At 43.7% G+C, this 72,089-nt stretch overlaps 2 long non-coding RNA genes across 11 annotated transcripts; one reads left to right on the forward strand and one right to left on the reverse strand.

Annotated features, from left to right (window-relative positions):
• Window positions 1–20,247: 20,247 nt before the first annotated feature.
• Window positions 20,248–60,228, reverse strand: LOC125153065 (uncharacterized). 10 transcript variants are annotated; one of them, XR_007147399.1, is made up of 8 exons: window positions 54,999–55,048; window positions 51,553–51,670; window positions 51,256–51,440; window positions 44,752–44,968; window positions 25,778–25,870; window positions 22,872–23,031; window positions 21,214–21,376; window positions 20,248–20,541 (listed from the first exon to the last, which is right to left on the reverse strand). It is a non-coding gene; the product is annotated as an uncharacterized LOC125153065 (long non-coding RNA). The 10 variants fall into 10 exon arrangements; XR_007147394.1 differs by lacking the exon at window positions 54,999–55,048 and adding an exon at window positions 60,049–60,228 and having other exon boundaries at window positions 51,256–51,670; XR_007147400.1 differs by lacking the exon at window positions 51,256–51,440 and having other exon boundaries at window positions 44,752–44,906.
• Window positions 21,387–27,986, forward strand: LOC125153067 (uncharacterized). The gene is made up of 3 exons (XR_007147401.1): window positions 21,387–21,429; window positions 24,062–24,215; window positions 26,644–27,986. It is a non-coding gene; the product is annotated as an uncharacterized LOC125153067 (long non-coding RNA).
• Window positions 60,229–72,089: the final 11,861 nt, after the last annotated feature.

The following is a 72,089-nucleotide window of genomic DNA, read 5'->3' on the forward strand; positions in this document are numbered from 1 at the left end:
GGGGCTTGAAATCACGAAGCATGGGGTCATGTCCTGAGCTGATGTCGGACTGCTAAAGGATTGAGCCACCCAGGTGCCCCGATCATATGGTTCTTATCCTTTCTCCTGTTGATATATTGTATCACATTGATTGATTTGCAAATACTGAACCACCCTTGCAGCTTGGGAATAAATCCCACTTAATTGTGGGATATATTTACAGTTGTTATATCTCCTTTTGGACTGTACCCTTTACTGTTATATAACGTCCTCCTCTGTCTCTTGTTATGTACTTTGTTTTAAGTGTATTCTTTCTGATACAAGTATTGCTACTCTAGTTTTTTTTTTTTTTTTCATCCATTCTTACACCCTATGTCTCTAGATTGGAGCATCCATTCCATTTACCTTCAAAGAAATGATCGCTATGTATGTATGTATTGCCATTATATTACCTGTTTTCTTGTGGTTTCTAATGATTTTCTCCGATCCTTTCTTGTCTGTCTTTCATGTTTTGCTTATTTTCTTTAGTGAAGTATTTTAATTTATTTATCTTTATTCTTAGCATATTTGTGACTGGTTTCTGATATATGGTTACTGCTGGGTTATTTATATAACCTCCTCTGTGTTTAGCAATTTATATTAAGCTGATGGTCATTTACCTTGGAACCCATTATTTTCTCCTCCCTAGGTTTTTGGTAGATGTTATTATATTTCAAATCCATATCTGTGAGTTCCTTAACTATTTTTTACAAAAATATTCATGTTTTACTTGATTTGTGTCTTTTACATCTATAGTGTCACTTTTGGTCTCTCCTTTCCACTCAAAGAGTCCCTCTTCATATTTCTTGCAGGACTGGTTTAGTGGTACAAACACCTTTAGTTTTTGTTTGGGAAAGTCTGTGTCTCCTTCCATTCTGAATGATAGACTTGCTGGATAGAATATTCTTGGCTGCTGATTTTTCCATTCAGCACTTTGAATATGTGATGTCACTCGCTTCTCGCTTGCCAAGTATCTGTTCAGAAATCTGGTAGCTAGCCTTATGGGTCTTCCCTTCTAAGTGAAGGTCTCTTTGTGTTGCTGCATTTAAGAGTTTTTCTTTATTGTCACTGTAATTTGCAAGTTTGCTTACAATAAGTCTGGATGTTGGCCTGATTTTGTTCATTTCGATGTGAATTCTCTAGCCTCCCAGATGTGGATGTTTGTTTCCTCCCCCAATTAGGGCATTTTTCAGCTATTGTTTCCACAAATAAATTTTCTGCCCCCTGTTCTTTCTTCTGAGACTCCTACAATATCAATATTGTTATCTTTGCTGCAGTCACTGAGTTCCCTTAGTCTCATCTCACGTTGCAGAATTCTGTTCTCTCTCTTTGGTTCAATGTGATTCATTTCCATCACTCAGTCTTCGAGGTCACTGGTTTGCTCCTCTGCTTCTTCCATCCCTTTGTTAGTTCCAGCAAGTGTGTCTCTCCTTTATTGTGTCCTCAATGTCTACTGTACTATTTCTTATCTCTAGTCAGGGGTCTCACTCTTCTACTCATTTTACAACTCTAATGAGTATCCTTATGATCATTGCTTTCAAATCTGTATCAGGTATGTTACCTACATCTCTTTGGCTTAGATCTCTGGCTGTGACTTTGACTAGGTCTTTCATTGTGGATAAACATCTCTGTGTGTCCATTTTGTCTGTCTCTCTGTCTCTATTTCTCTGTGTTAAGAAAGTCAGCTGTACCTTCTGCTCTTGAAACTAATAACGTTATGAAGAAGAGGTCCTGGAGACCTCAGCAGTGCATGTCTCCGTTTAGAGGACCTGGACCTTCAGGAGGCTATCGTATGGATACTGTTCACAGCCTGCTGCTGTGTCTGGGTTACTTTTCCTTTTAGTGCAGGTGTCTGCACTGATTGCATGCTGTTGTGGGCTGTGCTTTGTCTCAGTGGTGTTAGTGGGACCCAGCAGGCCAGCTGTGGGGTGGTATGCCCGCTGGATAACTTGGGCACAGGGCAGGAGTGTTAGCAAATTTTCACAGGGCTACAAGTCCTATGCCAGATTTCCCGATGTTCTTTGGTGGCTGGGGGCTGTGGACCAGCGGTGGAAGCTAGGGGCTTGAGGATATGCACAGAGCATGTCTGTGCCTGGGGACATGTGGCTTAGTGAGACAGATGAGAGTGCCTGGATATGTACAGCTGGGTGAGGTGCAGATGTGCACAGCATGTTGTGGCAGCTATGCATGCAGCTTGTCAGACAGGGTGCCCTTGTGGTTTGAAAAATGTTTGCCCTGAGACCAGCAGGTTTGGTTTGGTGAGTCCCCTAGTGAACCCTTGGGACTGGAGCACTGCTAATGGGTTACTTAGCAAGTGTCTGTGCAGCCTCACCCTCTTGTGGGTGCTTCTATGCTTATTCTGGGAGGCTGGGGGAGAATAATGGTGCCTGTGAGCTCCCTCATTGTTGGAGAAGTCCTCCGACACACTCAGGAATCAGCATGAATACATCCGTCTCCTGTTCCCTTGGCATTGTGTAAAATGGCATATTTACATTGCCTCTCTACACACACAGGGATCTGGCTATCACTCATCCTCCTGGATCTCCCAGTGCTGGGTCAGCTGACCTCCAAAGCTCCAGGATCTGAACACAAAGGCATTCAGCCCCTCTAAGTTTTAATGCCCAATGTTATGGAGATTAGTCTTCCCTGTATGACCTCCCTGGTGTGAGGGCTCACTTTTTCTGCCCCTTCTGCAGGCAGACAGCCTCCACCTTTCTGACATTCCTAACCTTTCTGATGCAGCTTCTCTCTACTTCGGTGTGGAGTTTGTTCTGCCAGTCTTTGGATCGCTCTTTGGTTCATGGACTTGGATGTGGCTGTTATGCAGTTGAAAATATGGGACAGGGTGAGCTCAGGGTCCTCTTACTTAGCTATTATTAATTTTTTAAATGTCTTCTTATTTTGGATTTTTGAGACATGGGAAGACAGACTCATATCACACATGCACTTCAGGATTGGAAAGGAACTTTCCCACATTTGCTTCTATTATTTTATGTTTTGAAACTCTCTTTTTTTTTTTTTTTTTTTTTTTTTTTTTTTTTTTAAATTTTTTTTTTTTTTTTTTTTTTTTTGTTTATTTATTTTTGGGACAGAGAGAGACAGAGCATGAACGGGGGAGGGTCAGAGAGAGAGGGAGACACAGAATCAGAAACAGGCTCCAGGCTCTGAGCCATCAGCCCAGAGCCCGACGCGGGGCTCGACCTCACGGACCGCGAGATCGTGACCTGGCTGAAGCCGGACGCTTAACCGACTGCGCCACCCAGGCGCCCCTGAAACTCTCTTTAATGAGGTATAATTACATATAACAAACCCCAAGTTAAAGGGTATACTTAGATGAGATTGAGGGTACAGGACCATAGGTACAGCACCATGAAATCATATGGTTTCTCCCTAAACCTTCCATCATGATCCCTTTGTGTCTAAAACTAATGTTGCTTTTGAAGTAAGGACTACTTTTTTCCCACGTTTTCACATATTGTCCAGGTGTCTGAAAGCTGGCACTGGGGTATCTCCTTTTCCGATAGTCTATATTCCCATAAGTTTTGCAGTTGGTTTACCCTTGGACTTTTGCTTCTATTGTATCTCTCTGTATGTTCACATACTCTCATTGCAATACTTTAATGATGAGGTCTTCATCATCACTTTAATTTTCACTAAATGGTATGAGCTGCAGTTCCACTTATGACAGAAGGCACAGGCTTCCTGTGATATGTATTCAAGAGCAAGGCAGATATCCTGAGCACCTGAGCTGAGAATGTCACCCTATCTTTTTTCCAGCCCTCTTCCCTTCCCTGCGAGACAAGAATCTCCTTTTGTTCACACAGAAATGTGGGTGAAGTCAGTAGAAAACATTGCCTTCTCTCCTCTTCCCTTTATCTCTCAAAATCCTTGCCACTATCTTCTGCCTTTCCCTTTCTCTGACTCAATCTCCCAGGCCCACAGTTTCACTCCAGCCATGATCAGGGTGTCCTCCAGCTGCTGGCCTCTGCCCTGTCCATCTCTCAGTGAGAAATCTGGAGTAGGATTATGCAGTTCTCAGGACTGATCAAGAAATATGTGATCCTCAGAGCCCTCCTGCACGAGGTTGCTGTCCGTGAGACATGGCATCCTGAGGGAGGATCTGACTCCATGTGTGGCTTCCTCACTCATCTCCCACAGTCACTGCTGGTCCCTGATCCTTACCCACCATTAGAAATCAGCCATATGCTAGGGTCAGGTACCTGTCTATCTGACCCCAAGCACCAGGAGTCAGTGAATATTTCTAAAATAAATGAGCACAAGCACCCCATGCATCTAGATATAGGAAGTTACCATCACCCCAGAAAACTCTCTTGGGCTCCTCTGCAAAAAGGGAGATCTTGCTACTATCCTCCATCACTGCAATTTCTGCTAGTTTGTTACCTGTGTGTATAGGAACCTCACTGTGTGCATTCGATGGGGGGTGAGAGTAGGTCCTCCTAGAAGCAAACACTGAAACAGAGACAGAACAGTGAAAGTAGTATTAAGGGATACTAAGAAAAACAAAGTGGAGAGCGCAGGGTGAGCAGAGAAAGCATGCAGGCAGATCTGACACGTTTTTAAGATATATAATCACCATACTCTGTCACCTCACACAGTCCTCTTCAAATTTCAAAATAGTTGTCGTATAAGGCAGTGAGATTTATGAGATTTGGGGTTATTTCCCTATGGTCTTATGTTTTCCTACATGCATTCCCTCTTTGGTACTTAATCTATAGCCTCAGATGAACGCTTTAGTGTGTGGATGCATCTGCGAGTCTATATGTAATGGAATATGATTGTCTTCAGATCTCAGATGTAGAACTCTGATATACACATTCTCGTAATTATCTTTTTCTTTCTTTGTCTGGTAGGGCCTGAATCTTAATAGAATAAGTGTGCCGTTGTCTTCTTTAAAGTGGCAATCCCCCAATCCCTGGGCTGAGGCGTTAACCGTCTTTGTTTAATGAACTTCTGTGACCATCTTTTTTTGATGATCATTTGTGTGGAGATATCTTAATTGAAACTGTGAGAAGGGTGAGTGGACATTTCCCAGACATTTTGCAGATGCATTCTGTATTCAATGTCTTCTTTTCATTATGTCCTTAGAAACAAATATTACCCCTCTTTCACAAATAACCCATCTCAGGCTCTATGTAGGTCCCACTGAGAATTGGTATTCTGGCTGAGATAGCAGGAACACAGGGAAACCCTCGGGATATTGTGAGAGAAGTTTAAGGAGATAGATGCAGGGGTCCAGCAGGGGTGGCATCTGGGCATCCCTGAATTGTAGGTTTACCCAGGCTAAAGGCCAGTGCAGGCACTCAGCTGATCTAGATCCTGTCTTCACTTTCAGTCTCACTGAAGGATATGAACTTAGGCAGACAAGCATTTCCTTAAGACCAAGTTAAATTTCCGATATATCCAGGGCATTTTTTTCACCCATAAATATCCAGAACCTTCAGACAATGCAGGGAGACAACAAACTTTTTAGATGATCACCTAGGTGCACTTTGACAAATATGACAATTTGGGGAGGAACCTTGCATTGTGTACTGAGAGTGATCCCACATAGTAGCTCCGTGTGGAACTCATGCTCCCTGCTCAGGCTGTGGTCAGGAATGGCCTGCAACTGCATCTCACTGAACCCAGTACCCTCCCCTCTGCACTTCCTCAAACTCTGCTTACTGTCCTCTAATTTCTCAAATTTCTATTCCTGTGTGATTCAAGTTTCCCCCACTCCTTCACTGGTGCTTCCATTATGGTGACCACAAGGTCTTTGTCATATAATGCATGTGCCCCATTTCACACAGGACACCTAAGGCACCTACACTTAAGGGTGCATCTCATCCTTCACAGAACTCAAAACATTGTGTCTGTAAAATATGCACCAGTACGCTCGATACATCTGTCTTTGTGTAAAAATCCTCTTTCTTTTTGACAGGAGAAACCTAAAGCTGACCTCATTACGGGGAAGTGATACAGTCCATTGAACATATGTCCTGAGAAACTTGAGATATGTTACAAAGTCCTCAGGCAGCTTTGCAGTTGAATTGCCAAGCCCTAACAACCATCTCTACATTTTTCCCACAAAGTGTTTCACGAAGTAGATGAATATGCTTTAGAAATCCCTAACAACTTCAGTTTATCTACCCAAATAGAGGAGGTGGAGGATGGGGGGGTGGTTCATAGCCCATGACTGGTGATGAAGGACTGTCCATGGGGTTAGGGTTAGGGGTTAGGGTTAGTGGTTCGGGGTTCGGGGTTAGGGTTAGGATTAGATGGTTAGATTTAAAGGGTTAGGATTAGGGTGAAGGTTAGGTTTAGGGTTTAGGGGCTAGGGTTGGGGTGATGGTTAGGGTTAGGGTAGGGCTTAGGTGCAGGTGTTAGTATCAGCATTAGCTTCAGGGTTAGGGCCACGGTCAGGGTAGTGTCAGGGTCAGGGGATAGTGTTTAGGATTTAGGTTTTATTGTTTAGAGTTTAGGTTTTAGGTTTTGGGGTAGGGATTAGGTTTTGGTGGTTACGTGTTAGTGGTTAGGTTTTAGGGTTACGGTCAGAGTCAATGTTTGGTTAGGGTTAGTGTTTAGTATTTATGCTTTAGGGATTATGGTTAGAGTTTAGTGTTTAGGTCTAGGGTTTAAGTTTATGGTTACAGTTAGGGTTTGCATTAGGATTTGGGGTTTAGGGTTAGTTTGTTGCTTTTGGGTTTAGGGTAGGTTAGTGCCATGGTTTCGGTTAGGTATAGGATTTAGGGCTAGAATTAAGGTAGGGTTTGGGTTTGGTTTAGGGTTAGGGTTAGTAGTGAGGATTAGGTCCTAGAACACTGCAGGGGCTGGACCCACAGCATTGCAGTTGTCTCCCCAAAGGGCTGAGGAGAGGTTCCAATGTCGATTGCCTGTCAGGATTAGTCTTTTGGTTCCAATCCAGACAACTCTATGCAAGAGTGGTCTGGTAGGCCTCAGGAATTTTCTCGGGCAGCTGCAGCCAGGTTTTGGAAATGACATGGTAATGTTCCAGGTTTAAGCTGAGTGATCCTGTACCACTTCTGGACCCCAGGGTGTGGTGTTGTCAGACTTTTTTATTGGGTCCGCATGGGTAGAGAGCCCTAACTAGGGTTATGGTTTGTTACCGGGACGTCGCCTGGGCGTAAGCGACTCTTGTTTTGTGATCTCCCTCTAGGGCTGAATTGAGGACCCATGCAACGGTGCTTTTCAACTGTAGGGTTAGGGTTGAGATAGTGTTAGGATTCGGTTGAGGGTTCTGTTTAGGTTTAAGCATAGGTTTAGGGTTATGTTCCAGGAGACACTAGGCGCTGAAACCAGAGCAGTGCAGTTGTGTACCCAAAAGTCTAATTTGAAGGAAAAATGGAGGGTGTCGATTAGGATTAGTCTTTGAGATCCGAGGCTAGACAACTGTATCAGCCACTAGTCGGGTAGGCCTCTGGAAATCTCTCTGGAGCTTCAACTGTCCTTCAAAAGGACATAGTATATTACATGTTCTATGTGGAGTCATGCTGCACCGCTTGTGTCCCCCAGGCATGTGGTGTTGTCATGTTGTTATTGGGTCTAATAGCGAGAGAGCCTTATCTAGGGTTAGGGTTAAGTCCAGTGACGTTTCCAGCTCCAAGCGAAACCTTCTCGTCATGTCCCTCGAGGTCTGAAGTGAGGGCCAATATGACGATGTGGAGCAATTGTAGTGTTTGGGTTCGAGTTAGGTTCGGTTTCAGTTGAGGTTTCTGATTAGGGTTAGAAGTAGGGTTCGGGCTTGTTCCCAGGAGGTTCAAGGTGCTAAACACATAGCAGTGCACTTGTCTCCCTGAAGGGCTGAGTTGAGGGCACAAGGGAGGGTGCCGGTCAGGGTTTGTCTTTGGGTTCCAAGGCCAGACAACTCTATGGGCCACTGGTTGGTTAGGCCTCAGGAGTACTTTTGAGCACCTGAATCCCAGCCTTGGAAATGACATGGTGATGTTCCAGGTTCTATGTGGAGTGATCCTGCACCACTTCTGGACCCCAGGCACGTGGTGTTGTCATATTTTGGTATTCGGTCCCCATGGGAAGAGAGCCTTAGCTAGGGTTAGGGTTTGGTCCAGGGACGTCACCAGAGCTGAAGCAACTCCCATCTCGTGATCTTCCTCGAGGGCTGAAGTGAGGGCCTGTGTGATGGTACGGGTCAAGTGTACCGTTAGGGTTCGAGACTGGGTTAGGTTTTTGTTGGCGGTTCTGGTTGGGGTTACAGTTACGGTTAGGTCCCAAGAGGCTCCAGGCACTGAACCTACAGCAGTGTGGTTGTCTACCCAAAGGGCTGAGTTGAGGGCTCAAGGGAGGGTGCTGGTCAGGATTAGTCTTTGGGTTCCTAGCCAGATATCTCTCTGGGCCACTGGTTGGGTAGGCATCAGGATTCCTCTCGGATAGCTGCAGCTGGGTTTTGGAAACGACATGGTGATGATCCAGATTATATGTTGAGTGATCCTGCACCATTTCTGCACCCCAGGCGCTTGCTGTTGTCAGACTTTGGTATGGGGTCCCCATTGGGAAAGAATCTTAGCTTGTGATAGGTTTCGGTCCAGGGACGTCACCAGAGCCAAAGCAACTCCAGTCTTGTGATCTCCCTCGAGGGCTGAAGTGAGGGCCCATGCGACGGTGCGGCTCAACTGTAGGGTTAGTTTTCAAGATAGGGTTAGGTTTTGGTTGAGAGTTCTGGTTAGCATTAGGTCCCAACAGGCTCCAGGCGCTGAAGCCACAGCAGTGCAGTTGACTCCCCAAAGAGCTGAATTGAGGGCACAAGGGAGGGTGCCCTCAGGATGAGTCTTTGGATTCCAAGGCCAGTCAACGCTGTGGGCCAGTGTTTGGGTAGACCTCAGGAATACTCTCAGACAGCTGCCACCGGACCTTGGAAATTACATGGTGATGTTCCAGATTCTATGCTGAGTGATCCTGCACCGCTTCTGGACCATAGGTGCGTGGTGTTGTCAGTTTGGTATTGGGTCCTTACGGGGAGATAGCCTTAACTAGGGTTAAGGTTCGGTCCAGAGATGACACCAGGGCCGAAGCGACTCCACTCTCATGATCTCCCTCGATGGCTTAATTGAGGGTCCATGCAACGGTGTGAGTCATGGGTTTGGGTTCGAGATACCGTTAGGTTTCTGTTGAGGGTTCTGGTTAGGGTTAGGGTTACGGTTAGGTCCCAGGATTCTCCCTGCTCTGAACCCACACCGGTGCAGTTGTCTCCCTGAAAGGCTGAGTTGAGGGCACAAGGGAGGGTGCCGGTCAGGATTAGTCTTTGGGTCCCAGACCATACAATTCTATGGACCACTCATCAGTTAGGACTCAGGAATTCTCTTGAGCACCTGTACTCAGGCTTTGGAAATGACTTGGTGATGTTCCAGTTTCTATGCCGAATGATCCTACATTGCTTCTGGACCCCAAGCACGTGGTGTTGCGAGACGTTGGTGGGTCCCCATGGGGAGTGAGCCCTAGCTAGGGTTAGGGTTCGGTCCAGGGATGTCCCCAGATGCAAAGAGACTTAAGTCTCGTCATCTCCCTTGAGGGCTGAAGTGAGGGCCCATGTGACGGTGCGGGTCAAGTGTAGCATTAGGTTTCGACATAGGGTTAGGTTTCGGTTGAGGGTTCTGGTTAGGGGTAGGGTTAGGTCCCAGGAGTCTCTAGACACTGACCCCACCACAGAGCAGTTGTCTCCCTGATGGGCTGAGTGGAGTACACCAAGGAAGGTGCCAGTTAGGATTAGTCTTTGTGTTCCAATGCCAAACAAATATTGGGCAAGCTTCATATAGGCCTCAGGAATCCTCTCATTTAGCTGCAGTTCCGCTTTGAAAATGACATAGTGATGTTCTACATTCCATGTCGAGTATTTCTGCACCAATACTCGAACCCATGTGCATGCTCTTGTCAGACTTTGGAATTGGGTCCCCATGGGGACAGAGCCTCAGTTAGGGTTAGGTTCGGTGCAGGGGCGTCACCATGGCAGAAGCCATAGCAGTGTTGTGAATTCCATAGGGGGCTGAAGTGAGGGTACATGCATGGCTATGCGTGTAGTGTAGCTTATTGAGGTTGATAGGGTTAGGTGTAGGGTAAGGATTATGTTTAGAATTAGGGTTAGGTTTAGGTCCCAGAAGACTCCAGACACTGATCCCACAGCAGAGCTGGTGTTAACCAGAGGGGCTGAGTGGAGTACACAAGGGAGGGTGCCGGTCAGGATTAGCCTTTGACTAACAAGGCCAGAGAAATGTATGTGTCACCCTTCATGTAGGACTCAGGAAGCTTCTCGTGCAGCTGCAGTCGCGCTTTGGAAATGACATGGTGATATCCCACGTTCCATGCCAAGTATTTCTGCACTGATTCTCGAGCCCGTGTGCATCCTGTTGTCAGACTTTGGAATTGGGTCCCCGAGCCTTAGCTAGCATTGGGGTTTGGTCCAGGGAAGTCGCCAGGCCCGAAGCAACTCCAGTTTCGTGATCTCCCTCGAGGGCTGAATTGAGGGCACATGCAAGGGTGTGGTTCAATGTAGGGTAGGGTTAGATATAGGGGTAGGTGTAGGGTGAGGGTAATTGTTAGGGATACGTTTAGGGTTACAGTTTGGAAATAACATGGTGATGATATATATTCCATGCCAAGTATTTCTACACCTGTTTTCGAATGCTTGTGTGTGCTATTGTCAGATTTTGGACTTGTTTCCCCATGGGAGAGACACTTAGATAGGTTTAGGGTTTGGTCCAGGAATGTCACCAGGGCCGAAGCAACTCCAGGGTTGTGAATTCCATGGAGCTCTGAAGTCAGGGCACATGCGCAGCTGTGGGTCTGGTGTAGACTTAATGAGATAGATAGGGTTCAGTGTAGGGTGATATTTATGGTTAGGGTTATGTTAGGGTTAGGGTTAGGTCCCACGAGACTCCAGACACTGACCCCAAACAGAGCAGGTGTCAACCTGAAGAGCTGAGTGTAGTACACAAGGGAGGGTGCCTGTCAGTCTTCGTATTTGGGTTCCAAGACCAAACATATGGATGGGCCACCCTTTGGGTAGGCTTCAGGATTCCTCCCGTGCAGCTGCACTCGTGCTTTGGAAGTGACATGGTGATCTTCCAAGTTCCATGCCAACTATTTCTGGACCAATTCTTGAACCAGTGTGAGAGCTGTTGTCAGACATTGGAATTGGGTCCCAATGCATACAGAGCCATAGCTAGGGTTAGAGTTCGTTCCAGCGGTGTGGCCACGGCCGAAGAGACTCCAGTCTCGTGATCTTGCTGGAGGGCTGAATTGAGTGCCCATGCGAGTGTGCGGGTCAAGTGTAGTGTTTGGGTTAGAGATAGGGTTAGGTGTAGATTGAAGTTTACGATTAGGGTTATGATTAGGGTTAGGGTTAGGTCCTAACCTAGCAAGCTCCAGGCACTGAACGCACAGCAGAACAATTGTCTCCCCGAAGGGCTGAGTGTAGGAGACAAGGGAGGGTGCCTGTCAGGATTAGTCTTTGGGTTCCAAGGCCAGGCAAATGTATGGGCCACCCTTCGGGTGCCTCAGGAGTCCTCTTGTGCAACTGCAGTCATGCTTTTGAAATGACATGGTTATGTTCCACGTTCCATGCTGAGTTTTTTGCACCGATTCTCGAACCCTTGTGGGGGCTGTTGTCATATTTTAGAATTGGGTCCCCATGGGGAGAAAGCCTTAGCTAGGATTAGGGTCAGTCCAAGGAAGTCGACAGGGCTGAAGTGACTCCAGTCTCATGAATTCCCTCAAGGGCTGTGTTGAGGGCCCTAGAGAAGGTGGGGGTCAAGTATAGGGTTCGATTAGAGATAGGGTTAGGTGTAAGTTGAGGGTTATGTTTAGGGTTATGGTTAGGCTTAGTTTTAGGTCCCAGGAGGCTTCAGGCACTGAACCCACAACAGTGCAGTTGTCTCCCCAAAGGGCTGAGTAGAGTACATAAGGGAGCATGCTGGTCAGTATCAGTTCATAGGATCCAAGGCCAGAGAGATGTTTGGGCCACCCTTGGAATAGGCCTCAGGAATCCTGTCGTGCAGCTGCAGTCACACTTTGCAAAAGACATGGTGATGTTCCATGTTCCATGCCGAGTATTGTTGCACTGATTCTCGAACCTGTGTGCGTGCTGTTGTCAGACTTTGGAATTGGGTCCCCATGGGGATAGAAACTTAGCTAGGGTAAGAGTTCAGTACAGGGAAGTTGCTAAGGCCGAAGCGACACCAATGTTGTTAATTTCATGGAGGGCTGAAGTGAGGGCACATGTGCGGCTGTTCATCTGGTTTACTTTTCATGTGCTAGATAGGGTAGGTTGAGGGTTATGTTTAGGGCTATGTTTACAGTTAGTGTTAGGTCCCAGGAGGCTCTCCATCCATGTAGTTTCAAATGGCAAGATTTTATTCTTTTTGGTGGCTAAGTAATATTCCATGGTGTGTGTATGTATGTGTATACAAACACACACACGCACACACATATATTTATATGTGTGTGCGTGTGTGTGCGTGTGTGTGCGTGTGTGTGTGTGTGTATGTATGTATGTATATATACCACGTCTTTATCCATTCATCCATCGATGGACATTTGGGCTTTTTCCATACTTTAGCTATTGTTGATAGTACTGCTATAAACTTTGGGATTCACTTGTCCCTTCGTAGTAGCATATCTGTATCCCTTGCATAAATACCTACTAGTGCACCTGCTGGGTTGTAGAACAGTCTTCTTTTTCATTTTTTGAGGAACCTACATACTGTTTTCCAGAGTGGCTGCACCAGCAGTGCAAGCCAGTGCACCAACAGTGCAAGAGTTCCTCTTTCTCCATTTCCTTGCCAACATCTGTTGTTGCCTGCGTTGTTAATGTTAGCCATTCTCACAGGGGTGAGGGGGTGTTTCATTGTGGTTTTAATTTGTATTTAATTTAATTTGTATTTGATGAGTGATTTTGAGCATTGTCAGTTGGCCATCTGGATGTCTTCCTTGGAGGAGTGTTTGCTCGTGTCTTTGCCCATTTCTTCACTGGATTACTTGTTTTTTGGGTGTTGCGTTTGGTATGTTCTTATAGATTTGAATACTAATCCTTTATCTCATATGTCGTTTGCAAATATCTTCTCCCATTCTGTTGGTTGCCTTTTAGTTTTGCTGATTGTTTCCTTCTCTGTGCAGAAGCTTTTTATTTTGATGAGGTCCTAATAGTTCAGTTTTGCTTTTGTTTCCCTTGCCTCTGGAGACGTGTTGAGTAAGATGTGGACGCCAACATTAAGAGGTTTTTGCGGCTTTCCCCTTGAGGATTTTGATGGCTGCCTATCTTACATTTAGGTCTTTCATCCGTTGTGAGTGTCTTTTTGTGTGAGAAAGTGGTTCAGGCTCATTCTTCTGCATATCACTGTCCAGTTTTCCCAGCACACTTGCTGAGGAGACTGTCTTTATTCCATTGGATCTTCTTTCTTTTGGTCAAAGATTATTGGCCATACATCTGTGGGTCCAATTCTGTGTTCCTATTCTGTTCCATTGATCTGAGTGTCTGTTCTTGTGCCAGTACCGTACTGTCTTGATGATTACAGCTTTGTAATACAGCTGGAAGACCAGGATTGTGATACCTCCTACTTAGGTTTTCTTTTTCAAGATTGCTTTGGCTATTCGGTGTCTTTTCTGGTTCCATACAAATTGAAGGATTGTTTGTTGTAACTCTGTGGAGAATGCTGGTGTTATTTCAATAGGCATTGCGTTGAATATGTAGATTGCTTTGGGTACTATTGACATTTTAACAATATTTGTTCTTCCTATCCAGGAGCATGGAATGTTTTTCGTTTTTGTGTGTTTGTCATCTTCAATTTCTTTTATAATCTTTCTATAGATTTCAGTGTATAGATTTTTCACCTCTTTGGTTAGATTTATTCCTAGGTATTTTATGGGTTTTGGTGCAATTGTAAACGGGATCGATTCTGTGATTTCTCTTTCTGTTGCTTCCTTGTTTGTGTACAAGAATGCAACTAATTTCTGTGCATTAATTTTATACCCTGCCATTTTGTTGAATTCATGGATCATTTAACAGTTTTTTGGTGGAATCCTTTTATCAAGAAAGGATGCTGTATTTTGTCAAATGCTTTCTCTGCATCTATTGAGTGTATCATGTGGTTCTTGTCCCTTCTTTTATTGATGTGATGAATCATATTGATTATTTTGTGGATATCGATCCAGCCTTGCATTCCAGGTTAAATCCCATTTGGTCGTGGTGAATAAAGTTTAAACGTATCATTGGATCTGGTTGGCTAATATCTTGTGGAAGATTTTTGCATCCATGTTCATCATGAAAATTGGTCTATACTTCTACTTTTTAGAGGGATCTTTGTCTAGTTTTGGAATGCAGGTAATGCCGACTCATAGGAAGAGTTTGGATGTTTTCCTTCCATTTCTATTTTTGGGACAGCTTCAAGAGAATAGGTGTTAACTCTTCCTTAAATGTTTGGTAGAATTCCCCTGGAGAGCATTCTGGCCCTGGGCTCTTGTTTTTTGGGAGATTTTTGATTAGTAATTCAGTTCTTTACTGGTTATGGGTCTGTTCAAACCTTTTATTTCTTCCTCTTTCAGTTTTCATAGTTTGTATATTTTTTAGGAATTTGTCCATTTCTTCCAGATTGTCCATTTTATTGGTATATAATTGCTGATAATATTCTCTTATTCTTTTTTGTATTTCTGCTGTGTTGGTTGTGATCTCTCCTCTTTAATTCTTGATTTTATTTATTTGGGTCCTTTCCTTATTCTTTTTGATCCAACTGGGTGGTGGTTTATCAATTTTATTAATTATTTCAAAGAACCAGCTTCAGGTTACATTGATCTCTTCTGTTTGTGTGTGGGGGGTTGTTGTTTGTTTTTGTTTTTGTTTTCAGTTTTGAAAGCATTGAGTTTTGCTGTAATCTTTATCATTTCTTGTCTTCTGCTGGATTTGGTTTTTATTTGATGATCTTTTTTTCCATTACTTTAAGGTATAAGCTTAGGTTGTGTACTGGGACTTTTCATCCCTCTTTAGGAAGGCCTGGATTGCTAAACTTCCTCTTATGACTACCTTTGCTGCATCCCAGAGGTTTTGGACTGTGGTGTTATCCGTTTCGTTGGCTTCCATGTACTTTTTAATTTTCCTTTAGCTTCTTGGTTCACCCATTCATTCTTTTTGTTTTTATTTTAGTTTTTATTATTTACAATTTACATCCAAATTAGTTACCGTATAGTGCAACAGTTATTTCATGAGTAGATTCCTTAGTGCTCCTTACCCATTTAGTCCATTCCCCCCCCACAACCCCTCCAGTAACCCACTGTTTGTTCTCCATATTTATGTGTCCGCTTCTTTTGTACACCTCCCTGTTTTTATATTATTTTTGTTTCCTTTCCATTATATGTTCATCTGTTTTGTGTCTCAAAGACCTCCTATGAGTGAAGTCATATATTTGTCTTTCTCTGACTACTAATTTCACTTAGCATAATACCCTCTAGTTCCACCCATGTAGTTGCAAATGGCGAGATTTCATTCTTTTTGATTGCTGAGTAATACTCCATCACACACACACACAGACACACACACACACACACACACACACATCTTCTTTATCCATTCATCCATCAATGGACATTTGGGCTTTTTCCATACTTTGGCTATTGTTGATAGTGGTGCTATAATCATGGGGGTGCATGTGTCCCTTCGAAACAGCACACCTGTATCCCTTAGATAAATGCCTATTATTGCAATTGCTGTGTCGTAGGATCGTTCTCTTTTTAGCTTTTTGAGGAGCCTCCGTACTGTTTTCCAGAGTGGCTGCAGCAGCTTGCATTCCACTATTCATTGTTCAGTAGGATGTTCTTTAGTCTACAAGTATTTGTTATCTTTCCAAATTTTTTCTTGTGGTTGATTTCGAGTTTCATAGCATTGGGGTCTGAAACTGTGCACGGTATGATCTCTATCTTTTTGTACTTGTTGAGTACAAGTAAACATAAAATTATTTTTGTTTATTTTAGAGAGAGAGAGACAGGGGCAGAGAGAGAGGGAGACACAGAATCCAAAGCAGGCCTCGGGCTCTGAGCTGTCAGCACAGAGTCCGACACAGGGCTCAAACTCACAAACCATGAGATGACCACCTGAGCTGAAGTCAGATGGTTAACTGAATGAGCCTCCCAGGCACCCACTTTAAGGAAATTTTAAATGACACGGTTAAAAGTGCACTTGCTACCTTGCAAACTCAGAGAGAGAGAAAGAAATGTGAAGAATCAGGAAGTGGTTAAGAGTTGGCTGCTGAGTTTTACCGAAATTTTGCTTTACAGGGTTTTTGTTCATTGGGTGAAGTGAGCACAGCATATTTGCCTGCCATTTACCACAGTAGACAGTGGGCCTCTGGGAACCAAAACTCTTTCTGACCAATGAGCTGAAATTTTACTAGGACTGCCAAGATGAGATTTGCTATTTCAAGGACTAGGAGTTATCTTTTATTTTCACAACTAGGTAATTATCACATCATTCAACTCTGCCCTCCAAGATACGTAGAAAATACCCAAATATAGTTGAGAGAGAAACGGTGATAGCCAAAGTGTATAATCCTTTCCCTTTAAAAATTATGTTTAAATTATGCTTTATGATTTTTTTTTATTTTAGTGAGGGGGGCATGCAAGTGGGGGAGAGGGAAAGAGAGAGAATCTTAAGCAGGATTCACACTCAGTGTGGAGCCCAACACAGGTCTGGATCACATGATCCTACAATCATGACCCGACCCAAAATCAAGAATCTGATGCTCAACTAACTGAGCCACCCAGGTGCTCAATAGTCTCTGTCTCTCTGAATGCTGAATAGTAAATTTTCAACGTGAATGGGGGATAAACAGGCATACATACATACATACATACATACATACATACACCACTAAGAAAGCCATGAGTTGTTAGACATGAACTATTTTCCATCATCTTTGTCTTCTAGTTATATTCATGCCTCAAGGTGTTTGTTGATTGCAATGCACGATCTTGCTATGTGAGGTACAAATTGTTGTGTGATCAGTTTTCCGTGAAAGTCTTTCCTCATATCTGTCTTAACCACAAGATGCAAATGTTGAATTCGAGGATGTAGAGCTAACAGCCTTGAGGTCCAATAACTGTCAACTAGAAGTTATATTTTCTGTTGGGGAGAAATCCCCATATGATGGCAGTGACTTTGCATTGGTAAGGGAAAGAATACTTTCATGCCTTCATGGTTCTTGTGCTTTTTCTGCCTCACCAAAATCAAGACTCAGGTCATGTGCACGTTTATCAAGAAAACACCTTTTTTTTTTCCAGAAAATAAAAACGCCCTGGAAGACAAGTGTAATGCATTGAGGTCTGTGAAAGCCACAAAGGAAGCAAAAGTCAAAAATCTGAAGGAGAAAGCACATAACCTGGAAGAATTCTATGAACAAAGAAAAGTGCCTACAAAAAAGTAAGATGGGGGCGCTTGGGTGGCTCAGTCGGTTGAACGTCCAAATTCGGCTCAGGTCATGATCTCACGGTCCATGAGTTCAAGCCCCATGTTGGGCTCTGTGTTGACAGTTCAGAGCCTGGAGCTTGCTTTGGATTCTATGTCTTCCTCTGGCCCTACCCAATTCGCACTGTGTCTCTATCAAAAAATGAATAAATGTTAAAAAAAAATTAGAAAAGTAAGATGTTCATGTGAGAACTGTCACAAGGACCAGGTTGTATGGGAGAACATGGCAGCCAGTAGAGATAATTGCATTTATTTTGGAACTGGGTCCAGAGTATTTTTGCCCAATGCATTCAGTAGAATTGGACCTACCCTTCCTACCTTGCTTTCTGTAACGTAGCCTGCATTTTTCTTTCTCCTAAGTGCTTGCCACACATTATGTCATGTTTTGGGGGCGGAAGAGGGAAGGTACCATCATTAATAACTTTAATACCTGGATCCACCTACACTGTCTTATAGGTTTCAATCGCATCACACTGTTTTGTCACCCAGCAATTAGGTCATTTTTGTTCAGAACCAGACATGGGTCAAAAATGTGTGGGAAAAAAAATAAATTATCTTGCTGCAGAAACAATGGAAGTTGCTTTCTGGAAAGTGGGTAGGGGTACCAACAGTACTGGATCCCTGAATCCATTCTGCCAGTGAGATTGCTCACTGCAGGCCCAATCCCTAAGAAAGTCAAGTTGTTTCCTGTCCCCTGATTTTTTAAGTGTAACCCTTCTGAGTCTTGGCCAAAGCCCGCAGCTTCACTAGGGCTCATCTTTGCTGGCCGCCCCTGAACTACACTTGTTTACTTCTAAGTCTGTGCCCATAAAGTTGTTCAGCTTCTTTGCCGTTCAAATATATGCCCCCCACATCAATGATGAGTCCTAGGGAGTTTGGGTCCTACTGCCAGGCTGGCTTTGTCCTGGGCTTCCTTCTCCATCTTGGTCTTGTGTGTCTTTGTGGGGTAGTCAGATACTTGGTGCATTCAGTTACATGTTTCCTCCTTTGTACAGTATTTCCTTTTGTTCTCAGGAGTAGATGGGGGACTTTATGGTCCCTCACTCGTGTTGGAAAGTGAAGTCTTCTCTTCCCTGGAGACTCACCTTTATGTTCGTCCTTCCCACAGCTGGAGTTAGGGCTTGCTCTGTCTCACTGGCATCTTGTTTTTGTTAACTCGTAAGCTCTTTCTGTGAGTGGGTACAGCACCCTGACCACCTCTCTATCTTCAACCCCTTACAACAGAGCCACTACATTACAACCACTCCAGCAAGCATTTGCCGAAGTACTGCCTGAGGCCAGAAGGAAATGCATGTGCCTTTCTCTGTCTAGTGCTTTTGTGTCATTTTCTAAGAGATTTTCAACTTTGCGTGTGATTCTTGAGTACATCAAGTGTCAAGTTGAAACCATCTCAATCAACACCACAAAGAAAATAGTCTGAGGGAAACACAGCAACCCAGCCTTGCCAAGCATTGCCTTTTGCTGCCTTCACTATCAATGGAATGAGTCTTGTTAAAGTAGATTTGGCTCCATGAAGTTGAGAGTTTTCCACCTGAAATCTCTTTCCTGGAAGTAAACCCAGACTGTGTGACAGTTCATATCAGGTTGTACGTCAGGAGATGATGTTGTTCTAAGATTGGCCTTTTGAAGGTGGAGGCAGGGATTGCAGTCCTGAACTCTAGCAATATCTGGGAGTGAGCTGCAATGTTAGTGAAACCATATTCTGGAAGGTCGTCTTTCAGGTGATTGCCTGCATCATGGTACAACTTTTGGACTGAGAATCAGGGCTCCCCATGGAGGTGTAAGACTAGTGATGATCCCCTGATTCATCCTAATGGGTACAGTTGGTCAGATATGGTTTTTCACTCACTGATGAAATGAGTCTTCACCATATCAAACAAAAGACCAACTCTGGGAAGGCACAAAGTACAATGTTATTTGATGACTTTATGATAAAGGAGAGGAAACAAGAGAACTAGAAAGACAGTTCCAATAGTAGAGACGTGGCAGGAGACAGAAGTTGAATTTTCTTGCACTTAAATGGGGTGTTCACTTCATTTCTCTGATTGGGGTGTCAGTCTGTGCATTTATGGGAGAAGTGGGGGAAGGGATATTTGCATAGGCCTTCAAGAGTGCTGGGAGGTAAAAAGGGAGAACTTCTGGACCTTGCTCCTGACTGTGACACTGAAAATGACACTGTGAACTGGCGGCAAAGAAGAATCAGCTGGCAGCTGCAGGTAAAATTTGAAAATAGCTACATAAGGGGCAACTGGGTGGCTCAGTCGTTTAAGCATCCGACTTCAGCTCAGGTCATAATTTCACAGTCCGGGAGTTCGAGCCCCGTGTCAGGCTCTGTGCTGACAGGTCAGAGCCTGGAGCCTGTTTCAGATTCTGTTACATCTCTCTCTGTCCCTCCCCCGCTCATGCATGTGCTCACTCTCTGTCTCAAAAATAAATATGGGGTGCCTGGGTGGCGCAGTCGGTTAAGCGTCCGACTTCAGCCAGGTCACGATCTTGCGGTCCGTGAGTTCAAGCCCCGCGTCGGGCTCTGGGCTGATGGCTCAGAGCCTGGAGCCTGTTTCTGATTCTGTGTCTCCCTCTCTCTGCCCCTCCCCCGTTCATGCTCTGTCTCTCTCTGTCCCAAAAATAAATAAATGTTGAAAAAAAAATTAAATAAATAAATAAATAAATAAACAAACAAACATTAGGGAAAAAAAAGAAAATAGCTACAGAAGAAATAAACAAGTACAAGTGAGTTCAGCTAGTAATTACCAGCAGCTCATGAAACCACTGTTCATTTTTTGGTTTTTAATCTTTTTGTAATGTTTAAAGTCAACATATGCATAGAGTATTAGATTAAAAAGGTAAGTTTAGAAAGAATAAAACAATTAAGTTTCTAAACATTTGCAGATCTCAAGTAGTGGCCAGACTGTGTGGAAACTTTGTCCATGCTAACATTCCTCGGGGGTGGTGTCAAGTGTCATCATCTGTAGGAAAGCAGTGTGTCACACAATGAATCATACCCATCAATGTGGTAGTGCCATTTCATGGCCCTCGTCTTTGCAACCCTGGGAAACATGGTGAGGATATAAGTTATAGAAGAATAGATCTTTATGATAAAAGACACATCACATGATGAGTTAGAGAAAAATTGAAAATGGGAAGGAATTCTATGAACTCTGAACCCTACAGGCATGGAATAATGAGTAAGGAAAGGATGTAACAATAGCTTTGATCCTACTGTACATTGATAATCATGGGCAAAGTGTTTCATGTGTAAGAATAAATTGTATCAGGGGACAGATATGAGGTTGTTGGGAACGTGGGCAGCTTACTTAAAATCATACCCAATATTGGGCCTTATCTGACAAGAGCAATTGTAACTCACAGGCAACAAATTGAACAAACACGGGAACAGCTGCAGCAGGCAGAGTTCACCTTTAGATACCAGGTAACCTGAGTTCTGCCTGACATACTGAACACTTAGCACCTCACGCGGGTGAGTGTAGTGGCCCTTGGAATCCCTAACCACGGGCTTTTCATTGTTGGCTTTTTCAGCTTGCAGTTCATGAGAAGAATGCTCAGGACAACTAGGTAAGTGTTTTCTTGTTTCCTCCTCTTTGTTTGTTGCACAGTCTGGCACCACCTTCTGACTGAAAGTGGATGTGTTTTTTCTCCCCCAGATCAAGACTCTGATTTGGGACATGGAGATGGTGGAGCAGGGCAGGGAGGTCGCTTACTTGAAATACAGGTGTGGTCATTTGACTCGAGTTTTTATGGGTGTTTCCAGGGATGACGCCTGCACTGTTTGTTGTCTAGTAGACGACGTGGTGTTGCAACTCTTATAGAAGTCCATTATTTTTCTGTATCCAAGACTGGAAGGGATGGAACCAAAGAGGCTGCCTGAGGGATACACGAGGCAGAAACCAATCACTGCAAGAACCCTTCAAGGAGAGGTAAGGAGCACGTTGTGATGTGCCACAGTCTAATTTCTGCTGTGCAACCTGTTCCTGTGTGTGATCATCGTGTGGTCTGGAAAGAATCACAAGCACTAAGGACGGCAGGTGGTCCAAAGGGGTGACAGAAGGGTGTTCTCCTCTGGTGCCACAGACAGTGAGGCACTTGTCCCTGTGGCTGGTGGAGCTCATGCCCCTCCTCTGACGGTGACCCTCCCACCTCCTCTAGCATCCCCCTGTCTGAAGAGCCTGGAAACTTTCTTCCCACCCGGACACAATGTGAAGACTTTAGTTTATTTGAGGAGAAGGTCATTTATTCACTAGTTTTAACAGTCTTTCTTTTTGTTTGTTTTGGGAACTGTAGCCCTACATCCCGCCATTCAAGTTCCATAAAGCTTAGCTTAGTCCTCTGTTGGTATCAGTGCAACTCTGCAGCTTCACTGATAACTTCTGACAGTTTTCCTTTTCTCAATAGTGTCAAATTAGTCTTTCCTTATATACTAACTGCTCTCATGTGGAAGGCAGCTTGTAGATAGGCTGGGAGATTGAACAATTTGCCTGAAGCCTGAAGAAATGCACCTTTCTGGGGGACTCATTGAGCATATACACCAAACCAGTATTCTCAATGTTATTCTTTTCTGTTAAGTTTATTTATTTTGAGAGACGCATAGACAGAATGTCAAACAGGCGCCACACTGTGAGGAACCCAACGCTGGGCTTGAATTCACAAGCTGTGAGATTGTGACCTGAGCCAAAATTAAGAGTCGGATGCTGAATCCAAGCATCCTCAGATTAATTCTTGATCTGTAATGGAATCCGTGATTTCCCATGATGTATACTGAGAAAACTGTTTTACTGGTGAATTCTAAATTGCTAGTTGTGCCTGGCCTGTCCACAGTTATGTGATTAATTATGAAACAACATGAACTAGGGCACCATGAGGTCTTTATCAAGGTGAGGGGACGGTTCTCCCCCTTATCCTTGGGGGTCACCTGAGGCATTTGGGATACCCTCTGCCTCTGGTCAGGGACCTGACTGTAGGGAAAAGTTTAAGATATTTGAGGCATGAGTTGAGGGATTGTTTTCATTCCGCACAGTCCTCTAAAAGCAGAATAAACCTCTGTCCCTTCTAGGGTCTTTAGTAGATCGAGAAACTGCTGAAACCTCTGTGGGTTACAGTGGCTCTGACTGTACCAAGAATGCAGACAAGGACAAGGTAAATGCCAGGGCCATTCTCAGTTGTAACTCTCTTGGGAAACCCTCATCTTTATGTACAGCACGCTCTCCCGGACTTGTCTCGTTTTGCATGTTGTGTGATATATGTTTGTTCTTTGTTTTCCAAATGCACACTCATAACCCAGGAGCCCAGAGGCTTCTCAATTTTTAGTCTGTCAGCTTTCTGTGGTAAGTTTAGAAGCCAAAAGCGCTTATAGACTGAGTACCTTAAGGTTTTTCCGTGAGTTTCAGGAAATAATGAGAGGAGGATGACTGCACACTCCAAACAGAGGTCTCCCAGCCTGGGTGATCCCTTCCAGACCTCACCTCTGTGGGAACAGTGTGGCTGCTGTGTCTTCCTTTCTTGATTCTGGCTAGGAGATGAACCTGTTAGAAATGACATCATGACTCCAACTTTCTATTATGTGCCCTGTGCCATTTAGAGTGGTCATAGAGAAAGCCAATGTCATCACTCATCACCTTTCCGTCTTTGTTGGTAAATGACTTGTCTGGAATCCTCCAGCTATGCCTTAGGTAAATACAATTTGCACACTGTGTCCTTCAATTGTGTTTCTATGAGCAGTTTCTGGTTTTGTCCCGTCACTGTTAGAGCTGATATAGTCTCATGATACATACCAGTTTTATACCAAAACACTTGCATGAAATCTGTTATGGGAATTTCTCCCTCTTTTTTTCCATTGCACATAATGACTCTGTGTCCTGTAGTATGCTTAAAGTGAGAATTCCCTACAAATTAAGATGAACACATCTGAGCTTTGTAGACATTCACCACAAGTAACTCATTCTTCACAGAACACTCTCCTTCCCCTGCAAGATTCCAGGCATCCTCCACTCCCCAGAGGCCTCCGAGGCCTTTGACAACACTTCCAGAGGGAAGACTCCTTTCTCAGGGAGAAGAGCAGAGGAGGCACAGTGAGGGTCCGGCTGCAGAACTTTTTGCCAGGAGTGGCTGTGATTCCATGAGGAGAATATGAGCCGTGTATTCCCACTCATTTTTTTGTGTTCTTAATATAGCAAAAGCAGAGCATCTGGAGTCGCTGTAGAGGAGGGATGCAGGGTGAACCTGGACATGGATGGCTGCCTGTCTGGAGAATGCTACTTCATTAGTCTGTAATTACTTCTGTTAACCCTCTAGGGCAGGACCCTTGCCATTTTCTTCCACAGACGTGGGCAGTGATGTGTGGTGGCAGTAGGTTAACCTCTTGCATCTACTACCCCAAGCTGTAGGTGGTATCCAGTGACAGGGACAGAGTTTTCAGGTACTGATGCTATTCTCTTGGATCCTGGTGGCAGAGAAGGTGGCAGGTGCTGACACCTTCTTCTCTGGGTTACAGATGCTTTTGGTATTGGTTCTCTTGTCTGGCATATGGATGTAGCTGTCACTTCTGTTCTGCAGGGCAGTCTGGATCCTGGGGACCTCCTCCATTAACTGGACGATTCTGCATGCCCTACCCTGGAGACGCCCCGCCCCCATGGACTATTAGGCACTTCCACCTCCTGAACCTTAGTGGCCCTGAGGCCACCCGGAACCCCTCCACCTGCAACACTTGGTAGGATGATCCGAGCACTAGGAGTTGATTTGTAAAAAACACCTTATTTTGTGGCTGTTAGGTCTTGGGCCAAGGTGCAGAGGCGGTACCACAGACCATTGTGATACAAGGGGAATGTGTCTGCTGCCATTACCATATTCCTCAAGTTGCTCAGGATCTCATCTTTGTCCTTTCCCCCACCATGGGTTGGTACAGGCGTCTCTTGTGGAAAAGGAATGGGGCCGTATGCAGAAAATCAGACATAGCGCTTCAGCAGAAATGCCCTGTACACAGTCCACGTGCTGGGATCTGTGAGGCATGAGGCACAATGTAATGTATGTCCATCTAGTTGTGCCCCCAGCCATCCATAGTTGTTCGATGAGTGATGAATACATCTGAATCAGGGATTTTAGGAGTCTTCATCAAGTTATAAGGGATGGTTCTTCAAGTTCTTCTTGGGTATCACCAGAGGCATGTGGGACACCCTGTGCATGTAATTTGGGATCTCATTGGGGCAAAGAGTTTAAGTTGTCAGAAGTATGAGGGGAGGGTTTTTTGTTTTGTTTTTGACCTCCAAACAGTCTACTGAAGTCAGAATAAACCTCCATCCCTTCTAGGGCTTTTTGCAGGTCCAGAAGTAGGTGTCACAACCAAGAGTGACATCGACACTGGCTCTGCCAAAACTGCCAAGAAGCACAAAGTAAATGCTGTGGCCGTTTTCAGTTCTAAGTCTTTATGGACAGCCACATCTTTCTGTACAGGACACTCTCCTGCCATTGTCTCTGGTTTGTGTGTCGTATGGTCTGTCTGCTTTTTTTTTTTCCCCCAAATGCAAAACCTTTACTGCCGAGTCTACGGGCTTCCCTGTTTCCCAGCTGGCATCTGTTTGTGGTAACTTGAGCAGCTAAGTGTGCCTAAAGGTGGGGACCATAGGGCTTTTCTAATGTGTTCCTGGAATAAATCAAGGAGGATGACACCACACTCCACTTGGAAGTCTCCTACCTTGTCTCATTCTTTGTGGATCTCCTCAATGTGGAATCATTGCTCTTGCTGTTTCTTCCTCTCCTGTTTCCTTCTATTGAGGGTTTTAGTGGGTATCCTTACAATTTGAAAATGCGTGGGGCGCCTGGGTGGCGCAGTCGGTTAAGCGTCCGACTTCAGCCAGGTCACGATCTCGCGGTCTGGGAGTTCGAGCCCCGCGTCGGGCTCTGGGCTGATGGCTCAGAGCCTGGAGCCTGTTTCCGATTCTGTGTGTCCCTCTCTCTCTGCCCCTCCCCCGTTCATGCTCTGTCTCTCTCTGTCCCAAAAATAAATAAACGTTGAAAAAAAAATTTTTTTTTTAATTAAAAAAAAAAAATGCGAACTGCCTTCACTCCAACTTATATTTTTGTATGTGTCCTTTAGAATGGTCTTAGACAAAGTAAATAAATTTCACACCCATCAGCATTTTGGTAAACATGCTGTCCAGAATCCCTTCAGGTGTGCCCTGGGCACAAACACTCTGAACTATAAGAGGTGGCATGTTTGTGATAGAAAACATGCACTGAAACTTAAGTTGTGAAGAGAAAAAAATCCAAAATTACCTGTGTGGCAAGTGCCCATGGTGTCCTTCACTATTGTTCACATGAGCAAGTTCTCTCGTGTCCTGTGTCACAGGTACAGCTAAAACATGGAAACTTACACCAGAAATCAAAGTGCATTTGTGTTAATTTTGTCTTTTAGAATTTCAGCTCATTTTTCCAGAGAACACAATTCCCCTGCAAAGTGTACTGCACTTAAGCTGAGAAGTACCTCCGAAGTAAAATAAATTAGCTGAACCCAACTAACATGTATAGGCTACCTGTTTCTCTAAGAGCATGCTTTCCCAGGTCCTCTACAGGCCCTCAGGATCCCCATCTCCCCATATGTCTCTGTGCCCATGGATAGCACTTCCAGAGAGGAGGAGACCCCATTGTCGGGACAGTAGTTTGGACACAGGCAGGGGCTTAGAGGCAGAACTTTGAGCCACGAGGGCTATGATTACATGTGTGGGCACTGGCTTTGTCATTCCTTCTCATTCTGTAGTTCTTCACATACACAATAAACAGCCTCTGTGGTGGACGGGATGAAGGGTGGAGTGTGATCCTGGACATAGTTGCCTTCCTATCTGGAATATGCTACTTTGTTAATTTAGTATTCAGCCTATAAATCTTCTAGGAAAGGGGCCCTTGCTGTTTCTACGTTTCCAGACACGTGGGGACACTAGTTTATCCCAATCACATCCATTCCTCACCTCAAAGCTGTAAGTGGAACCCAAAGTATGGGTATTTTGGCGCTGATGCTGCCCTCTTGGAACCTGGTGGTGGGGAAGCTAGTAGGATATGAGAACAGCTTCTTTGGGTTTCTGCTTTTTGCTGGTGTTGGTGCTCTGTTCTGTCCTATGAACATACCTCTCATTTCTTTTCCGCAGGCTATTTTGTATGCAAGAGTCCTGGTCCTTTCCCAGGATTGCCTTGCAGGCTGTGCCCCGCGGACCACCCTTCACCACCAGTCATGGGCTATAGGCCACATCCCCCTCCTCCACCTACTCTATTTGTTAAGATGACCTGAACTGGACGAGTGGCTGCTAAAGTATATTCATCTTCTTCATGATTGACTTTGTGGCAATGATGGAGAGACAGTTGTGAGTCTTGGCAATCCAACTACAAACTGCCTGAGGACACTGTAGCATGTCTCAAGTTTCTCAGGACATACATACAATGGACAGTGGCATGTCCCTGTAATACAGTGAGCTATACGTTTCTCTTGTCAAATGAAAGAGGATTTTTTACACAAAAGCAGACGTATCAGCGGTACTGGTGCGTATGTTGGAGACACAATATTTTGGGTTCTGTGATGAATGAGGTGCACCCCTAACTTTTAGATCATCAGGTGTCCTGTGTGAAAGAGGGACATTCATTAAACGATGCAGACCTTGTGATCACCAACATGGAAACACCAGTGAGGATCCAGGGCAAAACGGGGGGAGCCTTGAATCATACAGGAATAGAAGGGAAGTTGAGCACAGTAAGCAGAGTTTGAGGAGGTGCAGAGGGGAGGGTGTTGGGGTCAGTGTGATGCAGTTGGAGGTCATTCTTGGTCACAGCCTGAGCAGGGAGTGTGAGGTCCATACGGAGCTGCTATGTGGGATCGCTCTCAGTGCACAATGCAGCGTTCATCTCCAAAATGTCAGTGTGTTGCCAAAGTGCACGCAGGTAATCACCTAAAAAGATTCTTGTCTCCCTGGATTTTCCTGAAGGTTCTAGATATTTGTGGGGGGAAAAGAGCCCTGGAGATATGGGACATTTAACTTGGGCTTATGAAAATGCTGTATGCCCAAGTTCATATCCCTCAGTGAGACTAAAAGTGGAGACAGGGTCTAGATCAGCTAAGTCATCCTACAATTCAGGGCTGGCCAGATGCCACCACTGCTGGACCCCTGTCATCACCCTGACTACAGCTTTGCATCTCCTCAAACTTCTCTCACAATATTATGACGCTTTGCCTGTGTTCCTGCTGTCTTAGCCCTAATACCAGTTCTCAGTGGGACCTACACAGAGCCTCAGCTGTGTTATCTGGGAAAACAGGGGTAATATTTGTTTCTAAGAACAAGAGAAAAAGAAGACATTCAGTGCATAAAGCGTCCGCAAAATCTCTGAGAAGTGTCCCCTCACGCTTCTCACAGTTTCAATTAAGATATCTCCACACAATGATCCTCCAAAAAAGATGGTCACGGGAGTTCATTAAACTAAGACTGTTAACAACTCAGCCCAGGGTGGGAATCACTGTTTTAAAAAATAAGACAATGTCCCTCGTTTTTCTATTAGAATTCGGGCCCTGCGACACAATGAAAGAAAAGATAATTATGAGAATGTGTACATTCAGAGACCTAGATCTGAAGACAATCATTTTCTATTACACCTAATCTCACAGATGCAGCCACACACTAAAGTGTTCATCTGAGGCCACAGCCACAGATAAACTACAGAAGACAGAATGCATGTGGGAAAACATAAGATCACAGGGGAATAAACCAAAATCTCTTTGCCTTATAGGACAACTCTTTTGAAATTTGAACAGGACTGTGCACGGTGACAGACTATGGTGATTATATATACATTTTAAGAAGGTGTCAGATCTACCTGAATGCTTTCCCTGCCCATCCTGTCCCCTCCACTTTGTCCTTCCTACTGTCCCCTAATCTACCTTTCATCGTTTTGTCTCTGTGTCAGCATCTGCTTCTAGGGCCATCTACTCTCACTCCCCATCGAGTGCACACAGTGGGGTTCCTGTACACACAGGTAACAAAGTGCCAGAAATGGTGGTGATGGAGGATAGAAGCAAGATCACCCTTTCTGCAGGGAAGCCTGAGGGAGTTTTCCGGGGTGATGGGAACTTCCTATATCTACATTGATGGGGTGCTTATGCTCAATTATTTTGGAAATATTCCTGACTCCATGGTGCCTTGGGGTCAGACAGACAGGTATCTGTCCTTAGGAAATGGCTGAGTTCTAATGGTGGAGAAGGATGAGGGACCAGCAGTGACTGTAGAGAGGAGTGAGGGTCAGACCCTAACCCAGGATGCCAGGTCTCCACAGACAGCACCACGTGTAGGAGGACTCTGAGGAGCAGAGATTTCTTGATCAGACCCATGAACTACATAATCCTCCTGTAGTTTCCTCACTGAGCGATGGCCAGAGCAGAGGCCAGCAGCTGGAGGACACCCTGATCATGGCTGGAGTGGAGCAGTGGGCCTGGGGGGTTGAGTCAGGGAAAGGGACAGGCAGAAGGTAGTGTGACAGGGTGTTTGAGAGACAAACGGAAGAGAAGGGACCCTTCTCTGCTGACTTCACCTATATTTCTGTGTGACCAAAATGAGACGCTTGTCTCCCAGGGAAGGGGAGAGGGCTGGCAAAAAGACAGAGTGATATACTCAGCTCAAGTGCCCAAGGTATCTGCCTTGCTCTTGAGTACCTAACACAGGAAGCACGTGCTTTCTGTCATGATTGGAACTGCAGCTCATACCATTTAGTGAAAATCAATCCAATTATGCATCCCTCAGCATTAAAGTACTCCAACAAAATTAAGTGAACAGACTGAAAGATACAACACAGGATAAAGTCCAAAGGTAGAATGACTGCAATCTTTCGGAAATAAAGTCTATCAGAAAAGAAGGTAGGTACCCTAGTGCAGGCCTTCAGACACCTGGGCAATATCTGAAAACGTAAAAAAAAGTCCTTACTTCAAAAGCAACATTAGCGCTAGACACAAAGGGATCATGATTTAAGGTTTAGAGAGCAACCATATGACTTCATGGTGCTGTATCCATGAGATCAAGTCTCATCAAATTATACCCTTTAATTTGAGGCTCTTTGTTATATGTAAATTATACCTCATTAAAGAGAGTTTCAAAGCACAAAATACTAGAAGCAAATGTGGGAACATTCCTTTCAAATCCTGAAGTGCATGGGTGAGATGAGTCTGTCTGCCCATGTCTCAAAAATCCAAAATAATAAGACATTTAAAAATTAATAATAGCAGACTAAGCAGACCCTGAGCCCACCCTGTCCCATGTTTTCAACTACATAACTTCCACATCCAAGTCCATGAACCAGAGAGGGATCCAAGAATGGCACAACAAACTCCACACCTAAATAGAAGCTGCATCAGGAAGGTTAGGAAGGTCAGAAAGTTGGAGGCTGGCTGCCTGCAGAAGGAGCAGAGAAAGTGAACCCTCGCACCAAGGGGCTGACACAGGGAAGACTAATCTCCATAACATTTGGCATTAAAACCCAAGGGGGCTGAATTCCCTTGAGTTTAGATCCTGGGGCTTTGGAGGTCAGCTGACCCAGCACTGGGTGATCCAGGAGGATGAGTGATAGCCAGGTCCCTGTGTGTGTAGAGAGGCAATGTAAACATGGCATTTTACACAATGCCCAGGCCACAGGAGACACATGTATTCATTCTGATTCTTGATTCTTGACTCAGCTGGCCTGGCTGGGTCCCACTGACACCACTGAGAACAAGCACAGACCACAACAGGCATGCAATCAGTGCGGACCCCTGCACTGAAAGGAAAAGTAACCCAGACACAACAGCAGGGAGTGAGCAATACCCATACGATAGCCTCCTGAAGTTCCAGGTCCTATAAATGGAGACATGCACTGCTGAGGACTCCAGGACCTCTTCTTCATAATGGCATTAATTTCAAGATCAGAAGGCACAGCTGACTTTCTTAACACAGAGAAATAGAGCCAGAGAGACAAACAAAATGGACACACAGAGATGTTTATCTACAATGAAAACCTACCCAAAGCCACAGCCAGAGATCTAAGCCAAAGAGATATAAGTAACATACCTGATACAGAATTTCAAGCAATGATTGGAGTTGAGAAATGAGTAGAAGAGTGAGACCCCTGACATAGATAAGATATAACACAGACACTGAGTACACAATAAAGGAGAAACATGCTTGCTGGAATGAACAGAGTGATGGAAGAAGCAGCCGAACAAACTAGTGACCTCGAAGACTGAGTGATAGATATTAAGCACACTAAACCAAAGAGAGAGAACAGAATTCTGCAACGTGAGAAGAGACGAAGGGAATTCAGTGACTACAGGAAAGATAATAGTATTCATGTTGTAGGAGTCCCAGAAGGAAAAGAGAATGGGGAAGAAAATTTGAGGAAATAATAGCTGAAAACATCCCTAATTGGGGGAGGGAAACAAACATCCACATCCAGGAGACTAGAGAATTCCCATCAAAATCAACAAATAAGGCCAACACACAAACCTACTGTAAACAAACTTACAAATTAGGGTGAGAATAAAGAAAAACTCATAAAAGCAGCAAAACAGTCCTTAACTTACAAGGGAAGACCCATGAGACTAGCTACATATTTCTGAACAGAAACTTGGCAAGCCAGAAGTGAGTGACATCACATATTCAAAGTGCTGAATGGAAAAATCAGCGGCCAAGAATATTCTATTCAGCAAGGCTATCTTTCAGGATGAAGGAGACACAGACTTTCCCAAACAAAAACTAAAGGAGTTTGTACCACTAAACCAGTCTTGCAAGAAATATTAAGAGGGATTCTTTGAATGGAAAGGAGAGACCAACAGTGACAGTATAGAGGTAAAAGACACAATTCAAGTAAAAAAATGAACATTTCTGGAAAAAAATCTATTAAAGAAATCAGAGAAATGGATTTGAACTATAATAACATCTACCAAAAACCTAGGGAGGAGAAAGTAATGGGTTCAAAGGTAAATGACCATCAACTTAATACAAACTGCTAAATGCAGAAGAGGTTATATAAACACCTAACAGTAGCCATACACTAAAACCAGTCATAAATATGCTAAGAATAGAGATAAAGAAATCAAAATATATCACTAAAGAAAATAAGCAATACATGAAAGAAAGGCAAGAACGGATCAGAGAAAATCATTATTAGAAACTACAACAAAACAGGCAATAAAATGGCAATACATATCAATCAACTTTGAGGGAAATGGAGTGAATGCTCCAATCTAGAGATGTAGGGAGTAAGAATGGATGAAAAAACAAAGCAGATTCAGCATCCTACAAGTGACCCACTTTACACCTCAAGAATAATAGTGAGGATAGAGAAACATCACACAAATTAATGTCAAAAGAAAGCTGGAGTAACCATACTTGTATCAGAAAAAATACACTTAAAAAAAGTACATAACAAGAGACAGAGGAGGACAGTATATAACAGCAAATGGTACAATCCAAAAAGAAGATATAACAACTGTAAATATATCCCACAATTAAGTGGGATTTATTCCCAAGCTACAAAGGTGGTTCAATATTCACAAATCAATCAATGTGATACAATACATCAACAGGAGAAAGGATAAGAACCAGATGATCGGGGCATCTGGGTGGCTCATCCTTTAACAGTCTGACATCAGCTCAGATCATGACTTCATGATTCCTGAGTTCAAGTCCCGTGTCAGACTCTGTGCTGAAAGCTCAGATCCAAGAGCCTCCTTCGAATTCTATGTCTCCCTCTCTCTCTGCCCCTCCCCTGCTCATGCTCTGTCTCTCTCAAAATTAATAAACATTAAAAGAAAAGAAGCATACAGTCATTTCAATGCATGCAGAAAGAAACATTTGACAAAGTACAACATCCGTTCATGCATGTAACCCCCTAAAGTAGGTTTACTGGAAACATACATTAACGTAATAAAGGTTATCTATGAAAACCCTGCAGTTATAATCAACCTTAATGGGGAACATCTGAGAGCTTTTCCTGTAAGGTCATGAAGAAGACAAGGATGTTTACTCTTACCACTTTTAGTAAACAAATTACTGGAAGTCCTAGCCACAGCCAGCAGACAAACGAAATGAAACGATTTGCAGATTACATGACACTATATATAGAAAACCCTAAAGAGTCCACCCAATAACTGCTAGAACTGATAAATGAATTCAGCAATGTCACAGGATACAACATAATTGTACAGAAATCTGTTGCATTTGTAGACAATACAGAAGCAGTAGAAAGATAAATTAAGAAAACAGTCCCATTTACAGTCATACACCAAAAATAAGATATCTATGAATAAATCTAACCAAAGTGGTGAGCAACCTATGCTCTGAAAAGTACAAAACAGTGATGAAAGAAATTCAAGATGACACAAAGAAATGGAAGGACATTCCGTACTCACAGATCAGAAGTACAAATATAGTGAAAATGTTTATACTTCCCAAAGCAATTGACAGAATTAATGCAATTTCCATCAAAATACCAACAGCAGTTTTCACAGAACGAGAACAGTCCTAAAATTTGTATGGAACCAAAAAAGACCCCAATCTTCAGAGTAAACAATCTTTATGTGAAGTAATAATTATGGAGGGCACTATGCCTCTGGATCTTCTGCTCCAAAACACAATAACTCTGGCTTAAGCATTTGAACAAAGGTTAGACATATCCCAACCAAGGATCATTCTACAAAATACATTCCACAAACGTACCCTCAAAACTTTGCAGACTTGGGGCGCCTGGGTGGCGCAGTCGGTTAAGCGTCCGACTTCAGCCAGGTCACGATCTCGCCGTCCGGGAGTTCGAGCCCCGCGTCGGGCTCTGGGCTGATGGCTCAGAGCCTGGAGCCTGTTTCCGATTCTGTGTCTCCCTCTCTCTCTGCCCCTCCCCCGTTCATGCTCTGTCTCTCTCTGTCTCAAAAATAAATAAACGTTGAAAAAAAATTTTAAAAAAAAAAAAAAAAAAAAAAAAAAAAAAAAAAAAAACTTTGCAGACTATGAAAAATATGGAAAAATCTAAAAATTGTCATGGACAAGTGGAGCCTAAGGAGACAGGATGACTGTAATTTGCCAGGTGGGATGAGTCTGGGCTAGGAGAGGTTAAAACCGAAGCAATCTGAATACAAATATAAACTTTACTTCATACTACCATATCTCTTTGATACAATGATTATGATCATGTACCAACCATTATGACATCAATAGTGACAAAACAGTCTGATGTATGTGGCTACTCAGTATTATGTTCCCAATTTTTTTTGGTAACTAGAAACCCATCATGAAAGAAAAGATTATTAGTAATCATGGTTTTTCAATGCATAAGATTATATAACTAGTTCCATTATTAGTTACTAGCGATGGACATGTACCTATTCTTGTTGTTCTTACTATTGTTTAATTTAAATAATAGCATTCATGGTACAGAAAACTGAATGCATGATAAACACTTCATAGAAACATCTACTTTACATATTTTAAGATAATGTATGTATACACCACTCTATTATGTGGTATGTAAATTAAGTGTTTTTCTGATCTTGAACGAGCATGTCATTGAATGGCTTTCCATAAAGGTGGTTATGCTAGATAATGAATGATACTCAGATTTTACAGGATGTAAGTCACATCATGCCTGAACCTTGTCAAAAATAAAAACATACACGCGCCCAGATGAAGCATTGTGACTGGCTCCCTTAGTATAAAGAACCCTTGCTTTAATATTTTCATGCGTATTTTTAGCAGGAATACAAGAGAATCAAATATTTCCAAATCAAAGAGATATTCAAAGACTGGAAGAACAATAGGGAGTTCAAAGGGTTTCAGAAGGATAAGATGTGACCATGAAGGGGGAGTCACAGGCAAGCAGCTTTCTCTGGGCCCATTTGACATGTTTGCATGAGGATATGTGACTTGCCAAAGGGTAAGTCCCAGAAGTACAAGAGGGAACGACAATACTTTAGGGCGGGGTGACTTGGAAAGGGTGCTTCTGTGCCTAAGTGATGGCTCAGCAACCTGGCTGGGGGTCCCTGCGTCAAAGGCTTCAAAAGGCCAGCAGTAACCTATACTCACAAAGATCTTAGTAACATAGATCAAAGTAACTTAGAGCCACAAAGATCTTAGAGCCACAGAGTCGATCTTCACCTATGATTAGGAGATGGTCACAGTTTCACAGGATATGATCTTTGGGCCGGAAGTAGATGGCTAAAATATTATTTAGGGCTATACATAGAATGAAAAAATGTATGTGTTGGGGCGCCTGGGTGGCGCAGTCGGTTAAGCGTCCGACTTCAGCCAGGTCACGATCTCGCGGTCCGTGAGTTCGAGCCCCGCGTCGGGCTCTGGGCTGATGGCTCGGAGCCTGGAGCCTGTTTCCGATTCTGTGTCTCCCTCTCTCTCTGCCCCTCCCCCGTTCATGCTCTGTCTCTGTCTGTCCCAAAAATAAATAAAAAACGTTGAAAAAAAATTTAAAAAAAAAAAAAATGTATGTGTAAAAATTTGGGTTTGCAATGTTAAGAAAAGTCACAGGCCCATCATGGAGTTACTTACATTAAGGCCACATGTCACTAAACCTAATTTCATTCCTGCAGGAATGTAACCTTTAACCATTCAGCAAAGAATTTCCTAGTCAGTCCTGGAAATTTAACTGATAGATCCCTGCCATTCCCCTCAGAGAGGCAGTCTTGCCTAAATAAGGTATTCCGTGCCACTATTTTTTTTTTAAGTTTATTCAAGTTAGAGACAAAGAGAGCACATGCAAGGGAGGGGCAAGACAACAGGGAAAGAGAGAATCCCACAACCAAGAGGTCATGATCTGAGCCAGGATCAAGAGTCTGACACTTACCAAAGCCATCCAGGCACCCCAAGAATGTGGCGTTTCAAAGGTTAGCAGTCTTGGCTGGGATACAGCCATGATGGCACTGGCCTACTCCTGAAGAGAAGGCAGTCAACAAATTGCAGGCAGATAGCATTGAAACAGTGATCTGTATAATGCCTGGTGCACACACTGGGGAGATTATACACTCATCGTGGAGAACATCCCTGAGAAGCAGTGTTCACAATGAGGGGACAAAGAGCTAGGACAGAGGAGCTGTGTGGCGCCATTTCCCTGCTCTGCACACACACACCCTCCCCAGCAAAAAAACACAGAGCCATTTGCTGGAAACAAGGCAATCCCCACACTGGGTGCCTAAGCTGCTTACACCAACCCCAACTTCCTGTGTTCTGGCGAGACTGGCCTAGGTCATTGAAGCTTGCCTCAGTCCCAATGGAGCTGGCCCATTCCCCAGAACACCAGTGGAATCCCATGACCAGACCACCTCTCTTGACCAGACAGTTCTGCTTCACTTCTAGTGGCAATCGTTTCAAGTCTCATTTAACAAGCAGATCAGAGCAGACCTAGATAAGTCTCACCACATTCTGGCCAAGGACAATACATTGCTCATACAACTGGCTTGAAGGATAGTGCAGCCAGAACACAAAACAGTGTATGCAACACACACCAAAGACAATCCCTGATGTGCCAGGCCTTGGACACTAGATGATCTCCTCTTCATAAAGCCATTCATCTCAGAGGAGGGAACATAATGAGCTTTGGTAACAGAGAAAGCAAATACTCAACCAAAATGCCAAGACAAGAGGAATGCATCCCAAATGAAAGAACAAGATAAGGTCATGGTCAGAGAAATGGAAGGAACACTTCCAAACTCATTCTATGAGGCCAGCATGGCCTTGAGTCCAAATTGGACAAAGACACCACCAGAAAGGAAAACTATAGGCCAATTTCCCTGATGACCCTGGATGCAAAAATTCTCAACAAAAAGTAGCAAACTGGATCCAACAATACATAAAAAGGATTGTTCAGCACAACAAGGTGGATTTTATTCCTGGGATGCACAATAGATTCAATATCTGCAAATCAACTTATGTGATACATCACATTGATAAAAGAAAGGATAACAACCACATGATCCCCTCAATAGATGCAGAATAAACATTTGACAAAATGCAGCAGCATCCTTTCTTGCTGAAGAAAAAAAAAACCTCATGAAAGGAGGGATAGAAGTATCGTGCTTCAACATGAGAATATCCAGATACGAAAGTCCCACAGCTAATATCATCTTCAATGGCGAAAAACTGACAACTTTCCCCCTAGCGTCAGGAACACGACAGGGATGTCCACTCTCAGCACTGTTATTCACCATACTGTTGGAAGTCCTAGCCTTAGCAATCAGACCTCAAAAAGAATACAAGGTGTCCAAGTTGGCAAGGAGGAGTCAATCTTTCCCTGCTCACAGACACGATACTCTCCATGGAAAATCCAAACAACTCCACCAAAAAACTTCTAGAAATGATACAGGAATTCAGGAAAGTCTCAGAATATAAAATCAATATACAGAAGTTGATTGCATTTCTATACACCAGTAATGAATCAACAGAAAGAGAAATCAAGGAATTAATGTCATTTATAACTGCGCTGAAAACCATAAAATACCCAGGGATAAACCCAACCAAAGAGAGAAAAGATCAGTACAGTTAAAACAATAGAGGGTCTCCTGGGTGTCTCAGTCGGTTAAGTGCCGACTTCGGTTCTGGACATGATCCTGCATTTGTGGGACTGAGTCCCTCAACGGGCTCTGTGCTGACAGCTCAGAGTCTGGAACCTGCCTCAGAGTCTGTGTCTCCCTCTCTCTCTCTGCCCCTCCCCTGGTCGTGCACTCTCATTTGTTCCCTCACTCTCTCTCTCTCAAAAATAAATAAACATTAAAAAAAATTTAAAAGAACCAGGGGCGCCTGGGTGGCGCAGTCGGTTAGGCGTCCGACTTCAGCCAGGTCACAATCTCGCGGTCCGTGAGTTTGAGCCCCGCCTCGGGCTCTGGGCTGATGGCTCAGAGCCTGGAGCCTGTTTCCGATTCTGTGTCTCCCTCTCTCTCTGCCCCTCCCCCGTTCATGCTCTGTCTCTCTCTGTCCCAAAAATAAATAAACGTTGAAAAAAAAATTAAAAAAAAAATTAAAAGAACCATACAACGTCTATAAAAGAAGTTGAAGAAGACACAAAGAAATGAAAAAAACATCCCATGCACATGGATTAGAAGAACAAATATTGTTAAAATGTCAATACTACCCAAAGCAATAGACAAATTCAATGCAATTCCTATCAAAATAACACCAACATTTTTCACAGAGCTAGAAACAACAATCCTAAAATTGTATGCAACCAGAAAAGACCCCAAAGAGCCAAAGTAATGTTGAAAAAGAAAAACAAAGATGGAGACATTACAATTCTGGACTTTATGGTGCATTAGAAAGCCACAATCATCAAGACAGTATGGTATGGGCACAAAAACGGACACATAGATCAAAGGACCAGAATAGGGAACCCAGAAATGGAGCCTCAAACATATGGCTGAATAATCTTTCACAAAGCAAGATAGAATATTCAAAGGAAAAAGAAGAGTCTCTTCAGCAAATGGTACTGGGAAAACTGGACAGTGAGAAGTATGAACCTGGACTATGTTCTTAAACTGCTCTCTCTCTCTCTCTCTCTCTCTCTCTCTCTCTCTCTCTCACACACACACACACACACACACACACACACACACACCTCAAAATGGATTAAAGATCTAAATGTAAGACAGGAAACCATCAAAATCCTAGAGGAGAAAACAGAAAACCTACCTCTTTGATCCTGACTGCAACAACTTCTTTCTTGTCATGTCTCCAGAATCAAGGGCAATAAAAACCAAAATAAACTATTGGGACCTCAAGATAAAAAGCTTCTGCACAGCACAGGACACAATCAGCAAAACTAAAAGGCAACTGAATGGAATGGGAGAGAAGATATTTGTAGGTGACGTATCAGATAAAGGGTTAGTATCCAAAATCAATCAAGAACTTATCACACTCAACACCCAAAAACCAAATAATCCAGTGAAGAAATGGGCAAAAGACATGAAGAGACACTTTAACAAACATGACATCCAGATTGGTCACACATGAAAAGATGCTCAACCTTATTCCTCATAAGTGAAATACAAATCAAAACCACAATGAGATATCCCCTCACGCCTATCAGAATTGCTAAAATTAACATCTCAGGGAACGACAGATGTTGACAAGGATGCAAAGGCAAAGCTTTGCAATGCTGGTGGGAATGCAAAATGGTGTAGTCACTCTGGAAAATAGTATGGAGATTCGTCACAAAAACCAAAAATAGAACTGAACTAGGACCCAGCAATTGCACTGCTAGGTATTTACACAAAGGATGCACTAATGCTGACTCGAAGTGGCACATGCACTCCAATGTTTGTAGCAGCATTATCAACAATAGCTACATTATGCAAAGAGGCCAAATGACCATTGACAGATGAATGGATAAAGAAGATGTGGTATATTCATACAACAGAATATTACTCGGCGATCAAAAGGAGTGAAATCTTGCTATTTGCAACAACATGGAGTGAACTGGACTTTATTATGATAAGCAAAATATGTCAGAGAAAGACACACATCATATTAAATTCCACAGATGAGAGAATTCATAACACTGAAGAACGTAGTGAAAGGAAAGAAAAAATAAGATACAAACAGAGATGGAGTCAAAGGATAAGACACCGTTAAATAGAGGGAAGAAGTTCCTCAGAGTTCCTGGAGGATTACTGAATAGGCATATGGGCTAAATGGGTGACGGGCAATAGGGACAGCACTTGAGATGAGTACTGGATATATTTTGTAATTGATGGATCACTAAATTCTAATCCTTAAACTGTATTCCACTATAAGGTAACTAACTTGGGCTTAAATTTTAAAAAAGAATATTAAAAATAAGTAAACAAATGTACTGCCAGTCAAAAGAAAAGAATATTTAAATCAGACTCTTTGAGTGGAAATGAAAGACCAAAATTGTTACAGACAAGAAAGGATCAGAGAAAACATCAAGATACAATGGCAAAACAACTAGTAGGGCACTAAATATATACCTATCAATTAATTACTCTGAATGTAAATTGACTAAATGCTCCAATCAAAAGACATTGGGTAGGGGGTCAGAATGGACAGAAAAAAACAAGAAGAAAAGAAAAGAAAAGGAAAAGAAGAAACAAACAAACAAAACAAGGCCTATTTAGGTGCTGCCTACAAAGCCTTATTTGGACTTAAGTCACCTGCAGATTTAAATTGAGGGAATGAAAAAAACATTTATCATGCCAATAATATCAAAAGAAACCCAGTAGCAATACTTATATCGGGCAAAAAAACTTTAAAACCGAGACTGCAGTTTGGTACCCTTTAGGCCAATACCTAGTAGTAAAATTGCATGCACGCAATATTTATAGCAGCTTTATCAACAGTAGCCAAATTATGGAGAAAGCCAAAGTATCCATCAACTGATGAAGGTATAAAGAAGTTGTGGGGCCTGTGTATGTGTGTGTCTGTGTGTTCATGTATATGCATGTGTGTATATATATATGTATGTGTATATATATGTATGTGTATATATATATGTTCATACATACATACATATATACATACATATGTATATACAATCAAATATGTCTCAGCTTCAAAAAGAATGAAATCCTGCCATTTGCAACAATGTGGATGGACCTAGAATGTGTTATGCTAAGTGAAATGTGTCAATCAGAGAAAGACAAATATATGATTTCACTCATGTGGAATTGAAGAAACAAAACAGATGAAAACATGGGAAGGGGGAAGGCAAAGAGAAGAGTGGTAACAAACCACATGTGTCTCTTAATGATAGAGAAAAAAAAGTGAAGGTTCATGGAGGGAGATGGGTTGGCTCTGGGCTAGATGGGGGACCTGTATTAAGAAGAGCACTTGTTGCGATGAGCACTGGGTGTTGTATGTAAGGGATGAATCACTGAATTCTACTCCCGAATCCGAGAATGCACTGTATGTCAACTAAGACTTAAATTTAAAAAATAAATAAAGCTGTAACAAGAGATGAAGATGAACACTATCTCATATTAAGGGGACAACCAAACAAGAAGATCCAATGATTGTAAATTTTGATGCCCCCAACATGCAACCACCAAGTATATAAAACATTTAACAACAACCATAAAGGAACACATTTACAATAATATAATGATAGTAGAGGACTTTAACACATCACTCACATCAATGGACAGAACCTGTAAACAGAAAATCAACAAGTAAACAATGGCTTTGAATGACACACTGGACCAGATGGGTTTAACAGATATATTCAGAACACTCCATACTAAAATGACAGAGTACACATTCTTTTTAAGTGCAAATGGGGCATTCTCCAGAATTGATCAATTCTAGGTCACAAATCAGGCCTCAATAGGTACCCAAAGACAGAGATCAGACCAAGCATTTTTTCTGACCACAAAGCTAGGAAACTTGAAGTTAACCACACACACACACACACACACACACACACACACACACACACACAGGGGGAAAGGCCACAAATAAAGGGAGGTTAAATAACATGCTACCAAATGAATGGGTCAAACAGGAAATCAATGAGAAAATACACTGAAACAAATGAAAATGAAAATACACTGGTAAAAATATTTGGAATGCGGCAAAAGCAGTCTATGATGGAAGTATACAGCAGTACAAGCCTACCATAAAGAGCAAAAAAAATCCCAAACAATCCTAATTTATAACTAAAGGAATGAGAAGAAGTGCCGAAGGAAGCAAATAATAGAGATTAAGGCAGAAATAAGGAATATAGAAACCAAAAAGACACTAGACCAAATCAATGAAACCAGGGGCTGGTTCTTTGAGAACAGTAACCAACATGAAAACCTCCTAGCATACTTTTCACAAAGAAGAAGGAAAGGACTCAAGTAAATAAAATCACAAATAAGAAAGGAAAAGTAACAGTCCACACCACAAAAATACAGTTAGAAGATAATATTATGAACTATATGCAACAAATTGGACACCCTGAGAAAAATGGACAAATTCCTATAAACACACAAACTACCAAAACTGAAATGGGAAGATACATGAAATCTGAAAACAAAAAGAAATCAAATCAGTAATAAAAAAATTTCCCCCCAACACGAGTTCAGGGCCAGATGGCTTCACTAATGAATTCTACCATCCATTTAAGGAAGAGATAATATGTATTCTTCTTGAATTGTTACAAAAAATAAAAAAAGAAGGAAAACTTACAAATTCATCTTGAGGCCATCATTACCCTGATACCAAAACCAGATAAAGCCTCCACTAAAAAGGAAAACTGCCGGGGCGCCTGTGTGGCTCAGTCGGTTTAGTGTCCAACTCTTAATTTCGGATTAGGACATTATCTTACAGCGCATGGGTTCGAGTCCCACGTTGGACCCTCTGCTGACAGTGTGGAGCATGGCCAGGATTCTCTCTCTCCCTGTCTCTCTGCCCCTCCATCACTTTTATGTACTCTATGTCTCTAAGTAAATAAATATTTTAAATATGTTAAAAATTTTTTAAATAAAACTACAGACCAATACCCCGATGAGTATGTATGCATAAATTCACATCAAAATACCTTCAAATTAAAGTCAACAATACATTAATTGAATCATTTACCATAATCAAGTGGGATATATTCCTGGGCTGCAAGCGTGGTTCCACATTCACAGATCAATCAACATGATGCACCACAGTAATAGAAGAAAGGATAAGAACAATATGATGCTTTCAAGACATGCAGGAAAACGATTTGACAAAATGTCACATCCATTCACGACAAAACCCCCTAGCAAGTAGATTGGGACTCAACCTACCTGCACATAATAAAGGTCATCTATGAAAAACCCACAGCTCATCTCATCCTCAATGGGGAAAAATTGAAAGTTTTTCCTCCAAGGTCAGGGACAAGACAGAGATGATCCCTCTCATCACTGTTATTCCACATAGTACTAGAAGTCCTAGCCACATCAATCAGACAACAAAAAGAAATAAGAGGCATCCAAATTGGCAAGGGAGAAATAGAACTTTCACTATTTGGAACTGACATGATGCTTTCTATAAAAAACATGAAAGACTCCCCCCAAAATTGTTAGAATTGATATATGAATTCATCAAATCAAAATATACAGAAATCAATGTACATAAATCTATTGCATTTCTGTAGATGAATAATAAATTAACAGAAAGAGAAAGTAAGGGATCAATCCCATTGGCAGGTGCACCAAATACCCCAAGATACCTGGAATAAACCTAACCAAAGAGATAAAAGATCTGTACTCTAAAGGCTATGAAACACTGATGAAAGAAATGGAAGAGGACACAAAGAAAAGGAAATACATTTCATGTTCATGGATAGGAAGAACAAAATGCTGTTAAAAGGTCTACACTCCACAAAACAATCTACACATGTAATGAAATCCCTATCACACAAACAAAACATTTGTCACAGAACTAGAACAAATAATCCCAAAATTTGTATGGAATGACAAAGACCCCAGCAGCCAAAAGAAATTGAAGACCAAAACTAAAGCTGGAGACATCACGCTTCTAGATTTTAGGTTATATTACAAAGCTGTACTGAACAGAACAGTATGGTACTGGCAACCACCACCACCACCACCAACAACAACAACACAGACGCAGAGATCAATAGAATGGAAACCCAGACATGAACTCACACATATATGGTCAATTAATTCTCAACAAAGCAGGAAAGGATATCCAATGGGGAAAAAAAGATACTCTTGGGACACATGTGTGGCTCCAAAGTGTGTGATTGTGGATTCAGCTCAGATCATGATCTCAGGGCAGTGCAGAGCATGCATGGGATTCTCTCTCTCCATTTCTCTCTGCCCCTCTTCTGCATGTTCTCTCTCTCTCTCTCAAAAGTAAATACATAAACTTAAAAAAAAAGTCTCTTCAACACATGGTTTTGGAAAAAGTAGACAGCAAGCTGCAAAACAAAACAAAAACACAAACGGACCACTTTCTTACAACATACACAAAAATAAATCCAACATGAATAAAGAACTATGTGTGAAACCTGAAACCATAAAAATCCCAGAGGATACCTAACACAGGCAGTATCTTATTTGACATTGGCTGTAAAAACATCTTTGTAGATATATCTCCTGAGGTAAGGGAAACACAAGCAAAAATAATGGGACTTCATAAAAATAAAGAGCTTCTGTCACAAAGGAAATAATCAACAAAACTAAAACGCCTACAGAATAAGGTTTGTAAATGACATTTGATAAAGGGTTACTGTCCAAAATATATAAAGTTATACAGCACCCAAAAAATGAGAAATCCAATTAAAAATGGGCAGATGACACAAATGGACATTTTCCCAAGGAAGACATAAACATAGCCAAGAGACACATGAAAAGATGCTCAGCATTACTCATCTTCAGGGAAATACAATTCATAGTATAATGAGATAACACATCACATCTGTGAGAATGACTAAAATCAATGAATGATGAAACAGCAGCTGTTGACAAGGATGTGGGGAAAGAGAAACCCTCTTGCATTGTGGGAAGGAATGCAAACTGGTGCAGCCACTCTGCAAAACATCATGGAGATTCGTCAAAAAAATAAATGGAAATAGAACTATGTTACGATCCAGCAATTTCACTACGAGATATTTACACAAAGAATACAAAAATAATTCTTCAAAGGGATACATGCACCTAGATGTTTACAGCAGCATTTTCTACAATAGCCAAATTAAGGAAACTGACCAAGCATCCATCAACTGATGAATAAACTGAGATGTAGTATATGGAATGTAATATTATTTAGCCGTAAAAACATGAAATCTTGTCATTTTCCACGAGGTGGATGGAGTGAGAGAATGTTATGCTGGGTGAAATAAGCCTGTCAGAGAAACGCAAATACCAGATGATTTCACTAACACATGGAAATGAAACAAAGCAAAGGGTGGGGGGTGGGGGGGGAGGAGACAGTGACAAACAAACAGACTCTTAACCAGAAAACAAACTGAGGGGTTCCACAGTGAGTTGGGGGAATGGGTGAAACAGCAGCTGGGGATTAAGAAGTGCACCTGGGATGAGCACCAGGTGACGGGTGGAAGTGTTGCTCTGTATTGTACACCTGAAACTAATATTACACTGTATGTTTACTAAGTAAAATTTGAAGTAAAAGATAACATAAGGTTAAGACACCTACCTACCAGGTTTTCTGTAGTTTTCAATCACTTCATTAGGTTGGAAAAATAACCATAATTTTTTTTTTTAAAGCATGTATGATGTGGGGGAAAGTTTGTGCCCTTACCTCGGTCTCTGGTTCCAGCAGGACTCGGAAAGTGAGTCCCAGTTCATTCTTCTAAAAGGTCCTGAGACGAACATTTCGTGTATTCACATCCTAATGGAATGCAGCTCCCGTTCTTCTGAATTTGTCAGGGTTTCTTCCCGGAAACAAGTCTGAATCTGGAACAAACCATCGACTGCATCGATGAGGTGATGTCGTGGGACCCCGCAATCCACGAGACCTTTAGTAAAATACGTCTTGTTCAAATACTGTCCGGGAAGGGGAGGAATGAAACATGGGAACAGCCCAGAAAATGCAAGGGCCTGTGCTGCTTAGCAACCAGCTTGCCCAGGGAAGCCACCCAGCGTCCCCTCCTCAGCATTCAGTACAACAAGGCAGCTTCTCTCTGGCGACTCAGGAGATGCCAAGTTGATTCGAAGCGCCCAAGGTCTCCCCTGGGGCGGGCAGAGGAACCCGCTGGAAACGCAGCTCTGCTCTCTGTCCTGAGACAGCGGTAGAGGCCCTGAGTCCTCTGGGAGCAATCAAAGCCCTTCCTGCTCTGAAGTGCCCTGGGTCAGAAAAGCCGATGTTGCGCCCTCTGCTGGCCATCACTGCCTAGGCAGAGGAACCCGCCCCTCCAGGTCTGTGGTGCTTGAGCTCTCTCTGCTGACTACCATGAGAATTCCTGCAATGTTGAAGGCCCTGGTTGCTCAGCTGAGGGACTGAAGGTGCTCTGGGCAACTCCGCCTGTTCTCCACATTGGGAAGGGTCTTAGTGACAGGGCCTAGGGCACAAAGAAATCTTTTCCTTCTCCTTTCTTGTGAGTGAAGAATGAAACCGAATTTATTAACATAATGACATCATTTGTAATGTTTTAAGCAATGTCCACAGAAAAATAGACCGCCAATTTACACATGCTGAACAAGAGGTAATTGTTTTTACCACCAGAGTATTTAGGTTAGATAAAGAATTGACACCTTTGAGAGAGAGAGAACTGCTTCCAGCTATGGAACGAATGAGTCCTAGGGATACAGCCAATGGAATAGAGTCAATCCTGTAATAATATTGTTGCATGCTTTCACAGGATAGCTACACTTGTGCTGAAGTACAACATAATTTATAGACATATGGAATGACTACAATGTATGCCTAAAACTAATACAACAAATGTGTGAAGAATATTTCAATTAAAGGTCGACATCCTTTATGCTATCTTTATCTTTTTTTTGCCAATAAACTATCATTCCTGGGGCGCTTGGGTGGCTTAGTTAAGCGTCCAACTTCCCCTCAGGTCACGATTTTGAAGTCCATGAGGTTGAGCCCTGCATCAGGTTCTGTCCTGACAGCTCAGCCTGGAGCTTGCCCCAGATTCGGTGTCTCCTGCTCTCTCCCCCCTCCCTCCCTCAGGCTTTCTCCAAAAAAGAAAAACAGAATCATTATAAATTTTAAAAAATAATTCCTAATTTAGAATCTGTGAAATTCCATTTATACTAGATTCTCTAACATCACCATCTTGATGTTGAGAGCTTATCTGAATAGTCACCAATAATATCTTTGATGACACATATGTGACAGGGTCAGAATGCAACTTACAGGGAGCTACACATCTGTTATGAATTTACAGTATATATCCTTTGCTAATATTTCCAATGAAATGTGCTTTAGGGATACAGATATATGAAGTAATGTCCATCAGTCATATAGGTCAAATTCCTATAGGACCATTATGCCTTCAATTACTAATTGCCATCTCTTCAAATTTAAAAGAAAGCTGGGACAAGTAAATGTCTTTGAATTTGATGTAAGAGAAGACTATGGTGTTTTAAAGGGTTCACCTACCATCTGGCATCCTCAATTTGGCAGTGGACAGCAGGATAGAAACCCATGATCTTGATGCACACCGCTAGTTCCAGAGGGAGAATATGGACCTTATTGTCAAATACTTTTTATCAATATCAGCAGTTCAACTCTGCCAGGTCCAGACTGCCGGACCTGGGGACAACACAATGCCTGATGCCTGGGCTCAGAACATGAGGAATACCAGCTGGTAGGGAGCAGCAGGGAAATCCAATAGGGCCTGGGGCAGTGAGGGAGATGGGTCCGGGTCCCCTCCCCACAGGGCAGACTCTGGTGTTTACCTGCCAAAGCACAGCACACTCTCCCTCAAGACATCTCTCTCCATGACAGAACATGAGGCTGTGCCCCCACAATTCCAGGAGAAATGAGGAATACCCATATTTTCAAATGCAATGACCTCTGCAAAGCTTGGCCCCAGGGATGTTGGAGTCTTGGAGTCACAACACTGATGCCCATGATACCTGCCATTTCTGCCCCAGCACTCAGAGACACTTCATACATCCCCTCTCCCCTGGCCCATCTCACCCCATCCACATTCCTGGACCAGGTCCCTACTTTCTCCTTGTACTTCCTCTTTGTCTCTGTTTCTCTCTAACCACATCTCTCTCTCTATTTCTTCCTTTCACTCTCTAGGACTTGCCCAATTCCCCTATCACAAATTCAATGTCTCTCTCCCTGCCTGTCTCTTTCTCCACCTCTCCCCAGGCTTCAGGATATCTGCTCTGTGCATGCAGTCCTGTCCAGTAGCACAGGGTACTCCTGTCTCTCCCTCTCTCATGTCTTGTTTTGTCCCAGGCCCTGATCACAATGGAGGAGACTCCCCTGTACAGCAGCTGCTCATGTTGACATTTGCTAGAACAATGCTGGCAGCATGTAGACACCCAGACATTTACCCTTGGTGGCCCAGCCATGACCCAAAAGCTTCTGGAGGGCTGGCTGCTTCCCTAAGCTGGGAGGAAAAAGGGGCTCACAGTGTTCAGGGTCCCTGGGGCAAAGTGGATTGGTTTGGCCGATGTAGAAGGAGCCATATGCTTACACACAACTCTCCTGGGTGGTGTCCAAGGAACCTATCTCAGACCATGGAGCTCTGCCCTCCCCATCCCTCAATAAGGCAATAGGAGAAGCTTTGTGGGACATCATGTGACTCACCACAAAAGCTACGCCATTTGCCCCCTTGGAGGCGACTTGGATTGGTGCTATTGGGGGCAGCTGGTAAGGTGCACAAGGGCACAAGAGCTGAGTTAATGCAGGGCCTCCTTACTGGTCTCCTGAATCCATTCCTCACCATCAGAAGAGACCCTTTCCTGGAGACAGATACCTGCCCTCCTCATCAGCACAAACCCCATCAACTAGCACGCACGCCGTGTGCTCATGAGTATCTATCTACAGATATAACAACCACCACCAGATCTCCCTAAAGGATGTATCCAACTCCTCAGATGGAACTATAGGTCCCTTCCAGGCATTACAACTCCAAAGAATGATCTGTCTTCTTCCACCAATCCTGTACATACTATGCATTGGCTAACTGGTATACAGGAACCCCAAAGTGTACACTTGATGGGGAATGAGTGTTGATTTTCCTGGAAGCAGATGCTGACACAGAAACACAACTGTGACAATGTATTAAGGGACATTAGGAAGGACAAAGTGGAGTGGACAGGGTGGGTAGGGAAAGCATTCAGACCAAGGGGGAGATTAGACACCATCTCTAAATATATAATAACCATATCTGGTTTGTAATGGTTCATTGTCCTCTTCAAATTTCAAACGGATTGCCCTCTACGTCAAAGTGATTTTGAATTATTGCAAAGGGATCTTCTGTTCTCCTCTATGCATTTTGTCTTCTACAATATATCTGTGGCCTTGGATGAGCACATATTTGTGTGGCTGCATTTGTGTGTCTACCTCAGATCTTAGATGTAGATGCCTTAATATACACATTATCATATTTATCTTTTCCTTCTTTGTAAAGTAGGACCTGAATTTTAATAGAAAAAACACAGGGGTCGTTGTTGTATCTTTGGAAACAGGAATTGCCAATCTCCCAACCTCAGGCATTCCACCCTTAGTTTCATGAAACTGAATGAACATCTGTTGATGATCTTCTGTGTGCAGATACATTCATTTCCACCCTGAGAAGGGTGAATGCCCACTCATCCCATACATTTTACAAATTCCTTATGTGCTTAACCACCTCTTCATCTCACTGACCTCAGAGACCAACATTGTTCCTGCTTCTCAGATTACAATGCTGAGGCTCTGAGATGGCCTCACTGAGAGCTGGCATTAGGGCTGAGACAGCCGGATCACAGGCAGTGCCTCTGGAAATTGTGAGGGAAGTTTCAGAGATGCAAACCTTCATGCAGGGTCATGACAGGAGGTTCAGGGGTGCTGTGACAAGATTCCAAGAGGGGCGTTTCCTGGTCAACCCTGAATTCCCTGCTGAGAGTCTGATTCAGGCTGAAGGCCAAGGAAGCCACACAGCTAATCTACAACCTTTCATCACATTTAGTCTCACAGAGGCACACAAACTTAGGCAGACAAGCATCCCATAAGAACCAAGGTAAACTACAAATCTCCAGGGCATTCTTTCACAAGGATCCAGAACCTTCAGGAGAACCTCCAAGGGAAACAACAGTCTTTATTTAGATAATGAACTAGTTTCACTTTGGTCACAATGACATTTCAGAGATGATAACTGCATGAACTATTCTTGAACCCATACAGCAGCTCTGTGTGGATGTCACTCTGCGCTCACTCTCCCTGCCCAGGTTGTGGGCCCTGCCACAAATGGCCTCCAAGTCCATCTCACTGAGTCCAACACCCTCCCCTCTGCACCATCTCAGATCTCCCTTCTCATGCACAGTCTCCAATTCATTCCCATGAGATTCATGTCTCCGTCTCTTGTACTTGAGGACCCATTACTGGAGCTGCCATTATTGTAGACCAGAAGCTCCATGTAATTTAATGCACGTGGCTCTCTCCCCATTAGGACAGTTGAAGCCCCTGATGGTAAGGGTTTGCCTCATCTTTCACAGAGCCAGGGACATGGACTGTGTACTGGGCACATCTGCAGAACTGATATGCCTGCTTTTCTATTAAAAGACTCTTTCCTTCTCCACAAAGGATATATGCAGCCCAGCTCAGTAATGGAAATGACACAGCCCAACCTATGTATGTCCTGAGAAACGAGGAATCTTAACAGTGTCCTCATCCAGCAGCACCCTTGCATTACAAAGCATGTGAGGCAATCTCTACATCTTCTCAAAAACTCAACAACATAGAAGATGAACATGCTGAACATGTCAACTCATACAGTTCAGTTCATCTCACAAATAGTCGAGGTGGAGGTGGTGGGTCCTGTCCCACCATCAAGGAGCTGGAGATATCCCACAGAGCCCATGAACAGTGATAAAGGGTATCTGTGGGGGGTGGACCTGGGAAAGAAGGAGGTCCTCTTGCATCTGTAGGGACCTACAGAAGTGACAGGTGTGTTGGTATGACAGACAGAAGCAGAACGCCCACAGGAGCTGAAACACAATGAAGCAGGTGTCAGCACCTGGCCCCTTGTTCATTCATGGGTTCTAGTAGAACAGAGCATCAGTGTCAGAAAACTCTACCCTTCCATGAGGTCCCACGCATAGCCTGAAAGTACCAGATGCCACAAAAAAACTACTGTCACCACACGTCACTGCCCATGTTTACAAATGCAGAAAGCCAAGGAGTCCTATTCTAGAAGATTGATGGCAGTAATGCCAGCTTAATAAAGAAGCGTATTCCAGACAGGCAGGCATCTGTGACCAGGACCCCTCTGGTGTCCTCTTCCACCAGATCTGCAGACTTTTTATTTGCACATTGAAAACAGACAGAACATGAAGGAATGAAAGAAATGACCAGAACCACACAGAGATCCAGGGCCACCCCAAGGTCAAAGCTCTACCTGCCATCCCATGCCTGTCCTCACTCTGCTTCCCTCCCTGACACATCTTCTGTGCAAGGCCACAGAGACCTCTGAGGAGATGGGGATTCCTGGAGCCCTGCAAGGGGCCTGGAAATGTGTTTTCTGAGGGAAACACATTACCTGTGCATAGTCATTGGTCTCAAGTATGTTTATCTTAAGTCACAGGTAATTCAGCTTTTAAATACAATATGAGTTGCAGAGCTATTTTGTCCCATTGTAAAAGAGAGGTAGAAATTCTACATAAAAGAATGAACAGAAACATGTCTCAATTTCAGGTGCAAAACTCCCATAAGGCATCATGAGACAAAGTACCAATTACAACTGCTCCCAGGACACAAGAGAACCTGCTCATATAAACACAACTGAAGAACTCTGTGAGGTATTGGCCCTGCAGGTAATGACTGATTCTCTCCCTTCACGACTGCAGCTCCACATACATTTTTTATTACACGTGCCACTTCTGAAAATTCAGAGTATTTCCACCTAGGGGACAACTGGAGAAATTCTCTCTCATACATTTACCAACACAGAAGGACCAGTAATGAATTCTGAAATTTTTCTAAGAACCCTCAGCACTGCCCAAAGCACACAATATAATGTTGGAAAGAGTTTTTATCTATTCCAGTCACGAGGCTCATAGAAGACATTCTGAACAAATTCATGGCCTACACTGAAATAGGAAAAAATGAAAATAATCAGGATAATACCGTGTAAAGAAGGTGTGGAAGGAGTCAGATGCTCCAGAAGACTTGAGGGTGCAGTGAAGTGTCATCCTCCTCAAGTTATTTCCACGAACACTAAGTGAAAGCCATGTGGTCCTCAGCCTCCATGTACCTGTGGCATTCAGAGGCACTAGCCAACATGATGATGTTACATCGGAGAAGCCTGGAGGCTTGTGAGGATGTAAATCAAACAGTAAAGACACCAGAGGACAAAGAAAACCAGACAATGCCAGATAAAAGTTTCCAGAAAGCATTGCAACTGAAAAGGGCAACAGAATTTACCTTGTCTTTCTCTGCATCCTTGGTAGAGACACACCTGATATTTCCCATGGGAGCTGCATCACGTCTTAGGTCTCATAAAGGATGGACGTGGATGGAGGTTGATTCTGACTTGCATAGGCTGTGTGGAAGAAAAACAAACCATCCACCACATGTTTCATTATATTCAACTCATTCACACTCGGGTCCCTTACCAGGGACAGAGCGTTTTTCATGTACCTCGGGTGACCCTTGAGGACAAGAGGGAGATCTGATCCTGTCTCTTGAGGAAGGTTTACAGAGCCCTGGTTCAGGTGTTTTTGTAACTAATCAAGCAGCTGTGAACAGCTCAGGTCTCAACTCGCTAGAAAGTATGTTAGTGGTGTGTTTCATCCCTCAGAGAGCCCAGCACATGGTCTCTGTACAAGCTACATCCTAGGGAGTGCTATGTCTGTCAGCATGTATAAGGCCTCTTTCCTTCTCTATCAGAGACACGTGTTGCCCAGCTCACTATGTGGAAATGAGTACCCATTTCATGCATGTCCTGAGAAACGTGAAGAACATTACAACGTCCTCACTCAGGCAGACCTGAAAGCCCTGTGGTGCCATCACTGCAATTTCTCCAAACACATAACAAGTAAAAGACAAAACGTGCTTTATAAGTCAACTCATACTGGTCATATCATCTTTCCACATGGTGGAGGAGGAAGGTGAGGTCCCAGAGGACCCCAGTTTAGAGAAGGTAGGGGTGTCCCAAAGCCCATGGGTGGTGATAAAGGTCACCCCACGGGGTATGACATAGAGGGCACTTCTGGGAAAGGAGGAAATATCCTGGAAACCACGTGGACCTGCAGGACAGAAATTAAACTTTTGAGATTTGGTAGGGTAAAAGGTGAAAAATTCAACACCAACCCCAACACTAACATACCTGAACCCCAATGAAGCCGAATGGCACCCGTCTCCTTCCTCTCCACCTGGTTTCAACAGGGCAGCATCAGTGCCACTAAACTCCACCCTTCCCACTGGGTCCCACCTAGAATTTCTAGGAGTTGGAGGAGACAAAGCAGTGCATTGCTGGCAGCATGGTACTAGCTGTGTCTGCAAATGTAGGGAAGGAAGTAGCTAGTCTTAAAGGATCAGAGGGATAATTCCAGACTACTAAAGAAAGTCTGTTCCACACACACAGTCTTCTATGTCCAGGACTACTCTCCACTCAGCCCTTCACCACCTCAACAGCTCCGTCTTGGCATAGTAAGAGCTGAAACGATGAGGAAGAATTTTGTCTCCGTACCATTCATTTACATCTTTAATCCACTTCAAGTTAATTCTTGGAGTGGTATAACATAAGGTGTTAAGCTTTATTCTTATTCACGTGAATATCCAATTTTTCCAGCCCCAATTATTCAAGAGACTACCCTTCTCCACTGTGTATTTTTGACTCCCTTGTCAAATACTAGTTGACTGTGCATGCAAGGGTTTAGTTTGGGCTCTCAATTTCCATTCCATTGTCTTGTGTGTGTGCTTATCCCAGTGACATAACTGCTTTCTTTGTGTTAGAATGCAGCTTGCAATCAAGAAGTGTGATGCCTCCTGTTTTGTTCTTTCTTTCGTTGGCTACGTGGGGTCTTTTTGTGGTTCCAAATACATTTTAGGATATGTTTTTCTACTTGCATAAAAATTGCATTGGAGTCTTGATAAAGATTGCACTGAATCTCTAGATGGCTTTGGGTAATATGGACATCGTATCTATATTAATTCCTCTGAAAGATGGATGTGGGATGGGTTTTCACTGACTTGTGTGTTCTCCTGTTTCTTTCATCCAAATTGAATTTCTTCTATTTCAGTACACGGGTGTTATAGTTTTCTGTAGAGAGATCTATCACTTCCTTGGCTAAATTTATTCCTATTCAGTTTATTGTTTTTGATGCTATTGTAAATGGATTGATTTCTTTTCTTCTTAGATAATTTGGTTAGTGTATAGGAAAGCTACAGAATTTGATATGGTGACTTTCTAGTTTGGAACTTTAATGCATTTCTTGATTAGATATTAACAAATTCTTTTACACTGAACTTTATTTGATTCTTTTACCTTATTAAAAAAATCGTGTTATTTGGGAATAGCTAATACAGTATGTTACATTAGTTTCAAATGAACAACATAGTGATTGGACAAGTGTATACATTCTGATACGCTAACACAGGTGTAGCTACAATCTGTCACCATGCATCACTATTCCAGTACCATTCTCAATGTTCTCTATGCTATATCTTCTATCTGTAATTTATTATTCCATAACCAGAAGCCTGCATCACCCAATCCCCTACACATATCTAGGGCATCCTTGTCTTGTTCCTGATCTTAGAGGAAAATCTTTCACAATTTCACTATTGAGTATGATGTTAGATATGTGCTTCACACACATGGCCTTTCTTATGTTGAGATATGTTCCCTCTACGGGGAATTTTTAAAGAGTTTTTTTAGCACAAATGGATACCAAATTTTCTCAGAACTTTTTTTCTGTGTCTATTGACATCGTCACAGGAGTTTTCTTTTTAATTTTCAAAATGTATGGGGCGCCTGGGTGGCTCAGTTGGTTGAGCGTCCGACTTTGATTCACGTCATGATCTCACGGTCTATGGGTTCGAGCCCCGCATCAGGCTCTACACTGACAGCTCAGAGCCTGGAGCCTGCTTCAGATTCTGTGTCTCACTCTCTCTCTGCCCCTCCCCTGATCATGCCCTGTCTCTCTCTCTCTCTCCCTCTCTCTCTCTCTGTCAAAAATAAATAAACATTAAGAATATTTTTTAAAAATGTATTTAGTTTAGTTTAAATTTATTTATGTATTTCTTTAGTATTTTTTTTTCAAGTTTTTATTTACATTCCAGTTGGTTAACATGCAGTGTAATGTTAGTTTCAGGTATACAATGTAGTCACCCATCACTTACACACAACACCTAGTGTTCCTCACTACTAGCGCCCTCCTTAGCCCATCACCCATTAACCCATCCCCCTGCCCACCTCCCTTCTAGTAATCCTCCGTTTGCTATTTATAGTTAAGAGTCTGGTTTCTGGTTGGTTTTTCTTTCATTCAATTATGTGAGGGGTCATATTTATTGATTTGCATTTCTGAAACATCCTTTACAGGGAAAAAAAACCTACATCACGATCAATGATCCTCTTAATGCGATGCTGAATTTGGTTTGCCTGTATATCACTGGGAATTATTCATCTATATTCATCACGAGAATACTGGCCTATAGTTTTCTGTTCAGGTAGTATCCTTTTCTGGCTTCCTACCAGGGTAATTCCAGTCTCATGAAATGAGTTTATGGTGTTCATTCCTTTTGAATCAGTGAGAGGACTGCTGTTATTTCTTCTACAAACGTTTGGTCACATTCACCAGTGAATCTACCTGGTCCTGGGCTTTTCTTCCCTGAGAGAATTTCGATTACTGATTCAATTTACTTACTTTGGTTATCTTCTTGTATTGATGCAGTCTTCCTTTAATGGGTCTGTGCAAACCTTCTATTTCTTCCTGATACAGTCTTGGTAGGTTGTGTGTTTCTAAGAACCTATCCATTTCCTCTAGGTAGGCGGTTTGCTGGCATCTAATTTAGCCATGGTCGCCTCTTTGTCTCCTTTATGTTTCTTTGGTATCAGGTATAATGTCTACGCTTTTACTTATAATTATTTTGAGTTGGGTCCTCTCTCTGTCTTAGCATAGTCTATGTATAATCTTGAAAATTTTGTTTCACTCTTCAGAAAACCCACTGTTGGCCTTCTTCATATTTCTATTCATTTCATGGTCTCAGTTTCATTGGTTTCCACTCTCATATGCATTACTTCCTCCCTTTTGAGAACATTGGACATTGGTAGATTGTTGTCTTTTTCTAGTTCTTTTAAGTTAAAGGTAGGTTGTTCATTTGAGTCCCAAATCTATTCTCCATGCATGCAAAACCAGTGACTCATCAGAGAACCTTCAATAGGTCTCTCCTGCCCTATTTCTCATTCTCAGAATTCTGAGAAATGGAATCAGAAAATTTATTTGAAGACACAATGGATGAAAACTTCCTTAATGCGGGGACTGAAACAGTAGCAGAAGCAGGAGGCACAAAGAACCCCCAAAATATTCAACAGAAGCAGATCCACATCAAGTCATCTAGTAATTAAAACATGTAATGTCGTGATAAAGAAAAAATTTAACAGCAGGAAAACAAAAGATGACAATTACCTACAAGAGAAACCCCATAAGGTTATCACTGGATGTTTTTCAGAAGAAACTTAGAAACCGTAAGTGAGCAGCACAGTATGGTAAAGGTGCTGAATGGATAACATCTGCAGCCAAAGACAGTCTATCCACACTATCATTCAGATGGAAGAGGTGATCAAGAGGTTCCCGAATAAACACTCAGCGAGTTCACAACCAACAAACCACCCTGCAAGAAATGTTAAACCAGACTCTTTAAGTGAAAAAGAAACACCTAAAGTGACAGTATTAAAGTGCGAAACGCAAAAGCAATAAAAATGAATATATCTGTAAAACATCAGCCAAAGTATTCGCGATATGAAAGGTTTTGAAATATGACACTACATATCTACAACACAGGGAGGAGAGGAATAAAGAACTGGTTCAAACTTAAACAACTATCAACTTAATATAGACTTCTATATGCACAAGTGGTTAGGTACAAACCTAATAATAACCACAAATCAAACACCATCAATACACATGCAGACTATAAAGACAAGCAATTTCAACTGTGGTACTAAAGAAACCCAGCAAACCATAAAAAAGAGAAAGAGAAGAAAGGATCAGAAAGATTCAGAAACAACAATCATCAAGTAATAAAAGGACAAGTACATGTCTATCAATTACTTTGAAAGGAAACAGAATAAATGCTCAAATCAAAGGCACAGGGTGACAGGTAAGGGCACCTGGATGGCTCAATCACTTGAGATTTCGTCTCTTGATTTTGGATCAGGCTATGATGCCAGGATCATCGGATTGAACCCCAACTGGGCTCTGCATTGAGCATGGAACTTGCTTAAGATACATCCTCACTCTCATTCTCTCTCTTTCTCTCTATCTCCCACCATTCCCCACACCCCACCCACCCATCCCCTTGCTCTCTCTCCTCATAATAAAAGGCAATGGGTGATAGAATGAATGAAATATAGGACCTATCTGTCCTCTAACTACAAAGGAGTAATTATAGAATTAAAGTATCAAAAGAAAACAGCAGTAGCCATACCTATATCAGACAAATAGATTTAAAAATAAAACTCTAACAAGAGAGAAAGAAGGACACTATAATCATAAAAGGTATAATCCAACGAAAGATACAACAATTGTAAACATATATGTGCTCAACCTGAGAGCATCCAAAACACAACACAGTCAAAACCTAAAGTAAAGAATTGATACTCATACAATCATAGTAGGGCACATTAACACCACAAAGACATCAAGGGAGATATCATTCCATCAGAAAATATATATTTGTATATTTTCTAACAACAGCAGGCACATGGGTTCCAAAATCAGTGAAGAAATACTCGACATGGAATGTTGAATATCACCATGTCATTTCCAAAGCATGACTGCAGCTGTACGAAAGGGTTCCTGAACCCTACCCTAAGGGTGACACATACATTTGTCTAGACTTGGAACCACACAATAATCCTGACCGGCACACACCCTTGTGTACTCCACACAGCCCTTTGGGGAGACACCTGCTCTGCGCTGGGGTAATAACCTGGAGCCTCCAGGGTCCTAACCGAATATTTAATAGTAACCCTAACCAGAATTCTAACCCTACACCTAACCCTAAATGTCACACTAACTCTACACCAGATCCACATCAGAGCATATGCCCTCATTTCAGCCTTCCATGGAATTGAAAACACTGATGTCTCTTCGACCCTGGCGCCTTCCCTGAAACGAACCATAAACCTCTGACAACACAATGTGCCAGGGGCCAAAAGCAGTACAGGGTCACTCGGCATGGAACCTGAAAGCTCACCATGTCATTTCCCAGGACCGGCTGCAGCTGCCCGAGAGGATTCCGGAGGCCTCCCTGACCAAGGGCCCATCGACTTGGGTGGCCTTGGCAGCCAAAGATTGATCCTGACCGGCAACCACCCTTGTGCCCTCAACTTAGCCCTTAGGGGAGACCACTGCCCTGCTGTAGGTTCAGCGCCTGGAGTCTCCCGGCAACTAACCCTAACCCTAGCTCTACCTCTAAACGAAACCAGCAACCTAAGTCTAAGTCGACCTCAAACCCTAACCTTATACTTGAGCCCCACAGTTACATAGGCCCTCACTTCAGACACCGAGGAAGATCTCCAGTCAGGGGTCACATTGGCCCAGGCTACACCCGTGGATCGAACCCTAACCCTAGCTAAGGCTCTTTCCACATGGGGACGCAATACCACAACAGGAACACACCACGGGCATGGGGTCCAGAAAAAGTGCACGCTAACTCGGAATGGAACGTGAAACATCACCATGTCGTTTCCCAGATGTAGCTATAGCTGCCTGAGAGGATTCCCGAGGATTGCCCAAACAGGGGCCAATCGACTTGTGTGGCCTTAGAAGCCAGAGACTGATGCTGAACAGCACCCTCCATTGTGCCCTCAACTCAGCCTTGTGGGGAGACCACTGCAGTGCTGTGGGTTCAGCGCCTGGAGCCTCCTGGGCCGTAACCCTAACCATAACCGTAACCCTAACACTGACCCTGACCCTAACCCTAAACCTAACCCTAACCCTGGACCAAACCCTAACCCAGGCTAAGGGTCTCTCCCAACGGGGCCCAATTTCAAAGTCTGACAACACCACGGGCCGGAGGTCGAGAAGCAGTGAAAGGTCACTCGGCATGGAACCAGGAAGCTCAGCATGTCATTACCCAGGCACGGCTGCAGCTGCCCGAGAGGATTCCTGAGGCCTCCCCGATCAGGGACCCATAGAGTTGTGTGGCCTTGGAAACCAAAGACAGATCCTGACCTGTACCCTCCCTTGTGCTGTCAAGTCAGCCCTTCGGGGAGACAACTGCACTGATGTGCTTTAGGCGGCTGGAGCCTCCTGGGACCTAACCCTAACCATAACCCTATCCCAAACCAGACCCTCCACTGAAACATAAGCCAACCTAACCCTAACCCTACACTTGAGCCGCCCCGTCGCATGGGCCCTCACTTCAGCCCTTGAGGGAGATCACGAGCTTCAGCTCTGGCGACGTCCCTGGACAGAAACGGAACCAGACCTAAGGCTCTCTCCCCATGGGGACACAATATCAAAGTCTGAACACACCACGCGCCTGAGGTCAAAAAGCGGTACATGCTCACCTGTCATGGAACCTGAACTCACCATGTGGTTTCCCAGGCCCGGCGGCCACTGCCTAGAGGATTTCTGAGGCCTCCCAGAACAGGGGCCCATCGACTGGTGTGGCATTGGCAGCCAAAGACTGATCCTGACCGGCACCCTCCCTTGTGCCCTCAACTCAGCCCATGGGTAGACCACTGCCCTACCGGGGGTTCGGCTCCTAGAGCTTCCTGGGACCTTACCCTAACCCTAACCCTACCCGGAACCAGAACCCTCCACCAAAACCTAAGCTGGCCTCGAACCCTTACCCTACACTTGAGCCGCCCCGTCGCATGGGCCCTCACTTCAGCCCTCGAAGGAGATCATGAGACCAGAGTCGCTTCAGCCCTGTCAACGTCCCTGGACTGAACCCGAACCAGAGCTAAGGCTCTCTCCCCATGGGGAACCCAATATCAAAGTCAGACAACACCACGCGCCTGGGGTCCAGAAGCCATGCAGCCTCACTCGGAATGGAACCTGGAAGCTCACCATGTCATTTCCCAGGTCCAGCTGCAGCTGCCCGAGGGGATTCCTGATGCCTCCCCGACCAGGGGCCCATCGACTTGTGTGGCTTTGGCAGCCAAAGACTGAACCTGACTGGCACCCTCCCTTGTGCCCTCAACTCAGCCCTTCAGGGAGACCACTGTCCTGCTGTGAGTTCAGTGCCTGGAGCCTCGTGGGACCTAACCCTAACCCTAACCTACCCCGAACCAGAACCCTCCACCAAAACCTAAGCCGGCCTCGAACCCTAACCCTACACTTGAGCCGCCCCGTCGCATAGGCCCTCACTTCAGCCCTCGAGGGAGATCACGATACAGGTGAGGCTTCAGCTCTAGGTACGTCCCTGGACCGAACACTAACCCTAGCTAATGCTCTCTCCCCATGGGGACTCAATACCAAAGTCTGATAACACCCCGCACCAGGGGTCGAGAAGCAGTGCAGGCTCACTCGGCATGGAACCTGGAAGGGCACCATGTCGTTTGTCAGGCCCAGCTGCAGCTGCCTGAGAGGATTCCTGAGGCCTCCCCGACCAGCGGCCCATTGACTTGTCTGCCCCTGTGGTCTCAGCTCAGAAACTCCCGGGATAGGTCCAAGGGATGTGAGACACAGAATCCCAAGCAGCCCCTGCGAGCCCCGGGCCTCCAGGTCCTGAGTCACTTACCATGGCTGACGGCACTTCACATCAGGGAGTTGAAGCTGCTCACTGTACCCGAGAGAAAGGAGTCACAGAATCCCAAACAGCCTCCTCCCTGTGGTCTCAGCTCCACGGACTGGCGGGAGGGAGTCAGGGCAAAGGGGCAGCCCGCCAGCCAAGCAGAGCCCCCGAGTCTGGCTGGCAAAAGCGGAGGGGCAGGACGGAGTGTGTTCCGACAGCAAGCGGGACTTGGCATCTGGGAGGTCATAAGTTAACAGCTCTTCTCAGAAAGCGGGAAGGCTGGAGGACAAAGGCAGGGAGAGTTGCTGAGCCCCGGGATGACAGAGCTCAGTTTGGCGGGGAACAAAGGCTCTCACCAGCGCCATCTCCCTCGCCCATCCCCCAGCCAAAATCCCAAAGGGAACCAGTTCCTGCCAGGGAACTTGCTGGCTCCCCGCAAACACCCAACGCTGTGCTTCTGCAGAGCCACCCCTCCAGCAATGGGTCTGACTCCCTCCCGCTGCCACAGGGCCCCTCCTGAAGTGGATCACCTAAGGAGAAGTGAGCTAAGCCTGCCCCTCCTGCCCCCGTGCACCTTGCCTACCCACCCCAGCTAATACGCCAGATCCCCAGAACCACAAGCCTGGCAGTGTGCAAGTAGCCCAGACTGGCCATGCCATCCCACAGTAAATCCCGCCCCTAGGAGAGGGGAAGAAAAGGCACACACCAGTCTGACTGTGGCCCCAGCAGTGGGCTGGGGGCAGACATCAGGTCTGACTGCGACCCCGCCCACCAACTCCAGTTATACACCACAGCACAGGGGAAGTGCCCTACAGGCCCGCACCACTCCAGGGACTATCCAAAATGACCAAACGGAAGTATTCCCCTCAAAAGAATCTCCAGGAAATAACAACAGCTAATGAACTGATCAAAAAGGATTTAAATGATATAACAGAAAGTAAATTTAGAATAATAGTCATAAAATTAATCGCTGGGCTTGAAAACAGTATAGAGGACAGCAGAGAATCTCTTGCTACAGAAATCAAGGGACTCAGGAACAGTCAGGAGGAGCTGAAAACCGCTTTAAATGAGATGCAAAATAAAATGGAAACGTCCACGGCTCGGATTGAAGAGGCAGAGGAGAGAATAGGTGAACTAGAAGATAAAATTATAGAAAAAGAGGAAGCTGAGAAACAAAGAGATAAAAAAAATCCAGGAGTATGAGGGGAAAATTAGAGAACTAAGTGATATACTAAAAAGAAATAATATACGCATAATTGGTATCCCAGAGGAGGAAGAGAGAGGGAAAGGTGCTGAAGGGGTACTTGAAGAAATAATAGCTGAGAACTTCGCTGAACTGGGGAAGGAAAAAGGCATTGAAATCCAAGAGGCACAGAGAACTCCCTTCAGACATAACGTGAATAGATCTTCTGCACGACATATCATAGTGAAACTGGCAAAATACAAGGATAAAGAGAAAATTCTGAAAGCAGCGAGGGATAAACGTGCCCTCACATATAAAGGGAGACCTATAAGACTCATGACTGATCTCTCTTTTGAAACTTGGCAGGCCAGAAAGAATTGGCACGAGATCTTCAGTGTGCTAAACAGAAAAAATATGCAGCCGAGAATCCTTTATCCAGCAAGTCTGTCATTTAGAATAGAAGGAGAGATAAAGGTCTTCCCAAACAAACAAAAACTGAAGGAATTTGTCACCACTAAACCAGCCCCACAAGAGATCCTAAGGAGGATCCTGTGAGACGAAGTACCAGAGACATCGCTACAAGCATAAAATATACAGACATCACAATGACTCTAAACCTGTATCTTTCTATAATAACACTGAATGTAAATGGACTAAATGCGCCAACCAAAAGACATAGGGTATCAGAATGGATAAAAACACAAGACCCATCTATTTGCTGTCTACAAGAGACTCATTTTAGACCTGAGGACACCTTTAGATTGAGAGTGAGGGGATGGAGAACTATTTATCACGCTACTGGAAGCCAAAAGAAAGCTGGAGTAGCCATACTTATATCAGACAAACTAGACTTTAAATTAAAGGCTGTAACAAGAGATGAAGAAGGGCATTATATAATAAGTACAGGGTCTATCCATCAGGAAGAGCTACCAGTTATAAATGTCTATGCGCCGAATACAGGAGCCCCCAAATATATAAAACAATTACTCATAAATATAAGCAACCTTATTGATAAGAATGTGGTAATTGCAGGGGACTTTAACACTCCACTTACAGAAATGGATAGATCATCTAGACACATAGTCAATAAAGAAACAAGGGCCCTGAATGATACATTGGATCAGATGGACTTGACAGATATATTTAGAACTCTGCATCCCAAAGCAACAGAATATACTTTCTTCTCAAGTGCACATGGAACATTCTCCAAGATAGATCACATACTGGTCACAAAACAGCCCTTCATAAGTTCACAAGAATTGAAATTATACCATGCATACTTTCAGACCACAATGCTATGAAGCTTGAAATCAACCACAGGAAAAAGTCTGGAAAACCTCCAAAAGCATGGAGGTTAAAGAACACCCCACTAAAGAATGAGTGGGTCAACCAGGCAATTAGAGAAGAAATAAAATATATGGAAACAAACTAAAATGAAAATACAACAATCCAAACGCTTTGGGATGCAGCGAAGGCAGTCCTGAGAGGAAAATACATTGCAATCCAGGCCTATCTCAAGAAACAAGAAAAATCCCAAATACAAAATCTAACAGCACACCTAAAGGAAATAGAAGCATAACAGCAAAGGCAGCCTAAACCCAGCAGAAGAAGAGAAATAATAAAGATCAGAGCAGAAATAAACAATATAGAATCTAAAAAAACTGCAGAGCAGATCAACGAAACCAAGAGTTGGTTTTTTGAAAAAATAAACAAAATTGACAAACCTCTAGCCAGGCTTCTCAAAAAGAAAAGGGAGATGACCCAAATAGATAAAATCATAATGAAAATGGAATTATTACAACCAATCCCTCAGAGATACAAACAATTATCAGGGAATAATTAATGATAATTAATAATGAAAAATTATATGCCAACAAATTGGACAACCTGGAAGAAATGGACAAATTCCTAAACACCCACACTCTTCCAAAACTCAATCAGGAGGAAATAGAAAGCTTGAACAGACCCATAACCAGCGAAGAAATTGAATCGGTTATCAAAAATCTCCCAACAAATAAGAGTCCAGGACCAGATGGCTTCCCAGGGGAGTTCTACCAGACGTTTAAAGCAGACATAATACCTATCCTTCTCAAGCTATTCCAAGAAACAGAAAGGGAAGGAAAACTTCCAGACTCATTCTATGAAGCCAGTATTACTTGGATTCCCAAACCAGACAGAGACCCAATAAAAAAAGAGAACTACAGGCCAATATCCCTGATGAATATGGATGCAAAAATTCTCAATAAGATACTAGCAAATCGAATTCAACGGCATATAAAAAGAATTATTCACCATGATCAAGTGGGATTCATTCCTGGGCTGCAGGGCTGGTTCAACATTCACAAATCAATCAATGTGATACATCACATTAATAAAAGAAAAGATAAGAACCATATGATCCTGTCAATCGATGCAGAAAAGGCCTTTGACAAAATTCAGCACCCTTTCTTAAGAAAAGCCCTCGAGAAAGTCAGGATAGAAGGAACATACTTACACATCATAAAAGCCATTTATGAAAAGCCCACAGCTAACATCATCCTCAATGGGGAAAAACTGAGAGCTTTTTCCCTAAGATCAGGAACACGACAGGGATGCCCACTCTCACCGCTGTTGTTTAACATAGTGTTGGAAGTTCTAGCATCAGCAATCAGACAACAAAAGGAAATCAAAGGCATCAAAATTGGCAAAGATGAAGTCAAGCTTTCACTTTTCGCAGATGACATGATACTATACATGGAAAATCCGACAGACTCCACCAAAAGTCTGCTAGAACTGATACAAGAATTTAGCAAAGTTGCAAGATACAAAATCAATGTACAGAAATCAGTTGCATTCTTCTACACTAACAATGAAGCAACAGAAAGACAAATAAAGAAACTGATTCCATTCACAATTGCACCAAGAAGCATAAAATACCTAGGAATAAATCTAACCAAAGATGTAAAAGATCTGTATGCTGAAAACTATAGAAAGCTTATGAAGGTAATTGAAGAAGATATAAAGAAATGGAAAGACATTCCCTGCTCATAAATTGGAAGAATAAATATTGTCAAAATGTCAATACTACCCAAAGCTATCTACACATTCAATGCAATCCCAATCAAAATTGCACCAGCATTCTTCTCGAAACTAGAACAAGCCATCCTAAAATTCATATGGAACCACAAAAGACCCCGAATAGCCAAAGTAATTTTGAAGAAGAAGACCAAAGCAGGAGGCATCACAATCCCAGACTTTAGCCTCTACTCCAAAGCTGTAATCGTCAAGACAGCATGGTATTGGCACAAAAACAGACACATAGGCCAGTGGAATAGAATAGAAACCCCAGAACTAGACCCACAAACGTATGGCCAACTCATCTTTGACAAAGCAGGAAAGAACATCCAATGGAAAAAAAGACAGTCTCGGGGCGCCTGGGTGGCGCAGTCGGTTAAGCGTCCGACTTCAGCCAGGTCACGATCTCACGGTCCGTGAGTTCAAGCCCCGCGTCAGGCTCTGGGCTGATGGCTCAGAGCCTGGAGCCTGTTTCCGATTCTGTGTCTCCTTCTCTCTCTGCCCCTCCCCTGTTCATGCTCTGTCTCTCTCTGTCTCAAAAATAAATAAACGTTGAAAAAAAATTTAAAAAAAAACAAAGACAGTCTCTTTAACAAATGGTGCTGGGAGAACTGGACAGCAACATGCAGAAGGTTGAAACTAGACCACTTTCTCACACCATTCACAAAAATAAACTCAAAATGGATAAAGGACCTGAATGTGAGACAGGAAACCATCAAAACCCTAGAGGAGAAAGCAGGAAAAGACCTTTCTGACCTCAGCCGTAGCAATCTCTTACTTGACACATCCCCAAAGGCAAGGGAATTAAAAGCAAAAATGAACTACTGGGACCTTATGAAGATAAAAAGCTTCTGCACAGCAAAGGAAACAACCAACAAAACTAAAAGGCAACCAACGGAATGGGAAAAGATATTTGCAAATGACATATCGGACAAAGGGCTAGTATCCAAAATCTATAAAGAGCTCACCAAACTCCACACCCGAAAAACAAATAACCCAGTGAAGAAATGGGCAGAAAACATGAATAGACACTTCTCTAAAGAAGACATCCGGATGGCCAACAGGCACATGAAAAGATGCTCAACTTCGCTCCTTATCAGGGAAATACAAATCAAAACCACTCAGATATCACCTCACGCCAGTCAGAGTGGCCAAAATGAACAAATCAGGAGACTATAGATGCTGGCAAGGATGTGGAGAAACGGGAACCCTCTTGCACTGTTGGTGGGAATGCAAATTGGTGTAACCGCTCTGGAAAACAGTGTGGAGGTTCCTCAGAAAATTAAAAATAGACTTACCCTATGACCCAGCAATAGCACTGTTAGGAATTTACCCAAGGGATACAGGAGTACTGATGCATAGGGACACCTGTACCCCAATGTTTATAGCAGCACTCTCAACAATAGCCAAATGATGGAAAGAGCCTAAATGTCCATCAACTGATGAATGGATAAAGAAATTGTGATTTATATACACAATGGAGTACTACAGGGCAATGAGAAAGAACGAAATATGGCCCTTTGTAGCAACATGGATGGAACTGGAGAGTGTGATGCTAAGCGAAATAAGCCATACAGAGAAAGACAGATACCATATGTTTTCACTCTTATGTGGATCCTGAGAAACTTAACAGAAACCCATGGGGGAGGGGAAGGGGAAAAAAAAAACAGGTTAGAGTGGGAGAGAGCCAAAGCATAAGAGACTCTTAAACTGAGAACAAACTGAGGGTTGATGGGGGGTGGGAGGGAGGGGAGGGTGGATGATGGGTATTGAGGAGGGCACCTTTTGGGATGAGCACTGGGTGTAGTATGGAAGCCATTTTGACAATAACTTTCATATATTGAAAAAAAAAGATATACATACAGATCAGTGGGATTTAGTTGACAACCCAGAAATACACCCTTTCATCTATGGCCAACTGAATTTTGACAAGGGTGGACAACATGCCATTGTGGAAACAATGGTGTTTTCAACAAATGGTACTGGACAACTGGCTATCACATGTGCAGAGGAATGAAACTGGACCCTTACCGTCACACCAGATACAAACATTAACTCAAAGTGGATCAAAAGCTTAAATGTAAGAGGTAAACTTATAAACTCTAGAAAAAATAAATGGAGATAAATCCTCATGAGCATTGAGTTTAACAATGCTCTTAGAGCTGATACCAAAGCACAAGCAAGGAAAAAAAATAGATAAATTTAGCTTCCTCAACATTAAAAACCTTTGTAGATCAAAAGGTGCTATCCCAAAAGTGAAAAGGCAATGCCTAGAATAGAAGAAAATATCTGCACATTATTTCTCTTGTAAGAGTCTGTTACACAGAATATATAAAGAGCTTATACAACTCATCACCGTCATCAACAACAACAAACAAGTTTTAAAATGGAGAAAGGACTCAGATATACCTTTCCTCAGGGAGATCATACCAATGGTGAATAGACATGTAAAGATGTTAAACATCATTTGTCATTATGGAAATGAAGATGTAAACCACAGTTAGATACCCTTTTACACACACTAAAATTGCTATCATCAAGAAAACTACAAAGTAACAAATGTTGGCAAAGATGTTGACAAATTGGAACCCTTAAACGTGCTTGTGGAAACGTAAAGTGGTGCAGCCTGTGTGTAAAACAGTTTGGCATTTCCTCAAAAAGATAAAAACACAGAATTACCATATGGCTCAACAACTCTACTCCGAGATGGGTATCCGGATGAACTGAAAACAGTAGTTGAAAAAAAGAGCACGTGCACAAACATACACAGCAGCACTCTTCATGATAGCAGAAAGGTAGAAACTATGCAAATGCTCCCGGGTGGGGGGATGAATGGAGAAACAAACTGGGGCAGACCCATGAAAGGCAATATCATTCTGTCCTATAAAGGAATGAAGTAACACGGCGCGGCCGCAGAGAACAGTACGTGGTTCCTCAGGAAGCTAACACAGACTCCACCTCTGCACACACACCCGGAAATTGAAAGCAAAGCCTTGAGCAGACGTTCCTGTTCCCGTGTTCATAGCAGCCTCTTCACAGGAGCCCAAACACGGAAGCAAGCCGAGTGACCGCAGACAGATGAATAAATAAACAAGATGTGGTCTCTACATGACGGAATAGACTCAGCCTCACAAAGGGCGGGAATTCTGACACCTGCTACGACATGGACTGAACCTTGCAGTCGTCTGCGGAGGGAAATACGCCAGTCACAGGAGGACGAATACTCTCTTCTTCCCAAATAAACCCATTTTTGCTGGTAAAAACTGGCGGCGTTATTTTTAAGGTAAACAGAACTAATAAGTAAGCACACCCGCAGGATACGAGATCAACACGCAAACACCATGTGCACATCTACACACTCCTGACCCTAACCCATCAGAAAGAGAAATGAACAAACGGTCCCATTTACAACCGCATCAGAAGGAAAGAAGGACCCAGGGAGGGGAGGGGGGGGGGGCGGATCTAAGCAAGGAGGTGACAGGCCTGCTCTCTGAGGACAGGACACTGGGGGCAGAAACGGAGGAAGATGCACAGGGACAGAAAGCTACTCCTTGGAGGAATCGATCCTGTGACCACAGCCGTCCTGCCTGGAGCGATCAGCAGATGCGGGGCTGTCGCAACGAACTCCCCACGACGCCGTCGCAGACACAGGACTGACACCCCGACCCGCACGCGGAGGCGGGACGGACCCCACGCGGCCAGAGCGGCGGGAGCGCGAGCATCGCCCGGCCACCTGCTCCTGGACCGCGAACGGGACACGGCGGGAACCGACTCAGAGCGGAGCAGGTACACGGACGCGCGGCCCCGCGGTCCCTCGGCCCCGGAGGCCGGAGCGTGAAGACCCGACAGCCGCGCGCACAGCCCCGCGGGGGACACAGTGTCACCGCGCACGAAGCCGCGCCGGGCCCTTCCCCGCGTGGTCCCCTGAACACCGCCCCCCTCAGCGTCCCCGCTCCAGAAGCCCCTCCTCCCCCAGCCTCGCTTTCTCCCCGCCTGCTCCTTCCGCGGCGGGTCCAGAGGCGACTGGGTTCTTGTCGGCGTGGACACGGCCCCACGTCCTCCAGAATCCTCCACAGTGGGTCCTAAAGAGACCGGTTCTTGTCCCTGTGGAGTCGGCCCACGTCCTCCCGAACCCTCCGCAGCGGGTCCTGAGGAAGACCGGGTTCTTGGTATGGACGCGGGCCTACGTCCTCCCGAATCCTCCGCAGCGGGTCCTGAGGAGACCGGGTTCTTGTCCCTGTGGACGCGGGCCCACGTCTGCCGGAATCCCCCACAGTGGGTCCTAAGGAAGCGGGTTTCCTGTCAGTGTGGACGCAGCACCACGTCCTCCCGAAGCCTCCACAGCGGGTCCTGAGGAGACCGAGTTCTTGTCCCTGTGGACGCGGCCCCACGTCCTCCCGAATCCTCCACAGCGGGTCCTCAGGAGACCGGGTTCTTGTCCCTGTGGACGCGGGCCCACGTCTGCCGGAATCCCCCACAGTGGGTCCTAAGGAAGCGGGTTTCCTGTCAGTGTGGACGCAGCACCACGTCCTCCCGAAGCCTCCACAGTGGGTCCTGAGGAGACCCAGTTCCTGTCCCTGTGGCCGCGGCCCCACGTCCCCACGTCCCCCTGAATCCCCCTTAGTGGGTCCTGAGGAAGCGGAACTCCTGCCACGCAGGAGGCGGGCTGAACGAGCGTGCGCGTGCGCGCGCCGGCGTCAGGGACCAGGGCTCGCGCGCCCCCTGCAGGCGGTGGAGGTAGTGCAGGACTCGCTGGGCTCACAGGTCCGTGGAGGCAGCGCACCCTCCTGGCCGTCCGCTGAATCCATGACATTTTGGAAATTGAAGTGGAGCCCACTATCCCCCAACTTAGCCAAAAATAGTTAAGGAAAAATTAATGAGAAACTATATGAAATGAAATGTACACACAAACTTTACAGCCTACACCAAAATTCACTGGAAACTGTAAATTTAAAATGCAAACACAAGGGGCAGCTCTTCCTGCCTACGGGTCCTGTCCCTGTGCTTTAATAAAATCACCGTTTTGCATCAAAGATGTTTTCAAGAATTCTTTCTTGGCGTCGGCTCCGGACCCCATGAACCCCACTACCACCCCCAAAAACCTCATAATTTGTATGGCACCCATCGTGTGGGGTGATGAGTCTTTTCATCTGGACTCTGAGCCGGTGCAAACTTGATGAGTACTCTTTCCTTCCTTTACCCTCACTTCACGGCCTTTTGAGAAGTATGGTCTTATTGGAACACTTTCATGTCAATCACTCAGGCTGCAATCCTCTCAACCGTGGTTACTGTGCGGGGAGGAAAAAGCCTGCCTTATGGCTGGAAGTTAGTACCCTGGCCAGAATAGTAACATCTTTAAGGAACTAAGATTGACTATGAAGCATGATGCCAATAAAGGACCTTGGAAATGTTGGCCTGATACCTTGCTTACAGAGTTCCCAGCAGCCTTACCAGGTGAGTAAAGAATGTCACTTCCTGTTAGGTGCAGGAACCTCAGGATACTGTGGGGATCTCATAAAGAGGAATCTGCCCAAATCTGAAGGTTTTGCAGGCAAGTCTGATGGCAAGTATTTGGCTTGGTTTCTGGCCTAGAGAGGCTACTAAACTTTCAATCTAGGGGCTCCTTATGAACGGTTCCAGCAAAGCAAACTTTCAAAGATCTATAGGATCAATCACTAGTCTTGCTGAGCTTATGTAAATAATTAGGCCAAGTTTGTTAAAACTGGACTTGTTTTATAAATGAATTAGTCTTGATTTGGCCTCCTCTGGAAATGAGGGTTTTTACAGAGAAAAACGATGTTTCACTAATGCACCTTCATGGATGTAAAATTCTAGCTCTGATAGTCTATAAATATCGTTTGCCTAAGCTGGACAACTTGAGATAAACTTGAAAAAAATTGTCACAATAACACAGGTATGGACAATCTTCTTGCTTGTTATTCTGTGCAGATAGTAACAGGACCCCATGGGCATATAATTGCTTAAACAACTAAAAATGGGATGGACTCCTCCAATAATTGCATGTGGAAAGTCTTTTCTCACTGTAGACCTATCAATAGATAGACTATAGTGCTTTATTTAATTATTCACTTGAGGCCAGGTTAATTGATACATCTCTAAATGAATATGCAAGTCATAGCTTTCCTGAACCTGATCTGACAGTTACCAGAAACCCACCCCATATAAACCCAGGAGACATGATGTGTTTAAAGGATTGGAAGTCTAACACAGCAGTTTTAACTCCAAAATGGAAAATCCCCTTACTGGGTTGTATTATGTACTCCCACTATAGTAAAATTAGAAGGCCATTCTTCATGGACTCACATATCAAGAATTAAACCTGGACCTTCCTCACAAGAATCTAGTATGCAAGCTGACATGCCTTCTTATTCCTGTGAACCAGTGGAAGGCCTCAAATCTCTCTTCAAATGACAGTAATGAACTGAAGGAAAATTACCAAAGGTTTTTTTTATATATATATTTAGGTTTCTCTTTCCCATAGTATGAACCTTATTTTGTTGTTTTTTCCAGTGTCTTCCTGCCTGGTGCCAAGACTCCTTCACAGCCATAACTTCTAGGAGACAGATGATCCTTTCTACTCAAGGAGGTTCATATATGTTGTCTACCTTGGATTGGCTGTCTCTGCCTGTGGTAACTCCTACATATACATACCTTCCCCAAATGACCAATGTTGACCCATAGGTAGGGACATCTCTATGCCCCTACTCAGCATGAAGAAGTTACTGAAGATGAGACCTTCCACGCTCAGCAACCTCAAGGATTTTAAGGGTCAAAATTGCTGGGGGGGGGGGATGATGTAGAAAACAAAGGCAGAAGGAAATAGCAGATAAAATTAAATTTCTTATAACCTGCAGCCCATTGGCAAATACTTGAGGCAGGCAGAGTAAAATGTTTCTCCAGGAACTCCCCACTGTCTTAATGCTAATGCTTTGCTAGAGGGAAAAACAACCTTAACTTGACAATAGCTAGGCCTCCAATATCCTGTGAGTCTTCTTTAGCATATAAAATCTCACTGGAAACTTCCCCTGGACTTTACCTCCCCATAGTATATAACCAGTCTCTCCTCATGGTCTTCCCGTCCACGGCTCCTGTCCCTGTGCTTTAACAAAGTCACCTTTTTGCACCAAAAAATAAATGAATAAATAAACGAATGAATAAATAAATAAATAAGTAAAATGCAAACACAAGGGGCGCCTGGGTGGCTCAGTCAGTTAAGTGTCTGACTGGATTTCTGCTCAAGTCATGATCTCATGATTGGTGAGATTGGCCCTACATTGGGCTCTGTGCAGACAGTGCTGATCTCTCAAAATTAATAAACATTTAAAAAAATAAAACACAGACACAAAGACCAATCCAGAAAAGAAAAAAATGGATAACATGGGCTTTATAAAATTAAAACTTCTACCCTGATAAACCTGTTCAAAAAACCAAAAGACAAGCCACAAACTGGGAGAAAATATTTGCAAACCACGTATCTGAATTCAGAATGTACCCTGATCCCAAACCCTAGCTCTCTCAAGGTCTTCTACCTCTAGGTTGGAACCCACAAATTCCAGTTAATCAGTCTAGTGCTCTCCCTAATGAGTTCTTTGGACAACCGGGTTCTCCTTGCATCTTCCACTGCCCCAGCCTAAACACATTAACCATAATCTCCAATGACTCAAGGCCCACCCTAACTCCTATACTCATTTCCTAAACCCTCATGCCCTAAACCATTACCACCTGATCTCTCTAATCTCTCAACTAATAAGCACTCATCCCCAAAACCGTCTAAATCCACACCCAATAT

The sequence above is a fragment of the Prionailurus viverrinus genome, chromosome E2, assembly GCF_022837055.1.
Source record: "Prionailurus viverrinus isolate Anna chromosome E2, UM_Priviv_1.0, whole genome shotgun sequence".
In the NCBI taxonomy this organism is placed as follows: domain Eukaryota; kingdom Metazoa; phylum Chordata; class Mammalia; order Carnivora; family Felidae; genus Prionailurus; species Prionailurus viverrinus.